Source organism: Apium graveolens, chromosome 6, assembly GCF_009905375.1.
Source record: "Apium graveolens cultivar Ventura chromosome 6, ASM990537v1, whole genome shotgun sequence".
NCBI classification, from domain to species: Eukaryota; Viridiplantae; Streptophyta; class Magnoliopsida; order Apiales; family Apiaceae; genus Apium; species Apium graveolens.
This window is the reverse complement of record NC_133652.1, coordinates 111469854-111541942: the sequence shown is the minus strand read 5'-3', so window position 1 is coordinate 111541942 and position 72089 is coordinate 111469854. Positions and strand designations below refer to the sequence as shown.

The window sequence follows — 72089 nt, the reverse complement described above, 5'->3', positions numbered from 1 at the left end:
TCTGATACCAAACCTGTGGCGCCCTCCAAACTCGGGTCAGAAGTTTGGGATCCACACACACACCTTAATTATAACCTACTTATAACAATAATAAAGATAATAATAATATATGCAATGACCCTATGTACCAACCACCACGGACCGCAACAGGTTAAAGTATGCACACAAGCCAAACACACTAATATATTACAAACCGTTCAAATCCCAACTATTTCAAATTCAAACTGAGTATTAAACATTATTACAAACTTTCACAAACTTAAATTATTCCAAAAAAAGCCTACTAGCTCAGCTTTCTCAACCTGAACCCCTAGCTCTCGCGTTGGACTGGGGATCCTCTTTACCAACTGGTTCATTTTTAACTGGAAAGAATATAAACAACATCGCACAAATGAGCTAACTAGCTCAGCAAGTCACAATGACAAAACTGAGAATAATGATCATCAGGTGAATATGGTTATGATATCAAGTGAACAATGGATTATGATTTAGAATTGGATAATATACTTTTAATTTAAAAACCAAGGTTAGGCTGCTGATCAGTCACACACTAACCCCGAGCAAGGCACACAGCATTGCTCTAACTACTGGATCCAAGGCACACATTGGCCTAACTTGACCATTATATGGTCTGACCACGAATCTGGTCCACAATTTTATAAAAACAAATCAATTCTAACATAATAACAGAATATGCAATAATAAACGATAACCGAAATCATTAACAACAATAAATGTTTAACAATGAAAGGGTTTCAATCCTTGTAAGGATCAATAAGGCAATTTAAAAGCTTGGATGCTGGGTAATGAAAGAATTGGATAACAAAGGAATCAACGTTTCAAGGTTTCAAGGATTTGGTCTTTCAAAGTATAAGATACCATGGGTTGAGTATATAATAGTTCATTTCAGTGTTTGGTATTTAGTTTGTATGTATTTGTAGAGTAGTATCGTAGATTTGTGGTTCTTGTTTGGGTATACAATAATCAATGGATTAGAAAGAATATGATTCATGGCTCAAGAACAATAACTGAAATCAAGATTTAGATTTCTGTGCTTCAAAGCACTTGCAATATCACAGGATTATCAAGTACTACAATATCTCGAGAAAGTTCAGAACACTTGCTTGGTATTAGCTTACTACACTGCACTCGCTTCCAATCACAACCGTTTTACTCCTCAACTATCTGTTTCCCTTTCCTACGTCTTGCCTCTTCTGCTCACATATCATAAGCATCTATCAATAATTTACTCATGAAATTCTATTCAACACATACTTCTATCTACCCTTCGTTTTACCCAAATCCGATTAACGGATTGAAAGTTATGCAATAATCAAGTAAACGCCGAATATATAGACTGATAGTCAATTAACAAGTCACATATAGCACATAATACATCATGTAATCAATGATATATTATTTATAAAGAAGTCTCGGGTCATAAATAGGCTTTCTGGTATTTAAAATGATTTTTAAAACATTTTTCGTAATTAAAACGGGTCGTTGGATCAATTTCGGGTTAATAAACAGGGTTCGGTTGGCCCATTCTGGCTCCGAAATAATTTTAGAATAATTATCGAGCCTTGGAAATAATTTAGAATAATATTTTAAAGCTCGAAACTATTTTTCAGAATTTTTAAATCATTTTTAAATAATTAAATCTAATTAAATAATTAATTAAAATCAATTAATAATTAATTAAAATCAATTAATAATTAATTAAATCAATTAATCAATTAATTTTCGAATTAATTGACCAATTAATCAATTATAAATTAACTGAAATTAATTAACTAATTAATTTAGATTTATTTGTGAATTAAAAATAATTTTCAGAATTAAAATAGTAATTTTTAGAATTTTCAGAATTTAAAAATGAATTTTTATAATAAAAATAAATAGGAAATATGATTTTTAAATATTTTATAAACAGGAATCCTAAATTTGCAAAGTCTGGAAACTTCAGGGACCTAACTGCATCATTTTCAAAAGTTGGGGTACTAAACTGTAATTTTCCAGCTCTTCGCCGGAAAACAGTCGGGTTCGCCGGAGAACACGTTCCCGGCGTCCTCACCTCACCAACACCTCCAGATCATATCTACACAACATCAGGAACACAACCATGCAATCAATTCATCCTAACAATCCCTGAGTTGGCCGGAATTTGGCCGTGAAGTTTTCCAGTTTCCGGCGAACATCGGAAAACTTCAAAACACAACTCCCTTCTCTACAGACCTCGTTGGTTCATGAAACTTATACGACTAGATTGCAAATTTCACAGAGAACACAACCCACTATAACACAACATCAATCTATCACAGAATAAGAAACCCCCAAATTTCAATTACGAACATTCATACGGGTTATAAACCCTAATTTTGAAATTCGAAAATTAAACCCACTTTTGAGCATGTTATTGAACTCCAAATCAGACGTATGACATATGAAAATCATCAGGAAAACAAGCTCTACAACATGCAATCATCAAATCATACAAACAATCATCCGAACAAAAATTCATATTTTTAATAAAATAAATTCGAAAATAAATATATTTTTAGAAAAATAACCTTGATTTCTGCAGTGAAACATAGCTCAGAATCTGATAGAACACTTCATATCCTTCGTTTTGGTTACTCAAGCTTTGAAAACAGAGATCGGTAACGCCTTCGTTTTGCTGTTTGATTCTTAGAACAGTTTTAGGAAATTAGGGCTTTTCTCTGAAAATTATATAATTAACTATCTGCAAATGATTTTGATACGAAATAAAATACGGTAAAAGGCTATTTATAATTACGGAAAATTTGTATCCCGTTGGATCATTCCGGATATAAAACGGTACGTTTATTTGTAAAAACTGATCCAAACGGTATCGGTTTTCGGGATAATTATCCAAATCAGTATAATTTGTACTGCGGTCTTCGTCTCAGCGCCTGGTTACACGTATTACGAAGTGATAATTGTGATAGTTTAATAAAAAGCTCCCGTTTATCAAAAATACGGGTTTTATTGATTTACCGAAATGAATATTGTATCAAAAATGTTGCGCCGGGACCCGCGCAGGACAAACCGTACGCCGGATCGAAAAAGTCGAAACAGGGAATATGCTCGGAATATTACAATTAGGTTAGGAAGGAGTTCTCGAAAGAGTTTCGGGTTCCAAAAACGTAACAGCGGTTGACGTCGGTTGGTTCCCGTTTTTATAAAATAGATTTTAATTACCCGGAAAAAGATTTTAGAAATTTCATATGATTCTTATAAATCCATACACAAAAATAAAAATAATTAGGAAGATATGACAATTATCTATATTTTATTTTGAACATATAAAAATTAAAATACTCAATTAATATTATTTTTGAATATTCAAGTACAGATAACACTTAACAATTAGCTCACAGAATAGATACTGAACACACATAATAATTATATAATAGCAAAAATAATTACACGATATATCGCGGATATTACAATAACTATCACTTATGGTTATCAAAATCAATCATTCTCCACCTTAGCGCACATAAACATATAACATAATCAAAAATCTTTAAAAATAATCATTCTCTTCTCTTTTAACATCAAAATTCGAACCCAAATAAACATATAAATCACATAATCTCTAGAATTACTCATGCATTGACTTAGCATCAAATCAATTCATTTTATTCCTACATTCCATTAGGCTATATTCACAAAAAACAATTCAAAGGTCGAACATTGACATGCAAGCATTAGATTTACTTAAAAACTTGAGATTATTACAACACTCATCCTTTTTAGCTTATTTTTAACTCGACGTTTACATGCAAGGCTATACTTTAACATGCATCACTAATTCCTCTTGTAAATCAACATACAAATCTCGAGACTAGCTAATTAACCAAGAATCAAGTTACAAAATTTTAATTCCATTTTCATTATTACAAAACTCGGAACAAAACTTAGCATGCAATAATAATTTCACTCATTTTAATCCATTAACCATTCTAATAATAATCCATAATTACTTTATTCAACAAGAAAAATCAAATCAATCACTCCAAGGATCAAAACAATTCGGGTTTTTCAAGAAAACAACACATGCAAATGATTTCTCTTAATCCTTAAATCACAAATCAACCCATAATCAAATCGACAACTCATTTCTAATAAACACTTATCAATTTATCCTTTAGAAATCGAAACCCTTTTTGAAATTTAAACGATCCAAGCATGCAAACACCAAAACCAAATTTTATGGTATTAGAGTTCAGTTTTCACATCACGACTCACCACCGGTTCACCGGAGTTCATCACCGGTGGCGGTGGCTTCACGGTGGTGCCCTCATTCGAGGGTATCCAACCATAAAACCTCTGATTCTCTAAAAAAAATGCAGCAACACTACATGCAATATGATTTCATCACAATAATCACAGAAACAAGAATTGATCAAGCAGACCCCGGGTCTCGGCTCAAAACCGAACCCAAACACACACACACACACTTCGCATGCAAGCATAAACACACACATGCACACTCCAATAACCACTTATATGTGTTAATCAAGAGATTTTGAGAAGGATTGGTGAGAGTTATCAAAGAAACAAGGAGTTTACCAAGAGAAAAGAAGAAGAACCGAGAGAGAGAGAGTAGCCGAGAGAGAGTGTGAGAAAGAAAGAGAGAAGAGAGATTGATATGCTCAGGAAAAAGAAAGAAAGGGGGCGGATGAGTTTTATACTCAATCAAAATCAAGGGCAATTTAGTACATTTCTAATTCCCTTTTATAAAGTGATTTTCCTTTCTCTTTTTACTCCCATAGATTATTGGTGGAAAAATAAATATATCTCTCTCAGAAAGTTGGAAATTATAGAAATTGACGATTTTAAAACGTAGATCTCGAAATTAGCTTTCCAACCATTACTCATAATAGATTTTTGAGCAAATGGTTAATTTTTATATGATTTTCGCAAGTTCGAGCTTATAATAACACTTTTCCACTTAAAAATCAATTTAAAATACAAAGACCTCCAAATAAATCCTTTCATCATTTTTAAAAAGTCACTAGGACTATTACGAAGATAACAAAACAAATCCCATATTTTTATCTTACTCGGATAATTTTATAAAAATGCGTGAGGGTTAAATAAACCTTTATTTAAATCAAATAATTCCTTTAAATTCATAAAAAATATCACAGAGCACATAGTCATGCACACAGACAAGCAATCACACATATACGATCACATAACAACTCAGGTCTGATCATAGATTTTATCCCTCTTTAATCTTTATCCTTTTCTACTCGTACCGGGTCACGTTCAGCCTGACGGCCCGACGCTCAGCGTTTCGATTACGCTTCTCATTATCATTATCGATCGACACGTCACTTAGGAAGAAATACTTTATTTACACATTCATTTCATTCAATCACACATAATTCACATTTTATATTCTTTAACTCCTTATTAGGACGGGTTCCGTTCTACCTGACGGCCCGACGACACATCTTAACTCCTAAGCTAACTCTTTAAATTGGAACGTTTTTATTTACGCTCCTATATTCTAATATACAGAAAAGACAATTAATCAGCACTTAGTCACATAATTATAATCACATCACATAAAGCAAACTTTATTGACTTAATTACATCGCAAAATTCTCAGTCGTCACACTCCACCCAGATCTGAGATGCTCCAGCCATACCGAAATAAAACCATCGGCCGGACGATGATAAATCCTCTCATGAGGTTTCGGCCACCCCCACTCAACATTAAGAATCAGCTGAAATGCAGCCCAGATAGCCGTATCCATCTCAGCCAGATCAGCTTTAGCAAAAAAGTCCTTTAATTGATAATGATCCCGACTGATGGGGAACTCGGAAAAATCTCTCTCAAGTGCATCCTAGTTGTAGACCCCGGGATGATCATTATTCTGCTTCTCATACTTGATGCTCCCATAGTAGACGTTGTTATCAACCTCTTTGCATTTTGTGACAGAGTGGTACTTCATATCTGTCCATTACCCCTCAGGAGTGAAAGGAACAGAATAATACGGGAGCCTCTTATACCGGAACTTACTTATCACCTCTGCAGATGTAGAAGCTTTTTTACCCATCTCAGTCCGAGTCTGAGTTCTCTCGGAAGAATCAGGATCACTCTTTTCACTCGAACAACCCGGATAACTGTTAAAGGCTCTCATAAGAAACTACTTGATCCGGACCGTATACCTATTAAAATCAAGGTGAGTCAGTCGGGGCTCCTATAAATTTTATATCTTGTTATTAAGTGGTCCGGACCAGGCACGTTATGTTAGTTCTACCATAACCTACCAATCTGGACCGATAATGCAAGTCCAACCCGGCCAAACATCAACGATCAGGATTAGCTGTACTCCAAGCAACAAATTATAACCCTTAAACACAGAAAAACATTCAAATATAAAAATAACCCGGAATCCAACCTAACCCGGATCAGAGCATCTCCCGAGAACCCAGATTCCATTAAATAAAACAGACCCTTACCCGAATCTAAACAACCTATTAAGATAAACATTCCTAAACATGCAAATATATCCATACACAATAACCTGGACCCGGGTATAGCACCCCCCCCACCCAGCTCAGAACCAAAACCCTACCACGCAAACAGTCTAAATCAAGAATCAAAAAGCAAATCATACACCATTTACCTATACATACTTATATTCAAACCAAGAACATCAAGAACAACCATTGCAAAACCCAGAAATTCGAACAAAAAACCAAGAAAAATCGAAACATAAAGACCCACAAAACCACAGATCTAAATAGGCACCAAAACCAAACCACAAAGCACGAACATCCAACAAAAAACAACAAACACAACCTCTATTTCACATCAAATCCACGGATAGAAAGATTAAACCATGCAAAATTCGAAAAACTAATAAAAAGAGAACAAAGAAGAAGGCTTACAAGATTGACAGAAGAAACGGAGAAACGAAAGCAGCAAAAAGCGGCGAGAAATAAACAATAATCCTTTGACTCTTGGATTTTTCTAAAACAAAGAAAAAGAGAAGAGGATTTTGGGACTATATTTGTTCTTCGGGAAAACAAAAAGTGAAGAAGGGGGGAAGAGATCCCTTTTATAGGAAAAGGGGAGGAGAACCGCCAGGTGACGTGGCACCCTGGATTTGGCCAAAAAATCGGTTATAAAAATTATATATACATACACATATATATATATGTATATATACAATCACACATTATGACCCATAATCATTACGGGGAGTATTTAAAGGAAAATTAACTGCCCCATAATTCAAAATCGAAGGGGGAACTGAAAAAATGTTATAATTTCCCTTTTTTTTCCTGAACCCACAGACTCCTACCCAGATCAGAAACTCCTAGCTATATCCATGACAATCCGGATTGGTTTCTACAACACCAAACCCGGATTGGGGGGCAACAAAGAAGCATAATTTTTCTAAGGCAACCACTTCTCCTACTTGAATCCGGATTGGTACCTACAACACTATACCCGGATTGGGGGCAAGAAAGAAGCAAAATTTTACTAAAGCAACCACTTTCTTCTACCTGAATCCGGATTGGTTTCTACAACAGCAAACCCGGATTGGGAAGAAAGAAAGAAGCAGAATTTTTCCTAAAGCAACCACTTTCTTCTACCTGAATACGGATCGGTAACACCATACCCGGATTGGATGGCAAGAAAGAAGCATATTTTTTTTAAAGGCAACCACTTCTCCTACTTGAATCCGGATTGGTACCTACAACACCATACCTGGATTGGGGGAAAGAAAGAAGCAAAATTTTACTAAAGCAACCATTTTCTTCTACCTGAATCTGGATCGGTATTCTCAACATCATACCTGGATTGGATGGCAAATAAGAAGCATAATTTTTTCTAAGGTAACCACTTCTCCTACTTGAATCGGGATTGGTACCTACAACACCATACCCAGATTGGGGATAAGAAAGAAGCAAAATTTTACTAAAGCAACCACTTTCTTCTACCTGAATCCAGATCGGTATTCTCAACACCATAGCCGGATTGGATGACAAGAAAGAAGCGGAATTTTTTCTAAAGCAACCATTTCTCCTACTTGAATCTGGATTGGTACCTACAACACCATACCCGGATTGGGGGCAAGAACGAAGTAAAATTTTACTAAAGCAACCATTTTCTTCTACCTGAATCCGGATTGGTTTCTAAAACATCAAACCCGGATCGGGGGGCAAGAAAAAAGCAGGATTTTTCCTAAAGCAACCACTTTCTTCTACCTGAATCCGGATCGGTATTCTCAACACCATACCTGGATTGGATGGCAAGAAAGAAGCATAATTTTTCCTAAGGCAACCACTTCCTCAAAACTTTAATCTGGATTGGTCTCTACAACACCAAACTCGGATTGGGGGCAACAAAGAAGCAGAATTTTTTCTAAGACAACCATTTTCTTCCACCTGAACCCGAATTGGCATTCTCAACATCATACCAGGATTGGATGGCAAGAACGAAACAGAATTTTTTCTAAGACAACAACAGCTACATAACCCTACTCTACTCCCTCGTCCATAAATACAGGAGTGGGGGCAAATGATAGGGTATAAGCAACCCAGCTAGAGCCCAACCTAGATCTAGGATGAGGCAAGCTCAGTTGATGGACCAAGACCCCCCTCACCCAAAACAGTCAAATGGAGAGACCTAGGCTCAGGGCCAACCCAAGACCAGGATCACATTCCAGCTAGAATCCAACCCAGCTAGAGCAGACCTGAGGGGGGCGCCCCCAGGCACAGGCATGCCCCACAACCTGCCAAGGACGGGCAAGTGCGCACATGACGGTGACACTTATCAACAACTAATATTTGAGACAAGCATGACGCGTGTCAGACTGTCAGCATACCTTTGGTTCATCCTAAAGATGGTCCTTACCTAGACACGTGTACGCAATCCACCCAAGTCAGGCGTCATCTGCCTCCAAGTCTCCAACAACTAACGGCCTCGATCTAAAGGTACCAACCCCTAAACCCTACCTTTGGGCTATAAATACCCCAAAGAGAAGGGTTTAGGGGTTTGACACATTTTTACACACACACACTCTCTTACACACAAGTATACACACGACCACCTTCATTTTCTATTTATCTTCATCTTCCCCAAGCAAGCTCTTATTCTCATACTGGAGGTGTCGCGAGGCTCAAACCCCCCTCCGGTGTTGTTTTGCAGACGCCCCACAGTAGCTGCACATCACCCCTACAAGAAGGTCCAGGCACGACTTCGGAAGGAGCCGCCCCGCTCACCGGAGTTATCATCATTTAAACAGAATCATATGGAACCGGGTATTTACAATTCACCACCCTATTTATTTATCCATTGAGTTGGAGATGATTAATATTGACTATCATATGAGATATACATGAAAAATATTACACATTCTTATTACAGATAAATTACTCCATCAATGGCTATCGAACTACAACTTAGCCATTGGTAGCTATGCTTAATTAACAAAATATTGTGGCATATATTTTTTTCATCGTCAAAAGTGCACGTGATTCCTAATAGTTAGTTTTCGGATCAGTGAACTCATTAGGGTCCTATTCGTTATTGCTGGTTGTCATCGTCTCAGATCTCAGAACTTAATCTCGTATTTCCACGAACGGCGCCAAATATTGGAAATAGTTTTTTGTCTTAACCGTCTTCATCCACCGGTCTTTTGTTCGGCCTGTAAAGGGAAAACTATGAGAGAATATGGGAGATTATTTCCCGATTGACCTCTGGTGTCAGAGTTAGGTGGTTTGAATGAGTAATAGAGAATAGATGATAGTACGAGAATATGTTTGAGTGGGGAATAATGTAATTATTGTTGTGTAGATAAACTAGAGCTGGCAATTCGTTCATTTCGTGTACTTTCGTGTCGTGTACTTTCGTGTTTCGTGTCATGAATGCCTAACCCAAACCCGAACCGTTAAGGATTCGTTTCATTTCGTGTTCGTGTACCTTCATTTCGTGTACATTTCGTGTCGTATTTCGTGTAATTTAAAATTAATAATAAAGATAAAGATAAAAAATATATATATATGTAATATCCCGTAATTTTTTAGAATTCGATTAATAAAAGAATAATAGAATAAAAAAAGATTAAAATTAGATAAGGACTAGGATTTAAAATTGGGTTAGACTATTGGGCCTAAAATTTGGATCAGATTCTAATATGGATAACTTGTAGGTTAAGATATAGGGTTTTGTATCGTTATAAATACACCATATTCGTCTTCCCCGCCTTAATTAATAAAATTCGTAGGGGCTTTTCTTCATAAATCAGCAATCTTGTAAAACTCGTAGAAAATTCATCGTAAGTCGGAATTCAGTGATTCTGGACTTTTCAGAGAGGTCTTTTCGTTATCTTCAACTTCGTGTTTCGTGTTTTTCAAGATAACGTCGTTTAGAGGATCAAAAAAGCTATATTCAGATCTGGTCAGACTTTGGAATAAGTATTTTTTTGACGTACTTTTATTTTCGGAAAAGTTTTGATACTCTGATTTTCGAATTTCGTATAAGATATAAGAATTCTGTTTCGAACTGTATAAGAAATAAGATACGAGAATCTTTTGAAACCCAGTCTCTACGTTTTCGAAACCGTTCGTAATTTACGCTATAGTTCCGGAACTAGCCTTAGATACCCTTAGTAGGCGCACGAGTGTGCAACTTTAGATACCTATTAAGGGCGCGTAATTATTGAACTTTAGATGCCGACCACTGGCAAAGTGTGGTATATGAGAATAAGAATAAGAATTAGATGCCGGCTACTGGCAAAGTGTGGCCGTAGATCAAGACTGTGGTATTTATAAGAATTATCGTTTCGTTATGTTTTACTCTGTTCTGATCTGTTATAAAAATCTGATCTCTTCTGTTTTAAATTCCGAATTTTAAAATATAAAACTTTGGGTTGGATTTATTTTAGAAATTGTTTTTACAAAATTATTATCGTTTTGAGAAAATTTGTTTTATTAAAAACACCCATTATTTTCCGGTTAAATAGTTAGTCAATTTGTACTTGCTGGGCTTTCTAGCTCACCCCTTTTATATTTCAGGTTTCGTATAAGATTTGAGTTGGAAATCATTGGAGTTCGAGGACTTAGGAGTGGAGTATATTAAATTTTGGGCTTCCGTTAGCTGCGCTTTTGTAGTAGACACCTTTGTAATAGATTTTCGTATTAGTAAATTGTATTTTATTTTAGTTTTGATTTAGAAATAATAGTCCGGAAGTGCGGGCCGTTACAATATATACATTTAAATATTAAGATTTTACTAGTTGAGTGTCAAGTAAATAAGTCATGAAGGCTCAAATTCAGTCAAATTTTATGAAATTTAAATTTGAATATATTTTGTATCTATTTTATGTAAATATTATGTGTAAAATATTATTGTAAGATATATGTATTCAAATAATTTTGATAAATTTATTTAAATATTTATTTATTTCGTGTACTTTCGTTTCGTGTCGTGTACCCAAATGTAAACCCAAAACCGACACAAAATTCATCCGTGTACTTTCGTGTTCGTGTACCAAAAATTGTCAACCCAAACCCGTTATTTTCGTGTCGTTTTCGTGTCGTGTTATCGTGTCGTGTACGAAATTGTCGGATCTAATATAAACTCGTAATAATGTTAACGTTAAGTCTTCGGATAGTTGTGTTGAGAGAGGTGGACGTTATGGGCCGGAAGCCCATATCCTTCCTTCATCTTCGGCTAGACCACCAGCCTTATTAATGGGCTGACCTCTTTTCGGACCATCATCACTTCCAGCCTATATCGGTCCAAACCGATATAATGGGCATGGGCCTCCAACACTATTTGAAGAAAGGAAGCTGTCGTGATTAAAAAAAGAGAAGAAGATGGGTTGTTTTACAGCCTGAATTGTGTTCTGACTTGTGGGTTCAAGTATTTTGGATCCTGTAAAAAGATAGAATAGGTATTAATTATATTGGTTGATCCTTTTATTGCAATGGTTTTTGTTCTCTCTAAATTTTCCATTTTAACATTTAAGTTTTCTGTTGTGTATAAGCTTTCCATTGTCAACAGATTAGTTGGAGGAAGTCATTGCGGTCATAAATCAAAATATTCAACTTTAGAAATGTGATTATCCTATCGGAAACTGTTTTGATTTTGTGCTTTGATTTAGGAATTTTAGTTTCTGCTCATAAAAGTCTCTTTTCACTATGCTCGTTTACAACTGTTTCTCAACAATCTGCGGAATTTATTTTATATACAGATAACAATGTTGGAGATTGAATATGTCTTTGGTTGTATTTACTTGTTTGTAAAGAGCTGGTGGGCAGATGGGGTATGATTTCTTCTATTTTATATTTTTACAAATATTGTAAGGTCCATACAAGTTACCTTCTGGTTACTATCATCTTGATGTCTGTCGCTATCTCATACCAATAAGGTTTTCAAACTGATATTTGTATTTACTTTCTGCTGCAGTATCACTTAGTGTTTGCTGGTATGTCAACCATTGCCCAAGTGCAACTGAGCCTAATGGAAGCACAAGTATGCATTCATAGCACTGGCTTTTTATTAGCAGTTATGTGGTGAAGCTGATAACTCATGATATCAGCTTTTATCTGGTTCTATTGAAAAGTTTCTATCTGTAAAAGTGAGTTTTTTTAATCTTTAAATGAAGTATCCATTTGAAATTATTTACACTGCTTTGGGTGGTTTATATCATTTAATGTGCCAACAATAGCGTCTATTCTTTTGTGTGTTGGTGTTATATAGATGTTGCTAGAGTTCAATTCCTTGGCATTTAGCTCTGGTTGTTATACAAACTTTTAAACTGGCTTGTGTACAAATACATTCTCTACATATCAAAGAAAAATCCAATGGTTTGGCATAGTATATGCATATTGTTTTAACTAATTAAATGGCAGTGGTATATGCAAATTGATTCAAAGAATCGAATAGTTTAACATGAAATATCTATATAGAGAAGCAAATCCAATTCTAGGGTGTTAAAGGATAGGGGAAATGTTACTGTTTTCTTTGTAAAAAAAAGACACTTTAAATATATCCAACTTTTTTTCTTCAGTTCGATACCATGCTCATAAGTGATTATGTTTACGAGCTAAATGTATTTATTTATTTACTGTTAGCCATGAGAATTTGAAATTCGTGATTGTGTTTCCAAAATCCTTCCGGCTAAATATATTTAGTTTTCCATGAGAATTTGAAATTCTTCTCTCTCTTTTTTTTTGCTAATTGAACACACTCACGCACCCACCTTATCTTTGATAAGGTTCGATTCTTTGAGATACTGCTAGAGCAAGAGGCCTTGGGTTTAAAAAACTAATCATTTACTAGATATTCGTAAAATCATTTTGAAATGCTTCATAAAAGTTATATTTGTCAAGATGAGTCTTCAACTATCGCATGATCCCACTGTTTTTAACGAACCGCGTGAAGCCAGTCATTTAGAATCCAAATTATTGTTAAAAAGAAAATAAAAAATAGTTGTAACAGTAACACCGCGTGTCTCGGACCCAATGTATATATTTATAGTTCGAATACTAGGAGTATATATATTAATATCATATAACCTCCCTTTGTTCGTTTTCGAACTTTCAACACCTCCGATTTTACCAGTGTCGCTGCCAGTGAGTTTGATACTTTTAGGGTAAATTCTGGTCCTTTTAGCTCATCTTTTAATCTCTTTGTATGCGCCTCGGCTTCTGATTTGATTTCCTTGTATATATGTGTTAAGTTGGGGTCAATCTATCACTTAAATTACCAAGATTAAATCTGATATATTTATATTCAGAAATTTGGGGGAAGTTCTGTTGTATTCTTTTCCTTAATTTTTTCAATCAAACCAGTTCGATTACATAAGGTAACACTGTATGTTATTATAAATTCAGGCTGTTATATGTGGTATGTTTTTTTATCTCTTCTTTCTTGTGCATTAGTTACATAGCCTAATCTGAATTGAGAGATGATTCCCTATAGGCCAGTTACATCTTTACTGACCAGACTCTTAATGTGTGTTTATTAGCACATGGCTTTGTTGTCTAATGAACAAGAAAAAACAGATGTTTTGATGATACTTGGTTTTATTTTTCTTGGTAGTAGGTTGTTTTCAAGTTATATCAGGGACAGTTCATTTTCTTTAATTGTTTTCTATCCTTGACTCCTTGTACTGAACTTTAGTTTATCTTCTGTAATGTTACAACGATGGATTGCCCAATTAAGCTGTCACTATGTTAAAATATTCTACTTGTAAACATTTGCACGCACTTACTTTTTTACCTTATCGATTAGATAAGACTCTCGATGCACTACACATACAAGATGACTACGTAATAAACTCCTACAACCTGGTTTATTTTTGCTCAATTATATCTTCGTAACTGTAGAGGTTAATATGGTTATGTAAATAGGTTCTTAAGTCAATTTCAAGAATGGATCCGAATCAGAGCACAGAAATTTCATTACTGAAGCCATTTGAGAAGGCTCTTGTCAGTGCGAGTAATGCAGCCTACAATTTTCAAGTTGCTTTGCCTGGTGTCTCTAGCAAACCAGGTGAGTAGTTAATCTATCTTGCTAGTCCTTGCCTCGTTTCTCTCATATATCTATGTTCACAAAGTGAACACACTATATGTTCATGTATTATTCAGTTAAAAAACAGTGTGATCAATGTTGTAAAAGAATATATATTATACAGTAAAATATATTCGGCTGAGATGATCGAATTTGTAGACATCTTTTTATGGATTATCACAAAAGGATGAGACTGAACTTAATACTGCTTCTGCTACAAGAACATGTGTTCAGCATACATGGATAAAGTAATATATACATACTTCCACTGGTTTGCATTGATTGATTAGATGAGTTCATTCAGATTGTCCTCGCCATGAAGTTAAAAGATAAACCACTTTCTATTGTATGTGACTATTACCTCACCATTGACGTACTTGAAAGAGAAACTTTGGTTTTTCTAGTGACTGGTACATGCTTATAATCTTACAGCATCTGATATGGTTTGGGACTTTGGTCCTATATAGCATAGTAGGCTTTAAGAGCTTTTTATCAAGTAAAATGAATTTCTGCAACTTCCTCATTTTCGGCACATCTTTTTTGCTGAAAGATGGGTTATCCCTTGATTTTTTTAAAATTCGAGCAGCTTTAGCACTTCAAATTCATGTGTTTCTTCGAGTTAACTGCTTTAGCACGTTTTGTTATGAGGTTAGTGGAAATCCTACTTACAAGATTAAAAGATTAAAAAGCATAATACATATTGGGAGCAATTGATTTATGTGATATCTACATGGTTGGCAGGAATTGAAAATTTGAAATGTTACACGTGTTAGTTGGTTGAGGAAATTAATGTGTTGGAATTGGATTTTCATTCCCATTAACTGGGTAATTTATAGCTTTATTTACCCATGAGATTCCAAAGCATTCCCATTTCCCCCATTTCAACTCCTTTATTCTCATTCACATTAACCATCCTATGGCCCCCGTAAATATTGCCTAAGCGTTAGTTACTATGGATTCTCTTTTCAGTTTTCTGATACTTCTCAAATAGAGAACTCAATTAAATCCCCCTGTTGAATATGCAATCGTTCCAGAAAAGGATGATTTATACTCTTGATTCTTGAAACCATAATCTACTTAGCGCCGTCCTACCAAAGAACCAAAGAACCATGACTACATCCATGCCAGTGGTATTCACAATGAAATTATTATCAATTCCTTGATTACAAGTACAGGGGTCACTGAAAGTCTTGTTTTAGTGGTCAAAGGAATTGAGAACCCGCTTTAGATCAGGAAATACTATTTTCATGCAGGAGGATTCGGAATTCGATTAGGGGTTTCGTTGTCACTGCTCATTCACCAGCCTTTCGTTGTCACTGCTCATTCACCAGCCTTTCGTTGTCACTGCTCATTCACCAGCCTTCCACTGTCATCGCAAGAGGGAGAGAATTATAAGGCAGCAGCAAAAGATAGATTAGTGGCAACCCCTGAGCCCAGGAGTGTTGTTGGTTTTTAAATATAAATCACTGCAGATTAGAACTATACAAACTGCATATTCAATTCATACACTGCACTATAATACACAAACTAATAGTACATCTTAAATAGTAGTAGAAGTTATAACCACCACAATAACTACCAACTCAAATCATTCTAATTCTAATTCTAACTACCAGGTCTGCAGTTACAAGACTTGTTACAAACCTGAATACCCCATATTCTATCTTATTTAACTAACTATATACTTCAGCAACAAGATAGGTAACACTTAGACTTTATAAACATAATTAAAATACAATCAGTAGCAGCAGCTAAGGCATATTCTAACAAGTTTGTGCAAAGCACTACTTACTATCAATTATGTATTGTATATTTGTATATGTGCTCCCCATTACTCTTAAATAATGTCATTTTGGATAGGATCGATGATAGTGCAATTGTCATAAATCAGTAATATTTTTATGTATTGATACATATATGATTTATTATCTGACTTGTGTATCAATTAGATTTTATATTTTTCGTACATTAAAATGGTAGAGATATGCACAGTGATTCTTTCCCCTTCAATGTGTTAGGTGATATGGTCGTTAGCATCAGAAAGGAAGGGATGGTGAGAATAGAAATTGTGGTTAGAGGTGCTGATTGTCCTCCAAATGCTGATGTCTTGAATGAGGAGAAAATGCAGGGGGGGTTTCTTCTACCTGAAAGTTTCAACACTTCCTTCCAATTGCCTGGACCTGTTGATCCTCGCCTAACTTCATGTAGTTATAAACATGGTATCCTGGACTGTACTGTTATCAAATTCAGGGTACCACCATATTTCCCAAACGCTAACCACTGATTTTCATCTCAATGTATCAAGCAAACTTGTTTGTATCTTGCTAGAAAACTGGACTCCTTGATAAGTGAAGCCCAGATCAATAATATCCGGCATGTGTGTGGCATTAATACTCAGCAACAATGTTGTAGTTCTAAATCCTTTTTCAGAATTGTCTGTGTTGTACTAAAGAAGATTTTGTGGATTGTGAATTTAATTGACTGGCCTTTAGTAGAACCAGACCCAAATATTCACATTTGAATGTAGTAGAAATTCTGATGTTTGAATCTTTAATTTATTTATCTGTAGGCTTGGTGGTAACAACCACTGTTAATAATTTGAATGAATAAAACAGAACTCTAGTTTCTGTTTTAGCATCTTCACACAAGGTTCAAGACCATGTAGTACAAATAGTTGACAGAATTGCAGCTCTTCAAGAGCTAGTTCCCCATTTCGAGGCTAGTAAGAGGGACTGAAGTGGATCGATGATGTAAAAATACTCCTGATGTCTGTTTGAATATTGCCTCAGTAATAGTAATTGTTAAAAACTGATCTTATGGCATAAATCTTTCCTAGAGTAAATTCAGCACTGATTTTATGCTGATTATTCTCTTTTCCATTCAAGTATTCATTTCAGTTTTGATTTGTAGCCTATATAAAGGCCTGATTATGTTAGAATTATATATGAAGTTTTCAACTCATTCTCTTATCTCATATTCTCTCTAAACGTTGATGTTTTTATAATCTTTTAAACTAACAAACTGGTATCAGAGCCCCTCTTCTTGAGGGACCTATGACTTAAAAAAAAGAACCCTCATGCACCTTACATCTATTTTCTCTATGAATCTTGAGAAACCGTTCACATCTCTGACACCACCGGTGTTTAATGGTATAAATTACCATCTCTGGGCAGCAATAACGGAGGCACATCTAGAGGCAAATGATCTCTGGGAAGGTGTTGAAGTTCCTCAGTTGACGGCCAATCATATCATAGCTCACATTAGGAATCAAAAAGGGATGAAATCAAAGATGTCAGGGGCACGAGGTACGTTACTTGCAGCCGTCTCTGCAGAAATCTTTACACGGATCATGACCAAAAAACAGCATTTGAGATCTGGAATTTCCTCAAATCTGAATATGAAAATATGAAGGAGATGCAAAAATTAAAGGAATGCAAGTGCTGAATTTGGTCAGAGAATTCGAGATGCAGAAAATGAATTATTCAGAAACAATAAAGGAGTACACGGGTAAATTTCTTAGCATAGCCAATAAGATAAGGTTGTTTGGCTTTGATTTTTCTGATTCTAGAATAATACAGAAAATACTTGTTACTCTTCCTGAACGGTTTGATGCTACTATTTCATCCTTGGAGAATACTAAAGATCTGTCAACAATCACATTGGCAGAGATAAGTAACGCTATGCAGGCTCAAGAACAGAGAAGATTGATGAGGGAGGAAGTCTGTATGGAAGGAGCACTTCAAGCCAAGTTACATATTAATCGTGGAGAAAAAGATCAAAAGAAGAAATTCCAGAAAAAGCATTTTCATCCATGAGACTCTGCTACAAATGCAAGCAACAACAAAGGGGAAAGATACAAAGAATATCCTCCATGTAAACATTGCGGAAAAAAGGTCATCCTTCTTTCAAATGTTGGAAAAGACCTGATGTGAAATGTGGAAAGTGCAATAAAATGGGGCATGATGAAAAAATATGCAGAGGTGAGTACTTTAATAAGGAGAATGCTTAGATTGCAAAGAACAGGAAGAAAAGCAGTTTTTCGTTACATCTTGTTTTGCAAGCAGCAGCTCAAGCGATTGTTGGCTAATAAATAGTGGTTGTACAAATCATATGACTGGAGATGAAGAACTTTTCAGAGAGCTGGACAGATTACAAGTATCGAAGGTCATAATTGGAAACAGTGCACATATTGGCGTAAAGGGAAAGGAAGCAGCCGCTATTGAAAGCTGCAGAGGTACGAAAATAATTTTTGAAGTGTTGTTTGTTCCTGAAATTAATCAAAATATTTTAAGTGTTGGACAATTGATTGAGAAGGGTTTTTAAGTTATATTTGAGAATACATAATGCTTGATCAAAGATTGAAATGACAATGATGTTTTTAGAATTAAAATGAAAGGAAAGAGTTTTCCGCTTGATCCAATGGAGGAGGAGCAAGCTGCATATTCAGCTATCACAACTAGTGCAGAATTGTGGCACAAAAGGATGGGCCATTTTCATCATGCAGCGCTACCGAATATGCAAAGAAAAGATTTGGCGATTGGTTTGCCGCACATAGAGTCTGAATTGCCAGATTGCAACTCATGTCAATATGGCAAACAAGCGAGACTTCCTTTCCAACAAGCAACATGGAGAGCTACTGAAAAGGTGCAACTTGTTCACACTAATTTATGTGGACCTCAAAGAACTCCTTCTCTTAATGGGAGTAAATATTACATTGTCTTTATTGACGATTTCACCAGAATTTGTTGGATATATTTTCTCAGGTTTAAGTCGGAAGTTGTAGGAGTGTTCTTCAAATTTAACCAATGGATCGAGAAACAAAGTGGCTTCAAGATTCAAGCTTTGAGGTCAGATAATGGCAAAGAGTATACCTCAAATGAATTCAATAAATTTTGTGAGGATGCGGGCATTGAGCACCAACTTACGGCTCCATACGGTCCACAACAAAATGGAGTCAGGGAGAGGAAGAATATAACCATAGTGGAGATGTCCAGATGCATGCTTTATGAGAAGAATATACCTAAGGAATATTGGGCGAAGGCTACCAATACAGCGGTGTTCTTGTTGAATCGACTCCCAACAAAGGCTGTAAATGGAAAGACTTCTTACGAGGCATGGTATGGTTATAAACCATTAATTAAAAATCTCAAAGTGTTTGGATGATTGTGTTTAACTCATGTGCCGCAGATCAAACGAGATAAATTGGACAAGAAAGCTGAGCCTGGTGTGCTCATCGGATATAACTTAATATCAAAAGCTTATATATTTTTTTCAGCCGTCTAGTAAGAAAATTATAATAAGTAGGGATGTAAGCTTCGTGGAGAATGAAGAGTGGAGTTGGAACTGGAGCAGTGAAAAAAGGAATCTGGTGCAGATTCTCAGCGTCCAATTGATTTAAATCAAGATGAACTGATTGATGATCATGTTGTCCGGGGGACCAGGTCGCTGACTGATATCTATCAAAGATGCAATGTTATTGTCCTTGAACCTGCTGGATATTCAGAAGCTGAGAAAGATCCTCAATGCCTGGCTGCAATGTAGGAAGAGCTCTCGACTCTCGATGATTGAAAAAAATCAGACCTGGGAATTAATTGAAAGGCCTAAGCATCAAAATGTGATTGGAGTAAAATGGGTATTCAGAAGAAAAGAGAATGCAGATGGAACAATTAACAAATATCAAGCAAGGTTAGTAGTTAAATGGTATGCTCAAGTTTTTGGGGTAGATTATTATGATACGTTTGCTCCTGTTGTTAGGCAAGACACCACTCGAATGTTACTAGCTATTGCAGCACAAAAACAACGAAAAATCTATCAACTTGATGTTAAGTCGGCATTTTTAAATGGATTTCTTGATGAGAAATATACGTTGACCAGCGTGAAAGTTTCGTTGTGGAAGGGTGGGTGAATAAAGTGTATCGATTGATAAAGGCGTTGTATGGATTAAAACAGGTACCAAGGGCCTGGTACAACAGAATTGATGAATACTTGTTGAACTAAGGCTTTGTTAAAAGCCTTAGTGAGTCCACTTTATATATTAAAAGTAAGCAAAATGATCTTATTGTTAGTGTTTGTGTCCTAGAGACAACACTATGATGTTTTAGTTTAACACATTAGGATTATTAATGTTTATGTTCTATCGATTATTCTCTTTATAATTTATTAATTCGTAATTTACTGCGATATAAATATTAGATTAATAAATGTCCATGGAATATGATATGCAATTCTATATCTCTAAGTACGTGACTTAGAAATGAGATTATGAGAATATTATCAATATTTCTAAAGGTCCCTAGTCGAGTATTATTATTAAGGGACAATAATAATGCATTAAGACTGGTGTTTTTGTTGACTGATGATCACATCTCATTGATCATGGGTATAGTGATATAAAAGTCAAAAACACAGGCATATGTATATGTACATGGTGTTGGACAGACCCAATGTGAGATTCTACATGTCTATTGTGTCATAAGTAATTCTCACAGTGATAATGATGTAATGGTCCTTAGACCTGAAGTCATTATATTTCTATATGAGAATTAATATACATTGATTCCATTAAAAGTTATCCTTGATCGGGTAATAATAAAAGTGGACATCGGGTATATTATGAATCATATAAGAAATATGAATGATCTAGATGTGATTTAACCCTCCTATTTTAGGAGTGATATTATTGGCCTCTTGTGTGAGCTAGACTATGAAATGCGTGGCCACGCTCAAATGTTGATTTGATATGATAGTCTACTCATTAATCAAGGAAACTTGGATTAAACTATGATGAGGATGACACATTACATGCCTCTAGTTTAATCTATAATATTTGGTTAAAGAGATTATATTACATTGTACATTATTCACAAAAGGTTTAATCGATCACCGATTCAATTATTATTACTTGGGTAGCAATGATGTATTACTAGATGCCGCTCATTGTTTACGATTTTAAATTAGATTTAAAATTCGTTGCTAACGTAATGCTTGAAGGATTATTTAATTTAAATTGGATTTAAATTATATTAAAGTAATTCGAATTATTTATAATATTAATTAAGTATGATTTAATTAATTAGATAAATATTGATATTCGAATTTACTAATATTAAGTATGAAATTTATTTGTTAAATAATTAAGTGAGACTTAATTTTAATACAAATAGGAATTTTAAATTAATAATAATTCCTAATTAGTTAAGAGTTATAATTCATTTTTCTACTCTCTATATAATATCTCTTGTGTGGCTGATTTTGCAAGCAAGACTTTTACTAAAAAAACCCTAGCCACCAAGGGAGAAGATGGAGAGAGCAAGACGAAACGAGTTTGTGCTAGTACACATTCAATCCTTGAGTTCAAGCATTCGTGTGGATACCGATAGAGCGTAGATCGCGAGAGCGGGATGCGTGGTGATTGAACAAGCTTTGGATCTCCATTAGTCAATCAATTGGTAAAGCTTCTTAAGGTAAACAATCTGATCTACGAATTAAATATATTTTTTCGCATGGATCCTGCAATGGGTTTCGAAATTTCTGATTTTTTACGTTTTTAATTACTGTTTCCGTTGCGTTTATGTGCTCGAAACCCAACAATGGTATCAGAGCTACTTGTGAAAAGTGTTAAATTCGTTTATGTGTTTACTGGTTTTATGATGATAACATGTATACAATATTCCATGACTGTTATGTATGTGATTTTATATGTTTTACATGTTGTTATGTTTATATATGCGTATGTATATATATGTTTTGAATATATGATATTCATGAGAGTTGTATAATCATATGATGATTATATAATCTGTATATATACTGATATATACATGTTTTGTGTTTGTTCTTATTATAAGAATCGTATTTGATACGATTCTGAATCGGATGCAGCGGATTTGCTGAAATCTTTGTCTGGTGTCCGATTTTGGCAAACAAATACGCTATTTCATATGGAATCGAGCGTCTAAACGTAATAAATAGCTATAGCTATTATCGACTGATCTGTAAGGCGTTTGACGTCGTTTAGGCCCTGTAATCGGCGATTTAATGTTATCAGATTTAATTTCGATTTTATGATTTTTTTAATATTTGGTTTTTATGATTAGATCATGATGGATATGTTATGTTAAGATCAGATTATGTGTTTTAACATGTTATTTTGTGTTAATTGAGCATGGTAGATGGTTATGGCTTATGACCTTAGGTTAATGGTTTTGGTTTTTCAAATACGCCTTGCATGTCGTTTAATCTTGTAATTATTAAATCTTGAATGTAACTCGAGTTCTTCTTGTAAGTTCATTAGATTAGTTTTCATATTTCATTCTTTTAATGGACCTGAAGACATGAAGATTTGAAGATCAAGGGTAATCCCACACGGAGGCCATCCAATGAAGCAATACAAGAAAGAAGACATGTAATACTTAGCCTGTATTTATTTTCCACCTTAGATTGACCTAGATCTTTGTCATTAGCTTGATAAAGATCACATAGGATGAAGCCATAACCAACCACGTTTATTTATTGTACTTTACATATACATGCGCATATGATGAATGTATGTGTAGAGTAGTTTATAAGATGCATGCTTAATTAGATTAAGGATGTATGTATTAGATACGACACATGTGTCATGCTTGCTAAACAAGATAAAATATGTAACGATTCAAGATTTTAAAATGAACAAACGATTATGAGATTCTCGTGTTTATGAAACACGGAATAAAATATAAATTTTCTTTATTTCTGATATGGGGCGATTTTGTCAAAAGCGAGTTCATTGAACTTGTAAGGTTGTGGGTTTTAAGCGAGACCGTTGTGACTCCCTCACTACCTGGAAATCAAATCATTGACGAATATTATTTTGAAGTATTTTATTCAAGTAAAAATTGGGAATCTCTTTATGATGGGATCATGATCGTTTTAAAATAAACAAAACCCTAAAGTTAATATTAAGTTGATCAGATGCCTTCCAATGAGTCCAATGCGTTAACCCCTAGATCGACCAGGAGTGGGTTCACCAAAGCGAAGTACTCCTATCTATCGTGGGAGATGTGTTGAAGTATATTGATACTTTTTGACTATTGGGTTTGACTTAACTAAGTTATCACAATAGAATTGTGAACTTAGAGGCATGGAGTTTGGCGAGATTTATTAGATAAATATGAACAAATGTTGTTCCACCAAGTTATCCAAGAGTTATATAGTTGATATAATTGACAAATGTTGTCTACCTAAATAATCATGTTTTAGGAGAAAAGCCAAAGCTGACATAACGCATGGTGAAATATGGATCTTGGCTCATTAGAAAGGATATAGAAGATATTTTTTCCAAATTAATAGTTAGGGCTATTGATTTGATAAAAATAGTGGGAGATATATATTGTGAATATATATATATATATGAATAATCACTTGAACATAATTTAATGATCATCTGTAGACTAAGTCATTTTATGCACTTTAATATTGTAGATATCAAATGAAAAATAACATAAATAACTTCTCTATGTAATAGTCCTTGAGAAGGACAAGCTGACATGAAATAATTTCCTCGATTGGCATGGAAACTTGAGGATTGTCCTCGGATTCAAGGATGTCACTCAAACCCCTCCCTTATTTCTTCTAGCTGAGAATGAAACATGTGTAGAACAAAATGCTTACCAGAAGCAAATTAATTATGCGACTGATGTTTCATATCTCATGCTTGTAATTATGAGTGCTGAGCTTTAGAATCAACAAGAGCATAATGATGCTTATGATATGATTGAGCACCTTCAAAAGATGTTTAAAGGATAGGCTCATCAGAAAGATTTGACAATAATAAGGCATCATACTTTTGCATTAATGGGAGAATCATATCCGGTTGGACCACATGTTCTAAAGGTGATAGGCATATGTACCTTGATATTTTGGGTTTTAAGAATGGTCTAGAGACTCAGCTTGATTTGATCAAACAATCTTTGAACAACTTATATTCTCAGTTTGTTAAGAACAAAAGGAATGAACAAAAGGAATGAGATAGACAGAACACTCACTGAGTTGTTAAGCATGTTTAGAACTACTAAAAATAACACAGTAAAGGCATGAATTACGTCCATATTGATGATGTACACATGGAATGCAAATGGGAAAGGAAAGTGGACAGGCAAGGTGAAGATTTGATCTTATTCGGTGCCAAACCAAAGTCCAATCCCAAAGGGCTTTTGAAGCCTAATAGTGGTGTTGCTAAAGGAGATGATTGTCATTTCTGTGGAAATAACTGGATGAATGGAAGTTAAATTGTCGAGCTTATTTGGAAGATCTAAATAAGAAGACTATCAATGGTCAAGCTTCAGGTATATGGTTTGAATTGGAGTAAAAGTTGTTGCTCTAGTTGAAGGAACTCGATACCTAATGTTGTCCATAAGGCGAGATTGAGAACTTGATAAATTGTTATTACGTGCCTGCCTTTAGCGGATACATTAAGTCAATTTCTTGTCAGGACAAGAAAGGTTTTCATTTTAATTAAATAAACAATAGTTGTTTATTCTATTTCAATGATAAGACTTATAATGTTGCACAATTAGTTAACAATTTATATGTTCTAAGTTGACTCAAATCAAACATTACCTCTAGCATTGTCGTTAAGCCATATTAATGAGAAACACATTTATGAGTTACATATAGATGAAAACTTGGATAAGTTTGATTTTAAATCATACGGAAGATGTGAACTTTGTCTCATTGGCAAAATGACTAAAGCTTCTTTTACCTGATCAGGTGATAGGGCCACTGAACGATTATGACTTATACATAATGATGTATGTGGTCGAATGCGTATGATGGAAAGGGGGCTTATACTACTTCATAACATTTACTGACGATTTCAGTATATATGGATATGTGGTTCTTATGAAGAACAAATTCGATTCTTTTGAAATGTTCAAAGAATATAAGGCCGAAGTTGAAAAGAAAACAAGGAAAAAGTATAAAAGTTTTACGATCAGATCATGGAGGAGAATACTTAAACCTCAATTTCAAGAGTTTCTTGAAGGAGTGTGATAGTGTATTATAACTTACTCCTTCTGGAACACCTCAATGGAATAGATTTTATGAGAAGAGAAATCGTACCTTGTTGGACATAGTGCGATCGATGATGAGTCAAGCGGATCTTCCATTTAGTTTCTGGGGTTATGCTCTAGAAACGGCTGCATATACACTTAACCAAATTCTGACTAAAGCGGTTCAAAAGACTTCATATGAGATATGGACTGATAAACGTCATAGCATGTCATTTATGAAAATTTAGGGACGTGAAGCGTTTGTAAAACGTTTAGCCTCTGACAAGCTTGAACCAAAATTAGATAGATGTTATTTCATGGGATACCCAAGTGAGACTAGGGTATTATTTATATAATCCTTCCAAGAACAAAGTGTTTGTTGCTCGGGCCGCTGTATTTTTTGAGGGAGAACTACTTTCTAAGAAAATCAATGGGAGGACAATACATCTCGATGAAGATCGAGAACCACATGATAACATTAAACCAGAGTTGGAATAAGATTAGGATGTACATCAAAATGTTGAAAGTAATCATGTCCAAGAAACACAGGTTATTCGTAGATCTAATAGGATTCACCATGAGCTCGGGAGAAATTAGGAATTTCTTTTGACTCAAGATGGTGATGTGATGCTTACGGATAATGATAAGCCTCTCACCTACGAAGATGCTATGAACAGTTTAGACTCCGAGAGATGGCTAGAGGCCATGAAATCCGAGATGGAATACATATATCAAAATAAAGTATTGACTTTAGTTGATCCACTCGAAAGGGTAAAACCTATAGGGTGCAAGTGGGTTTTCAAGAAGAAAACTGACATGGATGGTAAAGTACAGACCTATAAGATGCGACTAGTGGCAAAAAGTTTCAAACAAATTCATGGTATAGACTATTATGAGACTTTTTCACCGGTTACTATGGTCAAGTCCATCAGGATTTTGTAAGCAATAGTTGCTTACTTTGACTATGAGATTTGGAAAATGGATGTCAAAACTACTTTTTTATATGGGAGCCTTGAAGAGGATGTATATATGATACAACCTGAGGGTTTTGTCGATCCAAAGTTTGCTAAGATAGTTTGTAATTGCTTCTATCTATTTATAGATTGAAGCAAGACTCAAGGAGAATGAATATTCATTTTGTTAAAACGGTCAAAGTGTTTGGCTTTATTCAAAACGAAGATAAACCATGTGTTTGCAAGAAGGTTAGTGGGAGCCATGTGACATTCCTAGTATTTTATGTAGATGACATATAACAAATAAGGAATGACATACCTTCTCTACAAGCTGTTAAGACTTGGTTGAGAAATAGTTTCTCGGTGAAAGACTTAGGCGATGCTACCTATATATTAGGGATCAAGATCTATAGAGATAGATTGAAAAGATTAATCAACCTAGTCGGAGTACATACATTGATAAAGTATTACATCATTTTATGATGCAAGAGACAAAGAAAGGATATATTTCGATGTCTCATGGGATAGTGATCTCAAAAGATAATTGCGACCTAAATCATTAGATGATAAGGGCTGTTTGAGAAAGTTCCAGATGCGTCAGCAATTGGATTTATAATGTGTACAATGATATGTATTTATCCTGATATTTCGTATACTTTGAGCATGACGATCAGATACCAGTCTAATCCAAGTGAAGGTCACTTGATAGTTTTCAAGAATATTCTTAAGTACTTAAAGAGGACTAAATATTTATTTTTGGTGTATCGAAAAGATAGGGAACCGGTTGTCAAGGGTTACACTGATACTAGTTTCTGAACCTAATTTTTGGACAGACAAGGATGATTACGAGTTTATGTATGTTTTGTGTTTTGTCTAAATATAACTGATGTTAGCTTGAATAGTTCACAGCAAGAACATTGATGATTCTATGGAAGCCGAATATATTGATATTTTTTGAAACAGCCATTGAGACTGTTTAGACATGTCCTTAGGCAATATCGCCTTATTAATGAGATTAATGATTAATGAGATATAAATGTAAAGTGCATAGTAATGATAGTGTTGCAGACCCACTGACTAAGGTTTTGTCGCAGCAGAAGTACGATGGTCATACTAGTTCCATGAGTATTAGATACATGGGTGATTGGCTCTAGTGCAAGTGGGAGATTGTTAGTGTTTGTGCCCTAGAGACAACACTGTGATATTTTAGTTTAAGACATTAGGATTATTAATGTTTATGTTCTATCGATTATTCTCTTTATAATTTATTAATTCTTAATTTACTGCGATATAAATGTTAGATTAATAAATATCATTGGAATATGATATGCAATTCTATATCTCTAAGTACGTGACTTAGAAATGAGATTATGAGAATAATATCAATATTCCTAAAGGTCCCTAGTCGAGTATTATTATTAAGGGACAATAATAATACATTAAGACTGGTGTGTTTGTTGACTGATGATCACATCTCATTGATCATAGGTATAGTGATACTAAAGTCAAAAACACAGGCAGGTGTATATGTACATGGTGCTGGACAGACCCGATGTGAGATTTTATATGTCTATTGTGTCATAAGTAATTCTCACAGTGATAATAATGTAATGGTCCTTAGACCTGAAGTCATTTTATTTCTATATGAGAATTAATATACATTGATTCCATTAAAAGTTATCCTTGATCGGGTAATAATAAAAGTGGACATCGGGTATATTATGAATCATATAAGAAATATGAATGATCTAGATGGGATTTAACCCTCCTATTTTAGGAGTGATATTATTGGCCTCTTGTGTGAGCTAGACTATGAAATGCGTGGTCACGCTCAAATGTTGATTTGATATGATAGTCTACTTATTGATCAAGAAAACTTGGATTAAATTATGATGAGGATGACACATTACATGCCTCTAGTTTAATCTATAATATTTGGATTTGGTTAAAGGGATTATATTACATTGTACATTATTCACAAAAGGTTTAATCGATCACCGATTCAATTATTATTACTTGGGTAACAATGATGTATTACTAGAAGCCGCTCATTGTTTACGATTTTAAATTAGATTTAAAATTCATTGCTAACGTAATAATAACCTATAGGGTCACACACTAAGAATGCTTGATGGAATATTTAATTTAAATTGAATTTAAATTATATTAAAGTAATTCGAATTATTTATAATATTAATTAAGTATGACTTAATTAATTAGATAAATATTGATATTCGAATTTACTAATATTAATTATGAAATTTATTTGTTAAATAATTCAGTGAGACTTAATTATAATATAAATAGGAATTTCGAATTAATAATAACTCCTAGTTAGTTTAGAGTTATAATTCGTTTTTCTACTCTCTATATAATATCTCTTGTGTGTCTGATTTTGCAAGCAAGACTTTTACTAAAAAAAACCCTAGCCACCAAGGGAGAAGATGGAGAGAGCAAGAAGAAACGAGTTTATGCTTGTACACATTCAATCCTTGAGTTCAAGCATTCGTGTGGATACCGATAGAGCGTAGATCGCGAAAGCGGGATGCGTGGTGATTGAACAAGCTTTGGATCTCCATTAGTCAACCAATTGGTAAAGCCTCTTAAGGTAAACAATCTGATCTACGAATTAAATATATGTTTTTCACATGGATGCTGCGGTGGGTTTCGAAATTTCTGATTTTTTACGTTTTTAATTACTGTTTTCGTTGCGTTTATGTGCTCGAAACCTAATATTTATATGTTGACGATCTTTTGGTAAGTGGCAATAATATTGAACTTATTCAGAAGTTCAAGGAAGATATGATGTGGCGCCCTCCAAACCCGGGTCAGAAGTTTGGGGTCCACACACACACACACACACTATTTATAACCTGCTTATAACAATAATAAGGATAATAATAATAATATGCAGTGACCCTACTTACCAATTACCACGGACCGCAACAGGTTAAAGTATGCACACAAGCCAAACATACTTACTTATATTACAAACATTCGAATCACAACTATTCCAACTCAGAACTGAGTATTAAACAATATTACAAACTTTTACAAACTTAAATTATTCCAAAAGAAGCCTACTAGCTCAACTTGATCAACCTGAACCCCTAGCTCTCGCGCTGGACTGGGGATCTTCGCTACCAACTGGTTCACAATTTTATAAAAAAAATCTAATTCAAACATAATAACAGAATAAGCAGTAATAAACAATAAACAGAATCATTAACAACATTGGACGTTCAATAATGAAAATGGTTTCAATCTGCATAGGGATCAATATAGCATTTTCAAAGCATGGATGCTAGGTAATGAAAGAATTGGATAGCAAAGGAAATAATGTTTCAAGGTTTCAAGGATTTGGCCTTTCAAAGCATAAGATACAATGGTTTGAGTGTGTAAGCAATTTGGTTCAGTGTTTGATATTTAGTTTGTATGTATTTGTGGAGTAGTATCGTATATTTGAGGTTCGTATTTGGGTATACAACAATCAATGGTTTAGAAATAATCAGGTTTGCGGCTCAAGATCAATAAGTGGAATCATGGTTTAGGGTTCAGTGCTTCAAAGCACTTGCAATATCAAACAGGACTATCAATCACTACAATATCTCGAGAAAGTTCAGAACACTTGCCTGGTACTAGCTTATTATACTGCACTCGCTTTCAGTCACGACTGTCTTACTCCTCGACTACCTGTTTCCCTTTCCTACGTCTTGCCTCTTCTGCTCACATATCATAATCATCTATCAATATTCAACTTATACGATTCTATTCGACACATACTTCTATCTACCCTTTGTTTCACCCAAATCCGATTAATGGATTGAAAGTTACGCAATAAACTAGTAAACATCGAATATATAGACCGACAGTTAACCAACAAGTCACATACAACACATAACACGTTACATAATCAATGATATAACATTTATAAAGAAGTCTCGGGTCATAAACAGGCTTTCGGATATTCAAAATGATTTTTAAAACATTTTTCGGAATTAAAACGGATCTTGGATCAATTTTGGAGTAATAAACAGGGTTCGGTTGGCCAATTCTGGCTTCAAAACAATTTTATAATAATTATCGGGCCTTAAAAATAATTTAAAATAATATTTTAAAGCTCGAAACTATTTTTCAGAATTTTTAAATCATTTTTAAATAATTAAATTTAATTAAATAATTAATTAAAATAAATTAATAATTAATTAATCAATTAATTTTCGAATTAATTGACTAATTAATTAATTAAAAATTAACTGAAATTAATTAACTAATTAATTCAGATTTATTTTTTAATTTAAAATAATTTTTGGAATTAAAATAATAATTTTTGGAATTTTCAGAAATTAAAAACAAATTTTTATAATAAAAATAAATAGGAAATATGATTTTTGAATATTTTTAAAACAAGAATCCTATTTTTGAAAACTCTGGAAAGTTCAGGGACTGAACTTCATCGTTTTCAAAAGTCAGGGTACTAAACTGCAATTTTTACACCCCCGTCGCCGAAAAATACAGGGGTGGCCGGAGAACTTGATTCCGGCACCCTCACCTCACTATTTGCTCCATATTTACACTACACAACACCAGGAATCTATTCGTGCAATCAAAACACATCAATCATCCATATCCTGGCCGGAAATTGGCCAAGAACATCGCCGGTTTCCGGCGAACATCGTAAATCTTCAAAACACAACTATCTTCGATTCACTAATCCTCTTTTAACGAGCTATATACCAATCGATTGCAAATTTCATAAGGAACACAACCCACTATAAATCAACAGCTAATAACCCCTGAATCAAAAAGGCCCAAATTTCAATTGAAAACATTCATACGGGTTATAAACCCTAATTTTAAAATTCGAGAATTAAACTCAATTTTGAACATGTTATTGAACTCCAAATCAGACGTATGACATATGAAAATCATCTGGAAAACAAGCTCTACAACATGCAATCATCAAATCATACAAAGAATCATCCGAACAGAAATTCATATTTTTAATAAAAATAATTCGAAATTAAATAAAAATATAGAAAAATAACCTTAGTTTTTGCAGTAAAACGAAGCTCAGAATCTGATAGTATTCCTCAAATCCTTCGTTTTGGTTACTCAAGCTTTGAAAACAGAGATCAATAACACCTTCGTTTTGCTGTTTGATTTTCAGAAGATTAATGAATATAAGGTTTTTATCTGGAAAATTATATATTTAGCTGACTGCAAATGATTTTGATACGAAATAAAATAGGTAAAAGACTATTTATAATTACGGAAAATTAGTATCCCGTTGGATCATTCCGGATATAAAACGGTACGTTTATTTGTAAAAACTGATCCAAACGGTATCGGTTTTCGGGATAATTATCCAAATTAGTACAATTTGTACTGCGGTCTTGGTCTCAGCGCCTGGTTACACGTACTACGAGGTGATAATTGTGATAGTTTAATAAAAAGCTTCCGTTTATCGAAAATACGAGTTTTATTGATTTACCGAAACGAATATTGTATCGAAAATGTTGCACCGGGACCAGCGCAGGACAAACCGTACGCCGGATCGAAAAAGTCGAAACATGAAAAATGCTCGGAATATTATAATTAGGTTAGGAAGGAGTTCTCGGAAGAGTTTCGGGTTCTAAAAACGTAACAACGGATGACGTCGGTTGGTTCCCGTTTTTATAAAATAGATTTTAAATATCCGGAAAAAGATTTTATAAAATTCATATGATTCCTATAAATTCATAAATCAACATAAAAATAATTATGAAGATATGACAATTATCTATATTTTATTTTGGATATATAAAAATTAAAATAACTCAATTAATATTATTTTTAAATATCCAAACACAGATAACACTTAACAAATAATTCACAGAATAGATACTGAACACATATAATAATTATTTATTAGCAAAATAATTACACGATATATCCGGATATTACATATGATGCAAACATTTGATATGGCGGATTTTGGAGAAATGTCTTATTTTCTTGGAATTGAAATCAAGCAAAGCCAAGGTGAAATTTTTATCCGTCAACAGAAGTATGCAAATGAGATCTTGAAAAAATTTCATATGGAGGGCTGTAAAAGTGTGAGCACTCCAATGTGTCAGAAGGTGAAGTTGTTTATAGATGATGTAGTTAAGGTGGACGAGTCTCATCATAGAAGTTTAATTGGGTGTTTAATGTATCTCACTGCAACAAGGCCCGATATCTTGTATGTTGTTAATGTTCTTTCCAGGTTTATGAATTGTGCTACGGAAACTCATTTTAAGGCTGCTTAAAGAATTCTACGTTATATCAAGGGAACTTTAAGTTTTGGGATCAAGTTCTGCTCTTCTCGGGACTTTGAGTTGCAAGGCTATGCTGACAGTGACTGGGCCGGATCTTTGGATGACTTGAAGAGCACCTTTAAATTCTGTTTTTGCTTTGGATCAGGAATTTTTACTTGGAGTTCTAAGAAACAAGAGATAGTAGCGCAATCAACTGCTGAAGCAGAATTAATAGCAGCAACTGCAGCTGTTAATCATGCTTTGTGGCTAAGAAAAATTATGTGTGATCTACAGATGGAACAAAAGTTAAGCACTGAAATGAATGTTGACAATCAAGCTCCAATAGCCATCTCAAACAATTCAGTTTTTCATAGAAAAACAAAGCATTTCATCATTAAATTATTCTTCGTAAGAGATGTACAAAAGGATGGTGCAGTCCGTTTGAAGTATTGTAGGACCGAAGATCAGCTGACAGATTTATTTACAAAACCCGTTGCGAAGGGTAGATGTGAAGAGTTAAGAGGAAGACTTGGTGTTTGCACTTACTGAATCAAGGAGTGTTTGAATATTACCTCACTAATTGTTAAAAACTGATCTTATGGCATAAATTTTTCCTAGAATAAATTCAATACTGATTTTATGTTGATTATTTTCTTTTCCATTTAAGTATGCATTTCAGTTTTTGATTTGTAGCCTATATAAATGCCTGATTATATTAGAATTATATATGAAGTTTTCAGCTCATTCTCTTATCTCATATTCTCTCTAAACGTTATGTTTTTATAACCTTTTAAACCAACAATGTCCAACGGAAAGCAGGAGAAGAATCAAGCAACTACCCAACTCCAACAGTGATAAACTGATTCGTTTTTCCGTTTTAAAGCACTTGTACAGAGGTTACACCAGCTGAGATGAACAATTTTACATATTGTTATGGAGAAGTACTCCTCACTTCCTCGGTGGGGAGAAAAAAAATTAGTCAGTCAACTATGGATTCAAGGTGTACAAAGATTCTGAACCCATAACTTGCAGGTTAATATGCTCGAGAAGAAATGATAAACTACAATACATACGTCAGAAAGCTCGATAATCAATGAAAATTTTCCAAGATTGCAATGTCAGTTTTCACAATGGCACTTTTGTCGCACTTGTTAGATAAAAATCTCAGTAACAAGAAGGAACTAGGATACTGCTTCTGATCTAGCTTTCGAATGCTCCATTTACAACTACTCTACTAACAAATGTCATCCTTGTACAGGGATGCCATCATCCTCGAGCTAAGTCAATTTCTGTGTTCAAATCCCTCACATCTGGCCGGGAACTTGGAGGCCAATGAGCCACTTCAGGATTTGGATTCATTATTTGAGCAGCGTCCAAAGGTGGTGGTGGAGATGAGCTTTCATTGGGATGAGCTTCGGAAGTCTGCTCCGCTTTAACATCAACTTCTGTTTTGGTTTTTGTTATAAGACCATCGTACACAAAACTGCATACAATTGCCTGAAACAAGCGACATTTGTTACATTGTTGAGTATAGACACCGTATCAAACATATGTTACAAGAACTGGAAACAATTTTGAGGGGGAAAGGAGAGACTATGAACATACTTGAACCAAGCTTGCAGCAATAAGCCTACCACCAATTGCACCTCCTATCACAAGGCCATCAGGAGTGCATACAGATATACTTAGACCACCTGTCCGATTGTTGGGCCCACCTTTGTCAGAAACCAGATAAGAGCCCGATAGGCACAATATCTCGAAATGGCCCTACACAACAGTAAGGAATAGCCATGCCTCATCAGTAGAAAGGCTAAGTAGTTCTGATTAACTTGCTACATTTTTTAATGGAATAAAATATAAGCAGCAGTTTAGACAATGAGAAAAAGACATCACTATGACATCCCCAGACGTTAGAAAACCAAAAAAGACATTTTAAAAGTCAAATATTGGGGACACAAAATATAACCGCAAAAGACTGCCCGCCGCACAATGGAATTATTTGACTAATATGCAGATTTTCAGGATTTCATGCTTCCTACTGACCTACAACAGATGTAGTAGACCTGACAATCAATCAATATAATCCACAACATTACAGAAAACAATTCATAACTCCACCATAGATTGAACAAAGTGGAAAGTGGCAAGAAAAGTGGAAGGTAGCGGTGGAACAAAGAGGAGAGGCGGATGCTTAAATGAATAAGGAAATCAGGACTCTGAAGGCCAAACTTTGTTCTATTAGCATCACTCAGAATGCTGTATCATAATTGTCATAATTTAGACCATTAACAACGAACCAATTTCTACTATTACAATAATTTGTGAAGTTGCAGGCCAAACATTCCCATTTCCCAGAATATCTTGGTAATAGGTTTGCAGCTTGTACCAATTAAGTGTGTAGCTGATCTGCAACAGTCTCCTTGTCTATGCCTGTCTCTCATTACACACATGGCACACATACACATGCAGGATTTTTTAATGACACGGATGTTTAAGAACTCATATTCCAAGAGGAAAAAATGCACAAATGACAATACGAAGCCAAGCACTTCAATGATCAAATCCAAAATACTTTTGGAACTATCACATCAAGACTGTGGTATAATGTGTTTGCTTAAGGTTCAGTTTCAAGACTATTTTAAAGAATTTCAGTAAGTAGAAGAATATTAGACCTTATATTGCACCCAAAAGAGAGGGGATGCGATAAAAGATGGGACACGCATATCTATATTGTAATTACCAAAATTCATTTTCATATGTACCAAAAGAAACACATATATAAACTACTTTAACAACACAAGCTAGATATACATCAGAGCAATCAAAACTGGCCACATATTTTTCTTCCAGAATAAATTACAGGATTCATATATCATTATTCTTATTTTGTAGATCAATGCAGTTTTTGATGTGATGGTAATATGGCTTCTAAGATGAAAAGACCAGAGACGAAGATGACATATGACTCAATGTTATGTATCAGGGACAAATATAATGGAATTTCGTCTGTTCTTTGTGACTGGGAACATATGAAGATCGAAGGAGGATATTTAAGCTCTGACTGCCCTGGTCAGACCAAATTACAAGAATATAGAATATATGAAGGATTATTGACATATGAAATATTTCTTCTACTGTTCCACTCACCCTACTAGTATCCATATTCTATCAATTTACAAACTACACATAACTTTTAATAAATCTGAGGAAGGTCAATAGAGAAATGACCTACCATTTAATGCCATCACCACTAAAACTATGTATAACAGTATATACACATTAATTGACAAAACATTTCAGATTTAGTATGTCTCAATTCCATTTGAAAGTTGTCCAGGACATACAATAAAGAAGAGTGGAAGAAATTTTTTGTCTTTTCAATAAATACTCATCACACCAAAAATAATTACATGAAAAAATTTGCTTGTAATAAAAAGAGAACTATTTACTTTTTGTTGTACAGAAAATAAGGAAAAAAAAGAAACGAGGGCTTTAAAGTTGAACCTCGTATATCAATGTGCTGTCAGAGGACATAGGTTGACGTAACGTAACAGCCGAAACAGAACCACTTGCAGACAAAACACATAGAGCTCTTGGTCTCTGTTGAGCAAATGCCAATAATTTTGAAGCAATATCCTACAGTAAATTAGAAAAATTATAGCAGAATACCAGAATAAGGAACGATGCACACTTCTTAAAAGGTGAAGTTATTGCATGTGTTTGCAACAAGAACCTTTATCCATCATTTAGCGACTGAATTCTCAGATGTGTGCTAGTACATGCACTCAAAAACATACATACCATCAGCAACCTTAATCGTTCATAAATACCCTCCATTAACTTTCAAAATAACTTTTCAAAACATGACGGAAAATTTCTCGTTTTTTCGGGAAGAAGTACCTGCACCGTTATTTAGCCAAAGAATATATTTCCCTTTTCCTAAATCTTTGAAAATTAATAGGCAAATATGCATCAGAATATAATGCATTTCAACAACCTAAAATTACATCACATAATGGAGACTCTGTTCAAGCTTGAACGATTAATAGGGTTTAAAGATTTTGACAGTAACTTATACTTGTACAGGCATCATATTAGATTAAAAAATACCTCTCCTTGGGCAATATGAATGACATGGGGAGTAAAAGCCATCCCTGCCGAACTATTCATCCATTCACCTGGAAAGGTGAACAACATACATTAGACAACATATACTTTCGGATTATTGTAATTAAAAAGAATTAAGACCTACATATAGCCTAAGAGCAAGAGTTTCTTTAGAGGATATCAACAGAATGAATCAAGCTATAGTATTGTAGAAAAGATGTACTTCTTATTCATTATTTACTTAGTAAATGTCATCATTCAACCAGATCAAGTAAATACAAGCAAATTACAATCAAATACCAAACAGCTACAAAAGCAACAAAAAGCCAGTCTGAAAACTTGCCTAAAGATGCTAATCGTTGCTTCCTTCCGCTCCCACGAGGCCTTCCTCTATTCTTTTTCTCTCCCTCAACCTGCATTCCATCCCCCGTAGAAGGATTCGATGACAACGGAGACAATGCCAAAGACATGTTGCCCCCTTCAGGACCATACTTCCTGGGCCTCCCCCTCTTCTTCTTACCAGAATCACTCAATGACACACTGGAACCAACACCCACATCAATGCATTGACTATATGAGTCTTGAGCATTGTAAGCTAAGCCTCCAACATTAGTCTGAACCAAAAGATTACGGCTTTCAAGGTTCTTGAAAACAGTTGGATGAGATAATTGAGATTGTTCATCTGACCCATAAACTGAACCAGAATTGGGCCCAGACCCACTTAGTCCTGTGTTGAAGTAGCAAGGTGATCCAGATAGCGTTATTTCTTCCCTCACATCCATGCATTTACTCAGTAAACAATGAACTTAAAGATTCCAACTTTGATAAAAGAAAAAAGATATTAAACTTCAACACACCCAATAAACTGAAATTAAAGAAGAAAAGTAGAATCTTGACAAGGGTTTTGGTGTGATTTTTGTAAAACAGCAAATTATAAATAAAGATTGTATTTTTCAACACAAGAAACAAATAAAGAGAACACAGAACTAGTGTTAGAAGGTGAGAAAATCACTAGAAGGCAGCAAGCAAGTAATCTACTCTTACTAAAATGCAGAAAGTTAGAAGCTTTGGTATAAGTGTAAACAGGTGCTTAAAGTAGAAAGATAAAGCTAGTGAACTAAAATTAAAAAGGAACAAAAGCCCTAGATTTGAAATCAAGAAAGAGAGAGGGGGTGGGGGAGTAAAGAGTAAAGACAAAAAGGGAGATGAACTAGAAAACAATGGATCTTCTGAATTAAAGTAAAGAAGATGACATTTTATTTATTTTGTTTTGAAAAATGGGGTAAAACAAAAAAAGAGGGGGTGTTTTTGAGCAGCAGTAGTATAGCACCAGTAATTTAATGGAGTGAGTTGAGATTATTATGGTTATATATAGAGACTAAAGAGTCAAACATAGGTATAGGCTAAGCTGGATTCAAGTGAGCTTTTAATATGAGGGGGTTGGTTGGATGACCATAAATTTAAATCCATACTCAACGACCAAAGTACATCAAAGACTCAAGTCTGAACACAGTCTTTGAACACATTGGGCTGCCCTACACCAACACAAGTACAAATATACCATGTGTAATTAAGTGATGTTAAGACAAAAATTATACTACCATCCCCCTCATTTCTTTTTAAAAAAAATCAAATACTTGATATGTATTTTAAAATAATTATAAGGTACAATTTTGTAATTTTTTTAAAAAATTTTACTTTTTGTATAAAATTGTAAATATTATATTTTTAGTTAGAAGAAAAAAATTACACAACTACATTTAATAAGAATATCAAATTGCTTGTAGAGTACCCATCCCCAATGTAAATATTTAAGAGTGACGAAGGGAGTACTTATTAATAATTTTATTTTAAGGTAGTCTAGCTAATTTAAATTTGTCACATTTGATGAATTATATTGTAGTAGTTTTATTTATCAAGAAAAAGGGTGGGGGCAATTATATTTGCAAAAATTATAATATCAATTTATAAGACGAGCAATAATTTATTATGGATAACTTCCTTTTTCTATAATAAAATACAGTTTACAAACCATGAATCTTTGATATGCTTCAATGTATAATTTGTAAGTTATCACAAATCATATATATATATATATATATAATAGGTTAAATGTGTCAGACTTCTCAAACGTGCTACTTCTTTGGTATAGATCAATAGAGCAGGACATGTTAGAGGTTAGAACGCTACAAATATTGACTACAGATGCCCCGAGTTTAATGTTTTGGATCATTTACATAGAGTAGAATTGTAGTTTACTAGTAGTTTTCTTGTGGCTTATTTGTATCAAGAAAAAAATAGTTGTCAAAATCTTTTTTAATATCAGGATGGAGGAAAAGAACGGGTGGGGGTGGGGGAGAAAAACTTAAAAAAAAATCATAATTGTGGCAGATTCTCTGGATGTATGAATTAATTAAATAAATGAAATGTTGAATATATGAATGTCATTGTTGTACATGATACAGAGGGGAGAAAATATCCAGCTCTTCACGTTTTCTAGCTACTCTTCTAAAAGGCTTTCTATTTGTCCACAACAAATTTCCGAAACCAGTAAGCCATGACATATTACTATTTTCTGTACTATCTGCTTTGCTTCGCTTTCTACAGACAGACTCTGGTTGTTTTGTTCTCCTTGAATCTGGTCTACCTGGAGAAGGCGTCTGGGGCTCTTCGCATTTGTTTGTAGACCTGTTTGAATGTAATGATCAGTAGAGACCAGTACAGTAATACACGTATGGAGCAGCGGATTACAAATTCATTGAGAAGCACAAACACTACAGCATCTTCATTATCAATTGCCAAAGTACTGAAACGTAGTTATGACATAATATTAATTATTAATTTATGTATTCAAATATATTCTGATTAGGTTTTAGCCGCTTACACAAAATTATACCACTTTCAGGTAAAATATGGACTAAAGCTGTGCCACAAGGGCATATATGGAGTACGAGTACAACGCAATCAATAACATTTTGCTTGTATCAAACAGGGATTAATGAAGTTTCAAAAAACCAGGGATTATTAATGACTAAAATAGAACATACATAGATTTACCAACAGCAGTTAGATAGCTACAAAAAATGGTTGAACACACTCCAACTATTGCAATCTCGTTCAAGAAAAATAAACTAAATATAGATTTACCTCTCCTGTGATGATGATGGTGATGAAGACGAATATTCAGTGTCCAGCTTGCATGCAGGGCAAGAGTAAACCTTCGGTGGTGAAGTTAACTTAATGCAATCAAAATGATACCATTCATCACATTTATCACAAGCAATCATTGCTCTCTGGTCATAGGGCTTTCGACAAATGCAGTAAAGCATACTTCTATCATGCAATAACTGCAGTCGTACCAAATTATTGGTCAATTATTAAAAAAAATGGCACCAAATCGTCATCAAAATTTTTTGGGTTCATTACCTTGAGTTCTTTTTCAACGTCAACATGCAAATTATTTCCCTCCATAATTAGGTCATAAACTTTATACAACTCAAGTTCACCAGAATCCACCGAGACCTGTTCACATCCACACCAGGTGTTAAACCATAGAGAAATTTCGAATGTATATTAGATTAAAGAACAATATTTTGAACCTTTTTGGCCTTATCAACCCACTGCACGCACTGATACTTCACTTCCATAAGTTTTTCCCTGAAGTGATCTCCCAATGGTATGTTAATAGCAGAACCCTGAAACATGTACTCAATCTAATAAACCTTTTATCTAACTAGAATAAGAAATTTGGTTTATGTGTGTGTGGGGAGAGAGAAAGAGGGAGAGCTATGAACCATAGGAATGGTACTTCTCTTAAACGAGTAAGGAGCCTGGGTATACCTCTTTTAAATGACGTTGAATCTGTTGAAGTGTAGGTTTCAGTGAAGGTTGTAACAGTTTCTGAGCTCTGACTCTCCATGAATTCCTTGCTAATGCAAGATCAAATTTGCAGTTGCTATCATGGTCATACACGCCTGCAGCTTCAACTGCCTGCACGCGGTAGATAGTAAATACCTAAGAAGTCTCCAATGACTCGCAGCACAGAGAAGAAACCATATAAACCCAACAACAATGTAAACTCTAGGTGTATTAGCATCCATAATAGCTGCCATGTCCCCACAATCTTGGGAAGGGGAGCCAGGAGTCTGTGTAGTGAAATGAAGTTTATGGTTTAAATATAAATATATATAGGCAAATGATCAAATCGAAACCGACCTTAAAATAAAAACTAAAAACACCCTAATTTAGTACTATCGACCCACCTCACTTTCAATTCACTGTACCCCCCCCCCGACTCTTCCCCAAAACCCCACACTTCAAACTTACCTCATTACCCCAAACCTACCACCGCCGTCACCTCCACCACCACCATCACCCCCTCATTGCCACCGGCATTCATGTCTGTTCCTCTCTATTTACCCCATATATTTCCTCTAGTGATTTCGGTTTGATATCATGGCTGTTACACAGTCACGGTGATGAACTGATTCAAGGTCGGTGAGATAGGCGATAGTGTTATAATAACAATGTTTAATATGTAATAACTCTGTATCAGTTTTTAGTGATTTTTACAATATAGATTAGTGATTTTTATAGCACATATTAGTGATTTCTGTAAGATAAATCAGTGATTTTAGCTTTACCCCATATTTCAGTAATTTGTGTAATATAAAATAGTGATTTCAGTTTAATCTCAGAAGAGTTGGTGAACAATTTGTGTAAATCGACGATTTATGATAAAATTTTAGTGATTTTGCGTTTAATTATGATGAATTGGTGATAGAAGAATGGATGACTGATTAGTTTTGTGTGTATATGTTGCATGTATTATGTCACGACTACTGATAAAGGAGAGTACTGAGTCGCTAACAAAAGGGAGAGCGCCGGGTGCTGAGCTTAATTTTAATGGGCTGGACTAGTTTCCATTTTTCTATTTTAAGACTGTTTCTATTTGAACATACCCATATATATAAATCATGGGAAAACATATATATACACATACATAAATTGACACATACATGTTCATCTTTTGATGTATACTTACATATTACTAAGTGATATTAATATTCCAGTACTCCACACATATACTTGGCTAGTATTTAAAATTGGCTTAATGACACTCTGGCCCCCTTTAAGTATGGAAGTTTGTACACATCAACACTTGATAAATAAAAAAACGTCCCATTCAGCCCTTAATGTATGTCATCATGCACATATTAACCCTTTTTCCTATATTTCTTCCAATAGTACCCTTGCCCTATAAACGGAAGTTTTACAACTCGACCCCTTAAAGTACGAAGCATATTATTATTAGCTCTTAAAACAAACAAAAAGTCTAGGATTTAGATCTTATTAACCACATTGAAATTTAAATTTTATGTTGGCTATAATTTAACATGTAATTGATGAGATTCAAATTCTAGACTTCTTTTTATTTTTTGTTTTTCAGAGCTAATAATAACATACTTAGTAGTTAAAGGGCTATATTGTACAAATCTCGTACTTAAAGAAGTTGAGATGTATACATAAGGCAGAGGTATTATTGGAAGAAAATCAGTAAAACTGCTAATATGTACACGAAGACATACATTGAGGGCTGAACTGGATGGTTAATTTCTTTAAGGGTTTATGTGTACAAACTATCATGCTAAAGGGGCCAAAGTATCATCAAGCTTTGAAAAATATTAGTTTGATTTTTAGCATCTCCAATAGGAGTGCCAATATCTATGTGGCATAGCACTCTTCAGTGCCACCTATTAGAAGGGGTGCCAAGAGAAGTTGCCTACTCAACTTTTGGCACCTCTTGGCACTCCCTCAAATTGACAAAAACACAACTCTTATACTACATGTATATGTACTCCTTTTGTTATATCTAATTTACTTACTTATCCAATATAACTCTAAAAACTTAAGTAACTAGTTGATGCAGGGACCATTTGGCACCTTACGGGGGTGCTAATTACTGGAACTCAAAGTTGTTACATTTGACATGGATGAAAGAGAAAATAAAGAATTATTATTTTCATTGATTTGGCAATTTTTGGCACCCCATAGGGGTGCCTTTATTGAAGATGCTCTTATAAAAGATTCCTAAATCCTACTCCCTCCGTCCCACTCATTTCTTTACAGTTTTTTGTTATGCTTGACACGCATTTTAAGGCTACTATAGAGTATAGTTCCATAACTTTATTAAAAAAAATCTTTTTTTGTATAAAAATATAAACATTCTATTTTTATTTAGAAGAAAGAAAACTTTAAAAAATATAGGGAACTATACTTTATAAGAGCCTTAAAATGCGTGCCGAGCCCCCGGTCCCCGATGTAAAGAACCAGGTGGGACAGAGGGGGTACATCATAAAATTTATAATTTCCAATGGTTAGATTATGTAAATGTGATCGTTTTATATTTAATTGTTCTAATTATTAAAATAATATATCAGTCCAAAATTACGATTTAATTACAATTATAGCTTGTATATATATGTGTGTATGTATATATATTCCTACACAATATTCTTTTTGCCAACTACACACAATATTATTATTTTATGATCATAAACTACAAAATATATATTTATATACTATAAATGGCTGCTTTAGCACCAAGAATGAGAAGAAAGAATATAGGAAAAGAAAGAAAAGTAAAAGTTACTGTACATAGAAAACAAAACCAACAGAGGAATGAGGAAAAAAAAGTCGCCAGGAGAAAAGATTTGACATGGTGAAGTCGCTCAAGAGTGGTCGCTAGGTTACATACTCAAATAAAGCTTATTATTTTAACACATCGACAATGGTGTTCAGGATGCCAGGGCGACACTATGATAATACTGTTAGCATCGCATTGGCAAAGCGGATCAACTACAAATTATGCATGGCAAACTACGGGTCATTGCTACGGGTCATTATTCAATACCTTCAATGCTGTGGAAAGCTTTTCAGCCACCTTATTGAGATCCTTGTCAACATGTGCCAAGACAATATCAGCTGCTTCTATTAAGCGTGTTCTGCACAATTTAGCTTTTTCTACAATTTGGCACAGTAAATCCCTTTCCTCAATCCTGGCAATAGAGTTCATCAAAATCACGTCCAATATAAAACAAGTATAAAAAATAATGCATTATTTAAAACTAAGCAGTAAAAAGGTATTGGTCAATCAGGCAGGACAGGGTAATTCCATTTAGACTGGTTTGAGTAGAACCTAATTCTGCCTACGCTTGATTGGGGTTAGCTAGGACCTTTTTATTCATAATCATAGCATGTAACTATTGATTCTACTTATGTTAAAATTTCTGCAAAATGTATCATCAAGTCATTAGTGTAAACACAACTCACCTTCGAGATTGGTTGGAAATTAGGTTCATAGATACCGCCGTCTTGTAGAAATAAAATAAATTAAATTAAAAGAGGCGGAGCAACTTTCTCTCAGATTAGTAATATATCAAACTCTCCCAATGCTTGTACTACACACATGCTCCTCTTACTTTGCCAGTATGTAAAGTTTTAGAGAATATATGGAAGTAAAAAAATTTCATAAGGTTGGATTCCTTCCATATATATATGAGCTGTAAGTGAGCCGACCTAAGCCAAGCCAAACTCTTTGAGTTCCCATATTCGGCTCTTTAAAAAATTAATGAAATTTAGAGTTTCTACCGAAAAAAAATCTTGTTTGAGCTCGGCTGGACAAGAAAAATAATTGTTCACGTGCAGCTCGTAACATGTCTCACAAATAGCTCTTGAACATTACTTAAGAGTTTGCTAAATTATTTTATTCACGAAAATTTAGAAATATCAAAAATAAACTAAACATATTTTTGTTTACAACCTAATAACATAAACATAGTACTAGTTATATTTTATAGGGTAACATACACTGTAATATAAATAATATTAATTAGAGTAATGAATGAACAAAGTTAACAAATATAAATGCCTATAATAATTAGCCACATAAGCTGGTCTTACTAGATAAGAGGCGGCAATGGACCTTTCTCTGTATCTGTATTCTTGTTGTTCTCCCAACGAGGGGGATCTCCATTATACTCAAAAATAAATCTTAACTTATACAAATAATTAACTTAGATTATATACAATTATTTGATAATCGATTCTATAATTGAGAGTGGAGAGCATGTTTATGGACAAAGTCGTCATTTTTATTGAATTTGCTCACAACCTTGTTCATGAACACTATCGTTTATGACATGTTCCCGAGCCTATTTATCGAGATTGTTCACAAACTATCAAGTCGAACTCTTTGATAAGCAAGCTTGGCTCATTTATGAACCGAGTTGAGCTAGGCCGATCATTTCGGCTTCGGCTTGTTTATGAAATGAACTTTATAATATTGTTCAAATTCAGCTCGTCTATGAAACGAGACAAGCTCAAGAGTATCATTTTTTATTCAAACATCAAACTGTTGGGCTCATCTACAACCCACAAACACAAACACACACACACACACACATATATATATAGGACCTCCATAGCTCCAACCAATAGCTTCACATCACAAAACAAAAAAAAAACTATATCCAAATAGAAAATATTATAAGCATTCCCATTGAAAGTGTTATGCAATTCACTTGAAACAAAGTAAGCCAAGAAGTATGCAGATACTAACCACACACACAGAAGCTCCGCGTTAGATAACATCTGAGTGAGCTCGTTGAGGCTAGGCCACTGCTTTCTTTTTTTCTGCCACATACACAAAAAAATGAATAAATATATAATTAATTAACATAGTGGGAGAGGATGGCAGCCGGAACTTCAAATGGTATTAACATAAAAGCCTTTGAGAATAGATATGCTGTGCATACCAAGAATCGCCCTCCACTTCTAGCCATGTTCCCACTTTTTATAAAGTCACAATAAGGGCATATACATTTAAAAAGGTTATTTAGATCACCGTGTCCTGTCGGCTCAATGCACCTAAAATGGTAGCTGTTCGCAAGAAAAAATCAGCATCAAGTACAAAAAATATCGCACCTATAACATCTTTTTTCATGAAAGACTGACGCATAAACAGCATTAATCTTCCTTTTTACCCACAATTAGGTAGCAAGATCGGCCATGATACCTTACCAGTCATTGCAGAAAGAACAAGTCAAAAGCTTCTGTTCTTTCAACTCACAGAAGCAGCGCACACATAATTGTTCTTGTTTGCATCCCTTATAATTATCATATATTTGCAGGGACCTATCAATAGTATTATTTATCTGCAGAACATTGAAAAAGTGGTAAGAATAAAAAGGCAATATAACACCAACATTCAGCAAATTCACGATAACAAAGTGATTTTTGTTCTATAGACCTCAGCCAAAGCATCTGGTAGTGGCTTTACATGTCCAACCAAGCCAGTAATATTCTCACAGCCGTGCCTCCATTGTTCAACCCTTTTCACTTCAGAGAAGACCATTTCCAGTTCTGGGCAATTGAAGGCATCAGTGCCCCCAAATTCCTGCACATTCACCAATCATTATTATCGAAAAGATATAATCATTACCTGAGCCTTGTGAAAAAGAACATGAATGAAAAATTAAAACCTTTACAATGATAGGTAAACACAATTCCAGAGCTATATACAAGGGGGAAAGACAAAAGAGTGCAAGTACGCTCTTACAATAACAATAAATGACATTGTGAGCTTTCAGCCTGATTTCTAAAGAATTAAAGAAACCCCACCACAAGGTGAGCCGCTCTTCTAATTCATCAGCTTCTCCTTTCTAAATCTAATGTCCGGCAGTCTGTTCTCCTCCATATCATGAAATGAAATCACTAGCACAACCCCCCCCCCCAAAAAAAACAATATATGAAGTTGGTCTCATCTCCCCCAATTCAGAAAAAAAAAATCCTTCATAATGAAAAGAGAAGATATGGGAAGAAAGTACGGGAAAAATAGATAGAGACACTGCACAAGGATTGCTTAAAGTTATTTTTTGTGCGCCCGTCTCCCTCGTTCCCGTGATAGTATTAACAAATCTATCAGTTAAGAGTTCCTAAATAAATGATCAAGCAGAAACACATGCCCACAAAACGTTAGAGCAAAGGATTAAGGAAGTACAATTTATACCTTAAGCTGGAACAGCAGAAACGAAGACCGGTGCCCAGATTTCACACTGAGAAAGTGTTGGACTTGCTGAAGCCACAAGCTGCAATTTAAATACAATAAATAAGAGTAAATTCATGAAGAAACAAGATACTGAAAACTAGTGAATGCATAAGCTAAGAATTTCTTATAGAGCTCCTATACACAAACATTCCTTTCCTTAACAATTAACATTCATCACAAAATAACACTACCCATTCCAAGAGATTGTTATACAAGACTCAGTCACTCTCTTGAGTCCTAAGGTTGGACTACAGCGACAAAATTTCAATATAAGTCCACAACTCACTTGTGCTTATTGATAGCATTTCCAAGTTGACTTGCTATTACTGGGAAAGATACCTTATTACTCTGCAAATTGAACAAGTCAAAGATGAAAAATAATATGACAGGAGAGAAAGTATATGGAGCTCTAGTAATAGAAGGTTAATGGTGCAATATGCAAATAGATCAGAACTGGTACCTGCGATTTCTGAAGAACTTCTTCAACATAACTCAATTTGAATTTCCGACGATTGCGAGGCAAGAAAATTTCCAATGCATTCTTAAGCCAATTCACCCCACCAACCAGTGAACTCCATAATTTACAGGATGCATACGTGATAGGAAGGTGGCTGGCAACCTCCAGTAACATCAGAACTTCCTATTTTGAACAATGAGATTTGGCCTCTTAGTACATAAACACATTCTAGATAACCAGAACAAAATTTAAGTAATTTAACTCAAAGTTTCACTGTCAATATCCTGTACACGCAAGGTAAAACTTAGATAGACAAGATTACTTTAATACTTGTGAAAAATACAGCAACAGTCAATTTTCTATATCATAATCATGACCCTAAATAAGTATGATATGGGCTCATGCATGTCCAGCTATATAATTTAAATAAATAAGTCCTCCGAATCTGCTATTTCTGTGTGTGTGTGAGAGAGAGAGAGAGGGGGGGGGGGTTGCTAATTGCCCACATCTGTGAATTTTTAACCTCGATTTCTGGAGCAATATCACGAAAGGAAAGGGACTTTAGGCACCAATGAAGAACAGCACAAGCATCATGAAGTTTCTGAGTGACAACAAAGTCAAAATGAAGACAGGGACCAGTTTTGACAACTAATTCCAATGAATCAATTTGTCGTTCAATAGTTGTTGTTAATCCAGTGGTACTACCATCCTCGATATCATTGATTTGTAGTAGGCTCTCTGTACAATCAAGTACAGAGTAGGCTTGAAGCTCCCACTGGATGCAATTATCCAATATTTTCTGAAGTGTAGACTTTTCAGTCAAACATACTTTCAGTAGTTCTGACTGCGCAACCAGCTCCTGCAAAATCAAAATCCAGTCAGTTCAATGCTTCTCAGATCTTGGAGAAGACCGAACAATAGAGAAAGAAAGTAAGACCTTTAGGGTCTCAAATTTGAGTAAACCATCTGAGGCTGGTGTCACAGATATGCCTGAATACAAAAAAGGTTTAGATTTATTCAGCCATGACCTAGCTGCTGATACTGCTTCCTTGACATTTTTTAGAGTAGGTAGAAATATAGGAATGCCTTCAGATGACCTAAAATGTCATTAATTAGATAGATGTAGGCATCAGGTAGGCACGGAGTAAGCAAGGCAACAAATCATAAAATACCAAAAGTTGTATGAACCTTATAAGATCCTCGAAATCAGACATTTGAGCCTCACTTGAAAGGATATGATTTCCTCGCTCCTCCCAAGACAAAGCAACAGCAAATACTCCAGAAAGATTAATGAAAAGTCTCTCATCGCCAATCTGCAGTCTGAAATACAATTGTTTTCAAAACTTAATCAGTTGTCGGTTAATAATAAGTACAAAGAAAAAAGAAAAGATGAAGTACAAAGTTTAAAGATCATATGGGATATAGCTTATACCTTTTTGCCTCTACCAGTATTTCCTGAAGAGTGTCCAAGGGAACTTTACACTGAAGAGCCTACAAAGATTTGCATTAAATTTAATTAGCAATTAGTAAATAAAATATATAATAATTTTTATTTTAATTTTCATAATTGCTTTCAAAAATATATATTGGCCATGTTTGGAAGTTAGCTTTTTGGACAAAAACTAGCTTTTTGAATCAAATTAGAGGTTTGACCAAATGAAAACTCTAATATGTTTGGTAGTTAGCTTTTTGAAATAGCTTTTTGGTCCCAAGAATTAAGAATTTCTTAGAATATATTATTTGAGGAAAGGTTGCTTTCTTAGTTTCTTTTTTCTGAGTGAAAGTTTGAATTTTAAAATAAAAGGAGAGCTAAATTTGAAAAAGCTACTATTGGGAGCTTTTTCAAGTTCACAATACAAAAAGCAAATTGAAACATACATTTACCAAACAGTTTCATTTGAAACAGCTAAATTCAATCAGCTAGTCAAAACAACTATTTCAAAACGCTACAGCTAACAGTAATAGCTAATTGCCAAACAGGGTCATTGTACTAGTGTTACCAAGCACGGGTTTGTATATTATATAACATACATGAATTATTACTATTACAATATGCAAATAAAAAAATAAATCTTAAAATTGGGTTGAACACATAAAATATTACAATAGAGTCGCGTGTTTAACCTACACAAAACATTTAAAGTAATGTTATAAAATCAAATTTGTGATAGGATTGAAAAACAAATCTTAAATATGAGCCGATATGTATAGAATATGATATTGGGTAATCTTATAAAGAATTAACATATATAAAATTGTAATCGCATAGAAGTATATCTTAAAATATAAATTGACATGTACAAAATGCTATAGTATGTGGATCCTATTTTTAAATTGTTTTTTTTAATTTTTTTAGTCCAGCTTAAAAAAAATCATAAATATCATTGCTATCTTCTTGCAAGCCTAAATTTTAGTCCGGGCCTCTGAAAAAACCAGGTTATAAATATTTTAATTTAGGCTGAGAAAATAGCTCATGTATTATCATTATCTATCGTAAAATTATATTTTAAAATACTCATGATTTTTATTAATTATATTATATTTATTTATAATTATTTTAGGTATGTAGGAATTATGTTCGATTCTCACTCACCCAGATATTTGTTAGAACAGATACTAATTATAAGGCGTATAAGCTTAATTATTCAAAAAAAAAATAAACTCGTGAATTTACATTTTATTTTGGCCCAAAATAATAAATCATACGGCTTAAAAGAATAATAAAGCACATATGCTATTACTATCTAACATTATATATTATTAAAGCCCGACTTTTATTTTATATTAATCTGACCCAAATTAAATGAGCTACATTTTCATCATTTCATCCCCAATCAACCATAGACCAACTAACCACTAAACTTTTAACATTATGTCATTCCTATCTAGCGTATTATTTTTTAAAAATCCAAGTTTTTATTATTTTAATCCATCCCAAAAAATGACCTATCTATTTATTATTATTTAATATCTTACTGCAAAAAGCCCACGTCTTTATATTTCAATCTGGCCCATGTATTAATATTTTAATTCCATCTTGAAAGAATAGCTGAAACTGGACTGCAAATATGACAGCAACCTCATCAGGCCTCTCATATCCAAACCCCTAACATGCAGACATTAGCATATCTGTGTACACACACACACACAAATATATATATATATATATATATTAATGAAATGAAGAAAGTGTACCTTAAGTCCATTCAGCCTGCACTGCGCCTTCTTCAACTCAGCCTCAGCATGTGACAGCTCATCAACTATAACCACAAAGAAAAAGAACAACCGACCATTACAACCATGCATTTCAAAATTCAACAAAGTTACTCAGAATATTAGATATTTTAAAACAAAATTACAAACTCGTGGGGCACAAATAGACCTTGAATTTTCAAAAGAGCTCCGTCCTCCATGATGCATGTCAACTCACTAACAACATTCTCCAGATCATTAATTTGTTGAGAATTTCGTACAGCATTATTAAAGCGCGAGATCCATGAGACAGCATCATTTCGATATTGCCTCAAAAGTTTCAATTCAGGCACATTGACAGTGAAACCATTCATTTCATCAAGAAACATTTCAAATTGCTGTATCCAAAAAACAAAAACTCATGTGTCAATTCAAAAAAAGTTTGCAAATTCATTAACACTCTGGAACCGGGTAATATCTAAACTATTTAGCAGCATTACCTTCAAGCCAATATAACCATCCAATATCTTGCTGCACCGAGATTGACACGATTCCACTTGCCTCATTAAATTCTCAAGCATTTCGATTTCAGGAAGTTGAATTTGAAGTTCTGAGACCTGCGAGATTAAGAATATGAACACCGATAAACAAACAAATACAGAATATATCTGTACTATAATAATAGACTTGGATTGTCATCTAGAATATACCTCAGACTTCAACTTGTACAGGGTGTCTATCTCAATTGCTGCTGAAGAATTCTCTGTAATGCATTTTCTTACACTGTCTACCCAGATCTGCAGAAACAAATTGAGTTAATGGAAGAAAACACTCAAGTACACAGATGCACAATATCTGGAAACATGATTCCAAACTTCATTCTTGCACATTATTTAAGCACACGGCACAAAGATCTAAAAATAGATATAAATAATAAAGCAAGCCACCATGAATTCTTTCCACTTCTGGTAGGGTTGTAAACCGATCATAAATGTTTTTTTGTTTTTTTTTATTTTTCGGAAATTAACAGATTATGTATGTATGTATGTATGAAGTTGTACCTTCACAAAAGAAAGCTTATCAGATAATTTCTGACTTTCTTCTACAAAGATTCCCAAGGTACATGCTTTAGTATGCAAAATCTCCCAATCAACAATCTGAAAATGCAAAATATCAATGATCAAACACCTTTATAACATTTATTCGTAAGGGTGCAAAAAATGGAGGAGATTATACTCACAAGTAATAAAAAATGTTGGAGCAGTCAAATTCAAAAATAAATACATTAACAAAAGCATATATAGGGTACAAGCTTGTTTACGGAGACTTGGGGGCACACTGAAAGAGCAGATGCTATTTCCTGGATCAGTACTTCAGCTTCTTCTGCAAAATTCTATATAAAACAAAAGAAGCCAAAATTTAGAATGGAACGGAATGCATGCTCGTTAGACAACAGCCGCACAAAAATATATGTTACCTTCAATTTGAGAAACTCGGGCTCATTGCAAGGCACATGAGCAATATTCAGCAACTTGCGAACATGTTTAATATGCACTTTGTCCATGGCATGGTTGCTATGGCACGACCATGATTCTACTTTGTCTACACAATCCTTAACGCCTTCTACCCAATTCTGAGCGTCAATCAAGTTCCTTGTCGCTTCTCGCACCTTGTGTTCCAGAAAGAACACGATACATATATGATATAACACTACGATATAAAAATATATGGACTTCTTGAAATTAATATAGAGATGAAGCTAACCGAGTCCATTTCAGAACCACCCCAAAGAAACTGCTCAGCTTCCTTTAATGCATTTGCAAAAGCAACAATTGAGTATGGCATTTGTAGAAGCTTACAAGATCTCAAAAGCCAACCATCAGCTAGTTGCACAAGGGTGACATGGACACCTCCTACCTACATATAATTGAAGGTCACCTTGCATGATATATGTGGTCCTACTAGTATAAATTATAAATTATAGTCACTGGTGATGCAAAGTGCTAACCTCTACCATAAACCCTTTGTTTCTTATGATTTTTTTCGTAAATGTTATTAGTAGCTCTGTACTCTCTTGAGGCTTAATATGATCATCTTCCCATGAGTGTTTCAAGATCTCAAGAAGTTTTATCTAAAATCTACTTTGATAAGTTTCCCAACATAGGGACCAGATAAGCGCTGGCTCAAAAATATAATTTTTTTAATAAAATATCAAATGTGCAATGTGATAGATTTTCCCCATGAAATTCCTTCCTACAAGAATTAGATATAGATTATGGGAATGCTGATCCTTCTAGATTCAGTCAATAGCATGTCCGGGGGTTGACAAATTTTAAAAAGGAAGCTCAAGGGTATCCATTCTTCTCTCAAACAATCACACTTTCCCTAAAACGCCTAATTAGGATGAACTGTTCATGTTTACTTGTTCAATTTTCAGCAAGACTCTTTGTTTTTATCAATATACGTGACTTCATAATAGCAAGGTGACTGAGACCATAATTTTTAAACAGGAGCTTGCTTAAACAATATGGCTTTAACGAATTACAATTTCAGCAAAAGATGGCATCATGGAAGATCTATCTCCAAAATGAACAGTTTTTTAATCTGTTCTGACCTGGATCTTCTTTATGCAGGAAATACATCGCTATATATGATCGCTGAAAACCCTAATCTTTTATGTGGTAAAATAAAATATCCTTGCAGAGTGTATATTATTTTAAAAATTCTAACTAACTACGAAATTTCTCACAAATTTAGGATAAAAAAGCTTCTACAAGTAAATAGAGATTTGCTTACTTATCTTGATATGTCATCCACATCAAGACTTAGAGAACTTGGTTTGCTTAGAGCTTGGGATTCTTTGGAATTTGATGTTAAGGCCAATATGCAGAAAATAAGATTAGAAAAATAAAATTGAAGCAAATAGTAGCAAGAGTAAAAGTATCTAGGCTATGTATATCTATGTTGACTGGAGCAATTTTGCACAGAAGGAGTTGGGATTCTCTTTAAAGATGAAAATTAAAGTTTAAATAAACTTGCTCAGAAAAACAATAAAAAAAAAGTAAAGGACTCGGATTATATGCTTATAGCCTAAAAGTAACAACTTCAAATAGGCCAATGAAACTTGTAAGACAAATTAATATGTAAAATCAAAAATAATATATATTGTAAAAGAGGTCCGACTATGACAAATCAAGAGCATAATAAAAGCAAAAATATAAGAGATTTTATTTAATTGATACCTTTTTTGAAAAAGTACCAAAACCGAGAGAACAAGGTTGCTGTTTTTGTAAATTTTCATTGAGGGCAGCCTCCTCGTAATCACCCTTCGCAGCAGCGTTAAGAATCAAATCATTTAACTCTGCAAGAGAATGACGGTAGAGGAGGCGATGTTTATTTGCTTTGCATTCACATAGGTGCTTCCAGTGCTGCATAATAGATTTCAACAAATAATGTCAATCCATTGACATAGTTAATAGATTATCGAATAGAGACAAGTTGTATCACCCTAAAAATTTATTAATTAGAAAGGAACCAAAATTTTTAATGAGAAAAAAGATAACATCATCACATACATTAACTTATAATTTTTAAATAAGCGAATTAGCAAAATAATCATTTGCAGGTTAATACTACTACTATTCAAATATTAATAAGCCGCTAACCTCAAGACACGCAAAAGTAGACGGCCTACAGCGACAAGCAACAGCAGATAGATACAAAAATTGTTGGCATATGATGCACGTAGGATCCTTTGATACCGCCAGGTCATGAAGTCATCAGCAATCGAGATAATCTCAGTCACTTTAGAAGTACTGTTCAAAATTTAAACCAAAAGGTAGACAAGTAATTTCAAGACTACCTCTTCGACGCCCACATACTGAGGCTGCTCACGAGGCGACATGGAAGACGAACGGACAATGCCATTTCTCCAAAGTTTAGCTCTCCAAGTTTTCTCTTTATTGTATATACGGAATAATTCCTTGATCAGGTAAGGTGTTACTTTGCTATCAAAATCAGTCTGCAAGTATAGTAGTAACGGGTTAAACAGATGCGTTGACCAAAAATCTTGCAAAAATATCTAACATGACTAAAAACTTTGCTTGCACTAGTTATTGGTGATGAGTGATGCAGTGGAATTTTATAATTAGCTCTGATGCCAAAAGTTAAGCCTTCATCCAAGTTCCACTTGTTGTCATTCTATCACACAATTAGTGTAAATCCATACTGTTACATGCTTGACAAACCAGACAACACACAATCTGCTAATCATATTCAGATTCAACTTTGACCACTATCCTTCTCCTGGTCTGCTGTTTCACCAGAAATTCAAGCACAGAGCCAGTTCGCCTAAATTTTACCTATAAAGTTACTGATCTTCATTTCGAAGTAATATTTCAGCACGGCCAAACATGCACTGTGCACACAGTAATATATCAGTAACCTCTTATATAACTTATCAATTAAAAAAATTCTTTAATGAAAAAACCCTCTAAATACACCATATCCACTGATCAACCTTTACCCTCCAAACTTTTGGCAACAGAATAAGTATGCAGGGATGAGGCTTCATAGGGGACAGAGGTGGCCATGGCCTCCCTAGGTTGTTATAGTATTGATAAATATATGTTATAATATTTAAAAAATATTGTATTTTTATCTATATGTTTATACAAATATAAAATTTGGCCCCTGTAAAAGAAATATTTGACCCCTAAAAAATAAAATTTTAACTCATAAAATTTCTCTTATTAATTCGTTAGACCAAGTACACTGAATTCGTTAGACCAAGTACACTGATTTCAAAAATATTGATTTTGCACATATTTCTATTTTGACTCAATTATAGATGGTTTGGTGATTTGAAGGAACTTGAGCTCTGCTATAAAAATTTTACCAGTAGTTTTGTGTATTTGTTTCATTAAATATTTTATGTGTTGGTGAAAAAAATTGACCCCTCTAGGAACATTTGCGGGCTTCGTCCCTGTAAATATGCAATGGCCAAGAAAATACACCTACAACCATAAAGCTACAATTGCAATCACCTCTGGAGATACACTCACCTCTTTACTTTGATCACCATTTTTCCTATTATTATGTTCATTGTATTCTAGCTCTAAACATTTTTTTCTCATAATCTCAGCCGATTCGCAGGTTTCCTAAATTGCAAATAATTATAACTCTCTATCCCGTTCCCATCATTACTTCCTTTTATCTGAGCATTATAAAGGGTAGACCCAGAATTTATGTTAACTTGGGGGGGGGGGGTGAAGTAAAATATATAATTGAACATTTAATCTATTACCAACTTTTTATATGTAACACAGGAAAAAAAATAATTTTAGCATAAGTTGAAGTCATATAAGATAGAATTTTTGCACCATATAAGATAAAATGCAATTAGGAAAATTATAATTTTTTGGAAAAAAATATATGAAATTCATTTAAATTGAAAATATTGTTTTTAATAATAAAGTTAAATATAACATAAAATTAATAAAATATAGAATTTTTAGTGCTGATTTTTAAAAATCCGACAGGGGCAATAAACTCCACTGGTCCTACACTAGGTCCGCCATGAGCATAACTACCTTATCTCTTGACTAATATATATACAGATAAAGCAATTATTTTCATCTGCATTAATGCAATAGCAGGCAAGGATATCTCCGTTATTTGTTGGGCCTCCATTTGGTTGGCTGCCAGCTAGGTCTCTTGGTTGCGTAATGGTACGATATTGTTAAGCCTTCTACTCTTGTTTTCATTGGTCCTTTTACCGGTCCTACCTAGGTCCTCCCTTGAGCTTAATTCTCATCTCTTCACTAATATATACAGAGAAAGTGAGTTTCTTGTCATTTTTCCATTTGCATTTATGCAATAGCAGGCAGGGATATTTCTGTTATTTATCGGGCATCTATCTTGTCAGGTGCTGGCTAGGTCTCTTGGTTGTGATCTTGTCTAATATCATTAAGTCCTCTACTCTTATTTACATTGGTCCTTTTCAGTCAACTAATAGTACTAGTAAAGCTTGTACTAAGAAAGTAATGGTCCTGGTTAATTAAGACTGTGATCCAACCATAATCAGCTAACCAAGGCAGCCAAACATCAGAAGCACAAAGTATACACAAATTGACAGGAAATATGACATCTACTTCAGCTCTATGTTAATCCTTAAGGTAGGCGCTCACCATAAATTATTTGTTGAGAGAAATATGACATGACTAGACATTTTACAACTGGCTGTCTTACAATGTAATTTCTGTAAATTGGAAGGAGTACTTAAAAAAGTGAGGAATAACCTTGGCCACAACACAGATAAGTTCCTCGTGAGATAAAACAGGAGCTTTACGATAAAGTTGATAAAGCTCCGCCCCAGTACCTCCGTGAGGTAGCCAATCAGCAGGAGCGAAGTTGACTGCTTCTGCACAATTTAAGCCTACAAAGTGAAAAGATCAAGGACTCAATATGATATCCAAATCATTGGAGGTCACATGACGTTCATAATGAACTCCCTTCACTGTCATCCTAGACATCTGGCAACACTTGAACTTACCACAGTTGAAACCTCCGTGATAAGATCTGGGGAAGGTGATGACAAAGTTTCCTGGCTCCTGTGAGAGAAAACGCACACAAGTAAATTACAATAATATGTAACATTCAAATACTCAGGATATGAATGCCAGAATTTAGTCTGGCATCACCCCCTAAAGTAATATTTGTTACGAGGAGACGATGTCGACTAGTGCCAAAGCAAAGGGGACACTCAATCCTGCTACAAAAGAAACATCGACTTTGGAAATATTCAGAGAACACAATTTGAACATTAAGGGTCACTATCCCGAAAATAGTGAGCATGTTAAATCCAAAAAAATAAGACATTTTGGGCATTTTCTTGAAAAAAATTTTGAGAGTTTAAGTGTAAAAAATTGCATTGTCTTGGTATAGGATTGTTTTATTTAAAAAAATGAATTTATTTTAGATTATACAATCACTAAAGTAACATGGCAATCGACTCGGTCGAAACAGGTTTAGCAAAAACCAAACAGGAACCCGATTTTATTTGCCAAACCCGATTCAGGTTCGGATAGGGTTCGGGTTACGAGATCCCTACCAAATTGCACCTTGATTCCCACAAACTATGATGAAGAATTACTAGGAGTAGAATTGAATTCGAGCAGTCTGTAATGCAATAGATAGCCCTTTTTAATACTAATATTAGTAATATAGTATGTTATATCTATTCAAAACTATTACTGAGCCATCTAGGCATTTCGGCTCGCGTTTTTTGGCCCCGCCCCGGAAGTTCGCTAAGGGGCGGGCCTCGTTCTTATTGAAGATACCCAAAAATATATACTATATAAAAATAGACAAAACATTAAAAATTTGGTTGCTACGGTCATTTGTTAATTTACTTCATCACCCTTATATTTTAAACTCTTCTAATTTTAATCTAATTATAATTCCTATTATTCTAATCAATTTTTTAATTGAAGTCATTTAAGATGAAAAGAAGACCAAATAATAAATTCACTCGCACAATTCTCTCGCCCTACCCACGCCACCTGACACTTTTCATCAATCTAAAAAAATACCTCATCTATAATCTATATTTTATTATAACTGCCGAAACAATAAAATTATGTTTGGTCAGTATAAAGATTTCGAACAACAAAATAATCTATTAAAATTTGGTTGGTATGAATATTTCAGGCAACAAAATAATATATATTATCGTCCATGTTAAAAATTGTATTATTGCACCGGGAAAAAAAATTATAATTAAAATATTATTTGTTGTTCGTTATAATGGTCTCGTGCTTGAGCAGAATAATATATACTATTCATCTTGGCTAAAACAAATTAAAATATTAATCCGAACTTAAATAAAATTCAAAGAAAACTACATATAGACAACACAACAAAAAATTAAAATGTGGTTGGTAAAATATTTTAGGCAACAAAATAATATATATTATTTGTCCGTGCTAAAAAAATTGTACTATTGAACCGGGAGAAATTAAAAAATAATTCGATGTTAGGTATAATGGTCTCGTGTGATGCGGAACGAAAGATTAGAATATTGATTTGTATTTATTTTATATTATTAGCTAGAAATAGATTTACTTGTAATTTAATATAGTACGATATATATATATATAAGTATTAATAGGAATATTCTATATTAGGGTAAAGAATAAGAAAGGATTTGTTTCCTTTATTAGGAAGATAAGAAGATTTTACTTGGTGGTCAAGTTTTAGGAGTTTATATAAACAATTGTAATTTGATTTACTAAATAGAATTGATTGATTATTAAATTGAGAATTGTTTCTCTTTTTATGGGTTGGGTTGAGAAATCATAGGGATAGTGATTATTCTTCGGTTGGATCACCTAAGGCCTGAGTTTTCTGCGGTTAATCCACAGACATCTATCATTTTACTTGTTTTTAACCCTTGTCCTGCATCAAGTAGTATCAAGAGCCACCTTTCCTCCGCCCAAATTCCATAACCAAAATTAACCTCCACACACATAAAAATCACTGCCCAATAATTCTTTTGTCTCTGAAAATTCATCAAACACTTCATAGCAGCCACCTAGAAGTCCACCAGTAGTCAAGCAGCCATCAGAAACTGCTCAAACAGCCTTCGGCAGCCACCACCAGCATCCAGTAGCCAACACCAGCCACCAGACAGAGGCCAGCAGCCACTTTCAAGCCGCCAGTAGCCGCCAACAATCTGTCAACAGCCAGCAGCCCCCGGATATTCCAGAACTTGCAAAACAGCCCTGAATCCTTATTTTGACAGGACATTCCAGAACTTGCAAAACAGCCCTGAATCCTTTGACAGAATATTTAATGCAAGCAAAGTAAACAGCTGCTTGAATATGTATATTGAGCAAAACTATTTGGGGTTACGAAATCTGGAGAATAAGTTGGAAGATTTGAGTATGCAAATGCAAGATGTAACTTGGTCTGCGGCATAATCCTCCAACTCTGCCTGTAAAACCTCCTCCATGCCCAGTTGAAAGAAATCATGTTTTTCAAACTCCCAAGTTCAGTGTATCAACACTGAAAAACAAGAGAATGAGAACTGAGAAGACGCCTATTCAGTGTTTTAACATTGAAGAAGAGGTAGATGAGGTTGTTAAAAGTGAAGAAGTCGAAAACCGGGAAAACATCATCGAGATGGAATATGTTGAATTTTTAGGCATTGACAACACATTAGGAATTACCACATCAACGATGCAAATGTTATTTCCGAAAATATTGCTTATGGAATTGGAATTTGATGTCTTCAAGTGCTATGGCATGACATCTCTTTGTTCGTTGATTCTCAAATTTTATAAAATTCATGGGCAAGTTTTTTTCAAAGGCGAGGAGAATGATACCAAATGAAGGATATTAATTTATTATATTACTCCCTCCATCCCAAATTAGTTGCCCCTTTGACTTTTTACGCGTATTTTAAGGTGGCTTGACCGCATATTTCCGGTAATTATTTTTCAATTTTTTTTTGTGAATAAAAGTTTAAATCTTAAACTTTTTATTCACAAAAAGAAAATTTGAAAAATAATTACAGGAGATATGCGGTCAAGTCACCTTAAAATACGCATAAAAAGTCAAAGGGACAACTAATTTGGGATGGAGGGAGTATTATTTAGGAATTGACTTGAATGTATTTGGTTAAGAATAATATTATATATAGTAGATAAGAATTATTAGGTAGTAGTTATCAATTAGAGTTTGTTTGCTGTTTATTAGGATCTTGTTCACCAAATTTCGGGATTTTTATATAATGTCACATAATCTTCATTATTGAATAGAATTGATTGATTATTGAATTGAGTATTGTTTCTCTCTTGTTATAGGTTGTGATACTAACAAACAAACCTCTCTTCTGTGCTTGATTGGATCACATTAGGATCACATTAGGCGTGAATTTTATGCGGTTAATCCGCAAATATCTATCATTTTACTTGTTTTAGTACCTGTCTTGCATCATCATGCTATATCATAATAATATATACTACTAATCTTGGCTAAAACAAATTATACTAATCTGGACTAAATAAAATTCGAAGAAAACTACATATAAGTAGTGGGATTTTTCCGGCTCAGCTAAATTAAAATAAAAAATAAAATTGATCCGACTAAGAATTTTATATTATTGAGGCGGCCTATTATACTATCGAGTCGGGCTATTACAAAATTAAAATCGAAACATGAAAGTTGGTTGATATAATGACATCAGATTAAAACAAAATAATATATAATATTCAACAGGCTAAACTAATACAATATTCAATCGAGCAAAAATAAAATTGAGAGCAATTAAATGATATAGACATAGTGCGTCGATCTATTATAATAGACGAAATATTAAAAATTTGATAATTGTTTGGTACTTGCTGAAATTAATTAATTGTCCTCACTTAGATAATTTATTATTTTAACGTAATTATCTTATATAATATTATCGTTAAAAATTATGGCACTTAAACAAAGTTATATATAACCGGACACAGTAGGCGAGTACGGTGTTTGGGCTAAAACATAGAATAATAAATACTATCGACATCAAAATAATTATACTATTGAACTGGGCTAAAAAAATTAATCTAAAAGATATACAATTAAAACGAGCAAAAAAAATTAAACTAAAAGATAATTTGTTGGTCTCGAGCTAAAAAAAATATATTACTTACTTTTTTAACTATAATTAATACATTATTAAAATAATAAAATAACAATTATTCAAAACAACCGTACATCGCACGAATTTTAGGCTAGTATTATACTAATGTGAAGATATAAATTAATACTTATATATTAACACGGGTTATTGGGGTCAGGTTGGAACGGTTACGGGATGAGTTTCAAGTTTTTCGGGTCGGGTTCGAAACGATATGCCCTATACCCAAACCCGACCCGAAAAAAGGGGTACAAATTGCCATCCCTAAGTACCAATGATGATTACTAAGAATAAAATTAAATAATCTATATTTACATGTACAAGCTTATAAACCGTGACGCTTGATTTTCAAAAATCAATATCTTGTTGATAATTTTTAATATTTTATTTTATATCTTTCTTACTATAAATTGATTTGAAATGTGAGTGTTTATATATTTTAAAATCAAAATTTAATTAGGCTTATAAGATAATTAGGCCCATGAAAGTAAGTTTTTAAAATAAATAAGTATGAGCCATGTATTTAAGTAAGTTAAAATAGTTGTAGTTTTTTTAATTAGAATTATTTTTAAAATAAATTAGCCGATCAACCGGTTCCGGTGTTGTTAAAGGCACGCCGAGGCGCACGAGGGGCAGCGAGGCGCACCATTAGCATAATTCTTACCGAGGCGCAGATGCGCGCACCTAGACCGCCCCCCGAGGGGAGAGGCGCAACAAGGCGCAAAAACAGTCAAAATATTAATGAACAGCCCTAAAACCCAACTTTTTTAAGCCCATAAGTGTTTAGAAATCCATGTTATCAATAATAACAAACGTGAAGACATTTCCTTACATATACATGTATATTCTACTTCGTTTCTTCTCAGTAAAGCTGTGTGTATCATTTATATATATATTGTGTGAGTGTGTGTATACAATTAAATATATACATATATATTCTTACAGTTATAGTGTGTTAATCCATACTAATTTACCATGTATATGCTTGTTCTTTTGTGTTTCCAGTTACATAATGATATATATGTATGATTTACATGGTAAAGGAGCAATGGCTACCGGAAAAAGTGATACTAAGAAAACTTATCCAACATGAAAGTTCCTTTAAGTTTCATATTCTTATTTGTGGTGTTTTTGTAGAATTCTTTAATAAAATATTCATTTTCTAAGTAAATTTGTTTCACTTCGATGAGGCGCGCGCCTCGCCTCGCGCCTCATCGCCTAGGCTCCAAGGGACCCTGGCGCCTCGGCTCGGTGCGCATCTCGCCTTTAATAACATTGACCGGTTCAAATAATTGGTTTGAAAAAAAATAAGACGTTGACCGACCAAAAAATAGATCTTAAATGTAGATTAATATGTCTAAAACTATTTAGGGTGACCCAAGTAAACTGATTTTAAAATAAATAGGCCCGTAAACCAACTCAAGCGAGTTGGCTTTGAAATAAATAAATCATAAATTGACCCGAAGATATAGGCTTCAGAGATGTCTTAAAAACATGTTTTTTATTTAAAAATTGTTGTTTTTAGAAAATCAAGGCCAAGTTGCAAAAATAATGGGACTAAAGTGCAAATATTAAAATATTTTTATTTTTATTTTTTGGTATAATACCAAAATCAAGGGACTAAAGTGTGAAGATAAAAATTGAATAAAATATATTCTAATACATTTTAAAATATATGCAATAATATTTCAAACATATATTCATATAAATACAGATTAAGAAAGAATAGGTGGACTGTATTGATCATGAAAGTGAAGGGAAAGTGAGAGTTTAGGTCGGAGAAAATACATTGCTTTGGTAATATATATATAGATAGTTATCTATATATATTGATCATGAAAGTGAAGGGAAAGTGAGAGTTTAGGTCGGAGAAAATACATTGCTTTGGTAATATATATATAGATAGTTATCTTAGACCAGCTAACGGAAAAGAGAACATCAATTTCTACAAGAATGTACTCCCCCTATCTCAAAAGGCAAGACTTTAACCCATTAAAAGTTCCAAAAATAATCATATATGATATTTATCTCGATAAAAGCTGGATTATGTGTTTCTTCTAGTAAAACTATGGCAACATTTCAGTTCAACTAAGTGACGTGGATGAATAGTGTAAAGCATAGGGTTTTCCCTAAATATCTGAAACAGACTAAAAAGAATAATGCATAACAAAAAGTTATTAAATATCTGAAACAGACTAAAAAGAATAATGCATAACAAAAAGTTATGCATTAATGAAAAACCTCTCCTGAGTTTCATGTCACTTAGTATCAAATAATTTGATTAACTGAAACTCTTTCAACATGTACAAAAAGAATCCTTCAAACCTACAAATATACAAAATTTAAAACTAAGTATTTAAATATATACGAATTTTAGATGAATGATATTTAAATTATAAAATTTAATATATAGTGTTTGTAATACATGCATAATGCTTGGTGATTATAAAAGAGCAGATGGAGAAGTGAAAGCTTAGGATAGAAAAAAAATCATGGCTTAGTAATACATATAGATTGTTATCTTGAAGACTTGAACTAGTAAACGGAAAGAGAGCATAAATTTCAATAAAACGTATTTAACTAGGTAAAAGGTCCAAGAATAATTATCCCAAAATCCCGTGGATAAATAGAAGCGTATAATATATAGTAGGTTGCTGATATTGCAAATGCTTGTCTATGATATATCATATATATCACGACAATGTCATCATGACCTAGGGGGCATAGTTAGCATTGAACCAGAAAGAAGAACGTGAAAATAGAAAGAAATGGAATCGAGATGTGGCTAAAAAAGAAATCAGAGGTGAGGAATAGGAGATCAAACGAATCCACAAGATCAACCTTTAGTTTTTGAGTTTACACCAAATTTTGTTTAAGTTCTGATCAGAAGTATAAACACCTGTCTGCCTGAAAATCTTTGGATTATTCGATTAAGCATGGCAACATTTCAATAAAACCAACGAAGAGTGAGTAGTGTAAAGCAAACAAGCGATCCAGCACACTGGGTTTTGGCTAATCTTCAAAATGGACTAAAATGAAATGAACAGATAATGCATCATAAAAATTCTCTATACATTTCTACTCTTAAAATATCTTGCAATATATTAAAAGCTCATGTATCTACTTAAGTATCAAACCTGAAGTACACTGTAAACTGGAACATTACTGTTTTGCAGAACAGATGGGTTCAGCATAGTGACGAGCTGAAAAAGCAAATCCGGCTGTGCATCAAATAGATCAGGAAGAGAATTTCGCATTACCTGCAAAGGGAACTTCAAAGTCACAATAATGCTTTGACCAAGAAGAAAACTAATTAAACCATCTGAACAAGTTAAAATTTAAGTTGTTAGAAGTTTGGAACTTCTAATCTTGAAAAATAAAAAGCACGGTAATACTTCTACGTTCAAATTAAGCATCAACTAACATAACAGCAGTGCCACCAAGTACCAAGAAATACACTGCTGATTAAATGATTGGGACAAGACGCCCTTTACGCCTTTAAAGATAAATTAGTGGGTAACTAAATACAGTAGGAGGCACTAAGAATAGATAGAATACATTTTTTGAAACAGATAGCAAAGATGTATTTCAACAACCAGTTGCAATAGAAAATAAAAAGAGATAACAAAAAGGTATCCCACCTCTTCATTAATAAATTCTACCAATCCTCATCACCTAGTACACGTATATTTACAGAACTCGTGCAGCAAAACAAATAGATTTTGAAAAAAACAAGCATAAGACAGCAGATTTAACCGCTTAATGATGGTTAAAAAGTGATGCCCTCACTGTGCAAGATGATTTATATTCACAAATTACTTGTACGTAATTCCACATACTTCTGTAATACAGGATATTTAATAGACTGTTTGGTTTCTTCCCTTTATATTGTAACTGGATGTTGGTGAAACCTGCAAAGAAGGATCTTTAAACTCCTCGGGAAGGAAAAAAAACCTTCCATCCTAACTAGATCCTTCCGGACACTATTTTTCATATTTTCCACTGTTGTATATGGGACTTGAGACAACAATGCTTTATTAAGAAAGCATATTTTTTTATAGTTGAACACACACACGCAAAAGTAGAAGCTTGTTATTAGTTGCCTGACTCTATATAAGACTCATACTTTCTATGTACAATAGAATTACATTTTTGCCTGCTGCACTTTGATTGTCAATCTGAATTGAATCGAAAAATTGAATGGTAGGCTGAGAGGAACAATTGCACTAGATAAAAATCCTTAGCAAAAGGTTGTTAAAAATAAAGAAGAATTAATTTTATTGAATTCATGACACAAATTTCTAAGAATCATTAATCAGAAAGCACATTTTCTGGGAGTAGGATTCATTTTCCGTTTGGAAAAATATGAAACGATTTTAAAGCATCATAAAAACAGGGTACCTTCTCGAAAGCACTGGCTTCCCTTCCAGGGACACTGTACCAACATTTTGGTTCTCCCCTGTAACATATAGGAATCAGAGACATCACATCTTCAGTAAAATGAATGAAATTGATGATAAATTAAAAAATGAACTACGACACATACATCTTTAGATAGAGAACCCTTGTACTGAGAGGAATTAAGCTAATTCAAAAAAAAAATCATAACAAAATAGCTAAAAGAAGAGGTACATACCAGTGATGATAATTCATAGAGTAAAAGCAATGATCTTCAAAATGCCAACAGAAAGATGAAAACAGCATTCCAATATAGAGCCAAGGTACCATAACACCAGCAATACTATGATGAACCGCTCGAAGCATTGATCCTTGTAGCTTGGGTAAATTGTTAAGATTCCACGGACTTGCACAATATTCATCCCAATTGGCTGCTTTTACAGCATGTGGTTTTTGGTCAGTAATTCTAGGAAACCCACTTCCATACACAGATGTATCCAAATCACTACCGTACTTAACTTCAACCGGACCAGCTGAACCCTCTACAATTTCCCAAAACTTCTTCTCTAATTGGATTCTGGAGGTAGATCCCGAACCAAACCATCTTCTCTTCGCCCTGTCAGCTATGCGCCTAAAAGCTTCTAGTGAAACATGCCTACCAGGTACAAATCCAAAACAATCTTTCTCCGAATTCAAGCAATCAAAGCAGTACCAATTCCCAGCTGGAATCTGTTTCAAAGGAGGTGACAAACAATACATATGCCAACCCTTATTACACCTGTCGCACAATAGCATCACTTCTCCATGCAGCCCACTTCTACATTGTTCACATATTTGATCAAGCTCTCCCTCCTCTACTTTAACCAACTCAACTCTCTCTTCCCCTTGACTCTTCCCTCTTCTCTTCGAACTCAACACATCCACTTCCTCACATCTCTTCTCATCACTCTTCTCCCCCTCTCGATTCAACTCACTATAATAACTCTCATAATCATACAAATGCTCCCTATACAACTGACACAACACATGCTTCGCACACTCCGAAATCTTCCTAACCGACCTCACAAACTTCGAAACCTCCCCCCACTTCTTCTCCTTCACAACCCTATCATACCCTCCAAACCTCTTCACCGCATTAAACAACTTACACAAATCCAAATCCTCTCCCTCAAACACAACCCTCTTCTTCGCCTTCTTCCCCCCATGCCCCTCTAAGAACCTATTATACTCCAACTCAAACGTCTTCGAGTCACACGACGCAGGCCTAACTTGTAACCTATGAATTGCTTGCGCCTTAGTCGGGAACGTAAACTTACCCAAATCCAGAGCAAAAGGAGGTTTCCAACTCTCCGGCGGCACGATTTTACAAATCCCGAATTTCTCAGCTTCTGGCCTAATCTTAAAAATAAACTCTAGAGGATCTTTAAACTCATCTTCAGTTGGATAATACACAGGTGCAGGTGGTATACATATAGAATTAGCTAACCCTAGACTTGAGTTTTGCCCTAATCCACCTTTTTCTACTGACCTAGGTCTTCCTTTTCCCATTTCATATAATCACACCTATACATCCAATTACATATACATAAATTATAAATACAAGCACAAATTAAATTTATATAAGAAGAAAGTTCTAGAAGGTACCTAACAGTGGAGATGAATTGAGCAGGAGTTCTTTGTAAATATAGGTTGTATGTATAGGTTAGTGAAGAAGACTGAAAGACTTTAGTTGATCATGTTCGGAACAGGCAGTTCGTATAGATTTGCGTGATTGGATTTGGGAGTGGGCTTGGAGTTGAAGTTAATTACTAGATGTGCCACTGTAGTACGTGGTTTGTTGGGTTAACATGATGACGTTGCTGAGATGTTTACGTGTGTGATTAAGATTATGACACGTGGGTAATTGAACGGTTGAGATGACGTAAGGTGTTCACGCGAGGGGAACGGGAGTGGGGAAGATGAGGCGTGTTCGGTACTTCAGACAGAGTTGGGGTACTGGGTAAGTTTAAACAAAAGAGCCCACTTGGGGTAGTTTTGATGTTAATGGTGTTGGGTTTCAGTTGGGTCAGTGGAGTACTAGGCAACGGCCCTTTTTAATCACTTTTTCAAACGGCCCTTTTGTATCACTTTTTTAAGGATATTAGAACTTTGCCTCACGCTACTTACGCTTATTATCCAATATTTTGAAAACGTAAACAAATAAATGATCGTCATTCTAATTATATTTTCAGATAACAAAAAATATATAGATGCAACATATTCCTTCTTATAAATGAGAATAATCGCAATACCGTATTATGAAATAATCACCCTATTAATAACGAACTATTAAAAAATATATAGATGCACCAAACAAATATGATCGTGATATGTAAAGAAAACTACAGGAATTATTACTTGGTAAAATACTTGAATAAATATTCAAGAATTTTCTTCTCCAAAAAGTTTTGAGCGTTAAGCAAGACGTGTACTAAGATTTTTTAATGGTTATATGTGTTCACAAAGATCATAAGAAGAGACCTCAGTAAGAATCGAAAAACTTTGTTCACTAGTATAACATGTACAATACCTCATTTATCTTTCTTAACAAGTATATGTACTCACAAAAAATGTTACATCTGAATAAGCAATAACAATTTGATATACTTTATTTACTATACAGAGTTTGATGGTCCTATAGTTTGATGTTCAATGATGCAGAAGAGTATATGTGTGTTCAAGTAGAGGACCATCAACTGGCGAATATATTTAATCCAGTAGACTAATGAGAAGGTAAATCGTGAAGAATTAACTATCATAGATTGGTGCCTAACAGCATGACATTTGAATCCTTGGATTTTAACTTAATGGTGTATCATGATTTGGCATTAATTAGGTGCCTCAAACTTCGACCGGCAGGCTGCAAGCGCTGGATTGAAGATGATTTGTTTGAGGACATTTTATTGTGAACATAAGGCCTAATGAAACAAAAATTAGACTAATAAAATGGTTGATATAAAGCATATCGTGTAAGAGATATGAGGAGAATTGAACTTTTACATGTTTACAATTTAACACACTGTACATTGTAAAGGAATGTGTTGTTTCAATCCTTTTTTGGACGCTTGAAATATTGATTTTACCATGACACTGGGATTTTCAAGTACATAACAGTTTGCATGTGATTACAAATGATAATTTCTTTGGGCATTGCAGAAACTTATTGAAAATATTTGTATTTTATGTTGTTAAATACATATGGTTATGAGATTAATGAGAAGTTCGGATTGAAGGAATAGTGAGATAATATTGCATTATTATCTCACTATAATGTTTAGCATATTCAAAATGTTCTTTCTTATTTGTACCAGGAGTTTTTCATAATTTCTTGTAATCTACATTATTTGATGCTTATTTCTTCTTCTTTGCACATGACAACACTTTGTTATTCAGATTCATTTCTCTCGATGGCGGTATCATGTGTTCTCTGCCCTCGTTTAGTAGTCTACTCTAACTACTACTGTTATCTTAATCCCTTTAAAAAATTAATGCAAGAAATATATAAGGAAGTACCACACAGTTTTGCCATTGATGACACTGTACATAATAGTCTGTAAAATGAACTTTATATTTGCCTGACATCACATTAATGTTTAATTTTTAGCTAATACAATAGTAAGTATGACATTCAATATGAAAATTTCATTTTAAAATAAATCATAAGGAAGATTTCGCAAACCTATCATATAACTGAAGATTCAAAAATTTAATACCTTGGAGCATGTTGCTGACTAGGTTGGAAGCTCGCTGGAACAAAAATATTTATAACAATCTGAATCAACTGCAAAATCCAGCATATCTCAAACCCAGTAAACTCTAAAATATGAATAATGGAACCAATGTATTTACTTATCCCAGAGGTCACATAATTGATACAGATTGCATATTAAAAACTAAAAAACAACATGATTTTTTGCTTTCTCCCCGGTACTCGAAGAACCTGGAAATTAATTTTACTTACATTAAAAACATTTCCTACTAATTGGGTTAGTTTGGCTTAATTCAAGTAGTTATGTACTAAACAGCAAATCACTCAAATATTGAGTAATATTTATTTCAAAGGTACCGACTGAAAATCCCACCAAATATTTTTTGTTCTTTGTTTGTCCTACAAATTTAGGAACATTAACATCAATTATTTTCAGAATCCTCTTATTACCAGTGTAATATACTTGAATTCAATAATAATAATAATAATAATAATAATAATAATAATAATAATATTGAGATTGAGACTAAAATTAGAATAAGTGATTTTAATATTTACTAATTAGAAAAGAAAAATAACTTGTTCAATTGTTTATTAAAATTCTAATTATATAAAGTATAGGATATTTAGTACACTATATATTAATCCATTCACTTATAGTTTGAGTAGCCAAGTCTAATAATAAAACCCTAGGATTTGCGAGACTGCGGAGAGAGAAACAGAGAAGAGAAAGCTGAGGCGTCGTGTTAATATTATAACTTGTTGGTTTATCCTTTTTCGATCCTTTTTCAATCCGATAACAACAAGAACATGTACTCCTAGTTTTTTGTAATTAATTTAGTACCATAGTGTTGATTATGTAGATTTCAGTTTTTATACATTAGTATCATGATTCATGTAATTAAATTGATATGGTAGGACACATGACTTTCATGACTGGGTATAACATCACGTGTATCAATTTGTTATATTAAAATATTATAGGTCTAAAATCCTAAGCACTGGTACATGGTTTTTTTCATTAACTCAATTGGTGGTGTGTATATGTTTATGCGTCAGGGAGTAGTTTTGTAAAGTTAAAGTCAATCAAGTTCTAAATTTTATTACTATAATAATATACACATATATGTTTATATTTTTTTCTATTATTGTTTCATAATGTTAAATTTGCTCTGTTTATCAACTACTTGATTTTATGGTCCAAGTGCAGGGGAGTTAATGTATACTTGTATTCTCAATAACCATTAGTGTATTAATTACGAGAGAATATTAGTAAAATATATTTATATAATTAGCTAATATTTTGTTCAGTTCTTTTGTACAATTTAGTTGTGTATTTACATTTTATTATAAAGTCAATTTCAAGTTTTGAATTTTCAGTATAAAAAAAATAATATTATATATTCTGGTTTTATGATTGAGTTTGTAATAATGTGTAGTTTAGTTATTAAATGGATATATGGTTCGGAAAATTAACTTATCATAATATATAATTTTGATATATATAAAAAAAAGAAAAAACTACGATGATTAGTTATTCTATACACAAAACTGCACCAGGTTCATCATATATAACTCAAGATAAAGGTTGATCCCTGATTTATATACATTAGTATTAGGTCTACCAACCTATATGTCAAGTTGAGTCACAGATTCATGAGCATGCTAATGCTGAAAAGAAAAGTGCACACTAATTTATAAACTGAATAATATAAAAACATTTATAGTAACTATAATTATAACTTTTGTAATTAGATCGGGTACGATGAATTTAGAGGATCGTGTGCGGATTTCGTTAGTATCTTAGTTGCTATATTTTAAGGTAAGGATTATGTCCCCTTTCATTCAGCGCTACTTCTCTTATAAATTTAATATATTGATCTCTTCGATTCCATATTCTGTCTCTTTCGTTAATATTTTTTTTGACCATTTTGAGTTCCGAAAGTTATTTTAATTTCAGTTTTTGAAAATTATAAAAAACCGTTTCTACGATTTTTAAAAATTATTTGTGACACCCATTTATTTCAGAATTTTGAATTATCAGTTACACGTGATTTTAACTATTGTGAAATTATTGTATTTGAATCCTTAGTGATTTAGGGTATACCGAGTTAACCAGCTGTAAGGGTACTACAACCATGTCTTTGCTGCATCATTGACATGACACTTCTGTGGTAGTGTGATTGGTCACGGTGTATCCTTTTGTTAGCTCTTGGGAGGAGCTTTGTGCATATTTGATATTTGTTCAAGATACGTGGGTGCACCCAGAGTTTGATTTGTGATTTGATTTATGGTAACGTTGTATATGTAACACCCCCAAATCCGGGGTCGGGGATCCGGGTTGTCACGAGTTCCATTTCCCTTAATAACACCCAATCTTAATAATTAATCAACTACTCTGTACTGTGACCCCACAACAAACATACACACCACACGTTATAGTCTCAGAGATAAACATCCAAAAATAATCACAAGTCATTTTATTCCACAATTATCTGCCAATACACCTTAAAAGGTTTTCTGAATAAATTTACATTTTCTTTGCCATTA

General features: G+C 33.9%; 4 protein-coding genes across 10 annotated transcripts; 2 read left to right on the top strand and 2 right to left on the bottom strand.

The window, feature by feature from the left end:
* The first annotated feature begins 11852 nt into the window (after positions 1-11852).
* Positions 11853-17212, top strand: LOC141663555 (increased DNA methylation 3-like). 4 transcript variants are annotated; one of them, XM_074469336.1, is made up of 6 exons: positions 11891-11954; positions 12048-12118; positions 12255-12326; positions 12470-12535; positions 14419-14560; positions 16597-17212. In XM_074469336.1, exons 3-6 carry the CDS (start codon positions 12261-12263, stop codon positions 16860-16862), a joined length of 540 nt encoding a protein of 179 aa, XP_074325437.1. In that variant the 5' UTR covers positions 11891-11954; positions 12048-12118; positions 12255-12260; the 3' UTR covers positions 16863-17212. The 4 variants fall into 4 exon arrangements, 3 of the variants coding, with proteins under 3 accessions (XP_074325436.1, XP_074325437.1, XP_074325438.1); XM_074469337.1 differs by having other exon boundaries at positions 11939-11954; positions 12065-12118; XM_074469335.1 differs by lacking the exon at positions 12048-12118 and having other exon boundaries at positions 11853-11954.
* A 332-nt stretch (positions 17213-17544) lies between these two features.
* LOC141663664 (uncharacterized) lies at positions 17545-20726 on the top strand. 3 transcript variants are annotated; one of them, XR_012551595.1, is made up of 4 exons: positions 17545-18085; positions 18245-18812; positions 18961-19222; positions 19342-20726. XR_012551595.1 is itself a non-coding variant. In XM_074469452.1 (3 exons), the coding sequence occupies exons 1-3, from the start codon at positions 18689-18691 to the stop codon at positions 19345-19347; spliced, it is 378 nt and encodes a 125-aa protein (XP_074325553.1). In that variant the 5' UTR covers positions 17545-18688; the 3' UTR covers positions 19348-20726. The 3 variants fall into 3 exon arrangements, 1 of the variants encoding a protein (XP_074325553.1); XR_012551594.1 differs by having other exon boundaries at positions 17545-18812; XM_074469452.1 differs by having other exon boundaries at positions 17545-18812; positions 18975-19222.
* A 13185-nt stretch (positions 20727-33911) lies between these two features.
* LOC141668955 (AT-hook motif nuclear-localized protein 11-like) lies at positions 33912-38303 on the bottom strand. Its single transcript, XM_074476022.1, has 5 exons — positions 37290-38303; positions 36950-37017; positions 36344-36475; positions 34445-34606; positions 33912-34336 (listed from the first exon to the last, which is right to left on the bottom strand). Exons 1-5 carry the CDS (start codon positions 37726-37728, stop codon positions 34106-34108), a joined length of 1032 nt encoding a protein of 343 aa, XP_074332123.1. The 5' UTR covers positions 37729-38303; the 3' UTR covers positions 33912-34105.
* A 1044-nt stretch (positions 38304-39347) lies between these two features.
* LOC141666803 (lysine-specific demethylase JMJ17) lies at positions 39348-67591 on the bottom strand. 2 transcript variants are annotated; one of them, XM_074473003.1, is made up of 34 exons: positions 67436-67591; positions 66030-67354; positions 65795-65852; positions 64531-64653; positions 57257-57314; positions 57003-57139; positions 54566-54724; positions 54369-54455; positions 53946-54131; positions 52468-52620; positions 52181-52372; positions 52013-52096; positions 51765-51860; positions 51414-51500; positions 51204-51320; positions 50894-51101; positions 50707-50771; positions 48944-49002; positions 48700-48831; positions 48449-48608; positions 48035-48370; positions 47515-47694; positions 47341-47402; positions 47016-47094; positions 46257-46403; positions 46028-46161; positions 45763-45886; positions 45567-45640; positions 43860-44004; positions 40787-40936; positions 40546-40641; positions 40373-40468; positions 40094-40293; positions 39348-39634 (listed from the first exon to the last, which is right to left on the bottom strand). In XM_074473003.1, the coding sequence occupies exons 2-34, from the start codon at positions 67337-67339 to the stop codon at positions 39391-39393; spliced, it is 5538 nt and encodes a 1845-aa protein (XP_074329104.1). In that variant the 5' UTR covers positions 67340-67354; positions 67436-67591; the 3' UTR covers positions 39348-39390. The 2 variants fall into 2 exon arrangements, with proteins under 2 accessions (XP_074329104.1, XP_074329105.1); XM_074473004.1 differs by having other exon boundaries at positions 52025-52096.
* Positions 67592-72089: the final 4498 nt, after the last annotated feature.

Coding starts and splice junctions, on each gene's coding strand:
- LOC141663555 (XM_074469335.1), top strand. CDS start 12,261: ATGTTGGAGATTGAATATGTCTTTGGTTGTATTTACTTGTTTGTAAAG. Junction 12,536..14,418: donor TGAGCCTAATGGAAGCACAA/GTATGCATTCAT, acceptor TTATGTAAATAG/GTTCTTAAGTCAATTTCAAG. Junction 14,561..16,596: donor TGGTGTCTCTAGCAAACCAG/GTGAGTAGTTAA, acceptor TCAATGTGTTAG/GTGATATGGTCGTTAGCATC.
- LOC141663664 (XM_074469452.1), top strand. CDS start 18,689: ATGACTGGAGATGAAGAACTTTTCAGAGAGCTGGACAGATTACAAGTA. Junction 18,813..18,974: donor CGCTATTGAAAGCTGCAGAG/GTACGAAAATAA, acceptor TTAAAATGAAAG/GAAAGAGTTTTCCGCTTGAT.
- LOC141668955 (XM_074476022.1), bottom strand. CDS start 37,728: ATGGATGTGAGGGAAGAAATAACGCTATCTGGATCACCTTGCTACTTC. Junction 37,018..37,289: donor GCAACGATTAGCATCTTTAG/GCAAGTTTTCAG, acceptor TCACCTTTCCAG/GTGAATGGATGAATAGTTCG. Junction 36,476..36,949: donor TTCATATTGCCCAAGGAGAG/GTATTTTTTAAT, acceptor AATTTACTGTAG/GATATTGCTTCAAAATTATT.
- LOC141666803 (XM_074473003.1), bottom strand. CDS start 67,339: ATGGGAAAAGGAAGACCTAGGTCAGTAGAAAAAGGTGGATTAGGGCAA. Junction 48,832..48,943: donor ATACTGGTAGAGGCAAAAAG/GTATAAGCTATA, acceptor ATTGTATTTCAG/ACTGCAGATTGGCGATGAGA. Junction 48,609..48,699: donor GATTTCGAGGATCTTATAAG/GTTCATACAACT, acceptor ATGACATTTTAG/GTCATCTGAAGGCATTCCTA.